This window comes from Rutilus rutilus (assembly GCF_951802725.1).
Source record: "Rutilus rutilus genome assembly, chromosome: 9".
NCBI classification, from domain to species: Eukaryota; Metazoa; Chordata; class Actinopteri; order Cypriniformes; family Leuciscidae; genus Rutilus; species Rutilus rutilus.
Window position 1 is genome coordinate 44,008,732 of NC_140223.1, and position 72,089 is coordinate 44,080,820.

The window sequence follows — 72,089 nt, forward strand, 5'->3', positions numbered from 1 at the left end:
TTTCCGCTCGAGCATCAAGTGTAGGAAATGTGCCCACAGCCCTGTGCTCACACCTGCCCACTGCCCGCTCTGCCAGACAGGTTGCAAACCTCATAAAGCCCCCAAACACTGGCCGTGTCATAAGTGCATATCCCGCGCCAGCTCACGAGCACGCGCGCCCACTTTCAGACACCATAATCCCCACGCCGCCCTCGCGCCTGGGTTGTTTGACAGCAGTTCACGCTCCATCGTCCGAGATCGAGCTACTAAATTCTGCACAGTCGGCCAGCCCTGTTCTTCTGCCCTCGTGTCCGAGCATCGGCGGCGCGCGCGCCGCCCCGTCTTCTCTGATACAGGTTCCCCATCCCACGCAACGCGGCGATCTGAACCCAGAGACCATTCGACCCCTAGCTATGCATGCAAAAGCATGGGAGGCTATTCAGGGCGCGTCAGAATGGGTGCTCAACACCATAAGACACGGTTATTCGCTCCAATTTGCTCGTCGCCCTCCGCGCTTTCTAGCGCAGACGGAAACGAAAGTGAGTTTGGAAACAGCACATCTGCTTCAAGCAGAGATAACAAAGCTGCTGCGAAAAGGGGCCATAGAACAGGTGCATCCTTCTCTGAGCGAGTCAGGCTTTTACAGCCGTTACTTCCTCGTTCCCAAGAAGGACGGAGCATTAAGACCTATTTTAGATCTGAGACATCTGAACAAAGCCCTCATGAGACGGCCGTTCAGGATGATTACAACCAGACAGATCCTCGCGCAAATTCGCCCAGGAGACTGGTTTATCTCTCTCGATCTGAAGGACGCTTATTTCCAGATCCAGATAACTCCCCGTCACAGGCCATTTTTGAGATTCGCCTTCGACGGTCGAGCTTATCAATACACAGTCCTGCCGTTCGGCCTGTCTTTAGCACCCCGTACATTTACGAAATGCATGGACACGGCTCTCGCTCCCCTGAGGAGTCAGGGAATGCGAATTCTGAACTACTTGGACGATTGGCTCGTTCTAGCGCAGTCAGAGACAGAACTTGTGTCTCACAGAACAGCGCTACTCGACCACCTGGAGGTTTTGGGTCTAGCGGTCAACTGGACAAAGAGCTCGCTCTCGCCCCGGCAGTCGATTTCCTTTCTCGGAATAGAACTGGACTCGGTGGCGATGACGGCCAGATTGACGGAGCAGCGCGCGCGCCGCATCCAGCGCCTCGCTGCATCCTTCAAAGAAGGCAACCGGGTTCCCCTGAAGGCATTTCAGCGCATTCTGGGGCATATGGCCTCAGCTGCAGCAGTGCTTCAGTTGGGTTTACTGCGCATGCGCCCGCTTCAACGCTGGCTGAGAACGCGCGTATCCCATCGAGCCTGGGCGACCGGCGGCTCGCTAATCAGAGTGACTCAGGTCTGTGTCTCAGCCCTGCAGCCCTGGCTAGCAGCCGAATGGTATCACACGGGAGTGAATATGGGAGTGGTTTCACACCGGAAAGTTGTCTCTACAGACGCGTCCAACCTAGGTTGGGGAGCGCTCTTCGAAGGCAGACCGGTCTTTGGCCACTGGTCAGACCAGGAGAATCTCCTACACATAAACTGTCTAGAGATGCTCGCGGTCGAGAAAGCGCTCATGCACTTCCTCCCTTTCCTCCTTGGTCACCATGTTCTAGTCCGCACGGACAACACTTCAGTAGTGGCCTATGTGAACCGCCAGGGCGGTGTCAGATCAAAGCAACTCTGCGCCCTGACGGAACGCCTCCTCGTATGGGCTCAGCACTCTCTGCGCTCTCTGAGAGCATCGCATGTGCCTGGCCATCTGAACGAGGGCCCCGACAGACTGTCCAGGGACAACGTTCCCCCTGGGGAGTGGTCTCTACACCCTCAAACAGTCCAGTCGCTGTGGCGCCGCTTTGGCAGAGCGAAAGTCGACCTCTTTGCGTCAAAAGACAACGCACACTGCCCAGCGTTCTTTTCAAAGAGCGAGGACGCGCTGGCCCAGTCTTGGCCCAGCGGCCCGCTATATGCGTTTCCGCCAGTCTCTCTGCTGCCTCAGGTCATCGAGAGAGTCAGGAAAGCGCGCCACACAGTGCTCCTCATAGCCCCGTTCTGGGAGAACCAAGCTTGGTTCCCGGAACTCATACAATTGGCAGACTCAGCCCCCTGGCCGATTCCGGTGCGGAGAGACCTTCTCTCTCAAGCCCGCGGCTCGATTTGGCATCCCCACCCAGAGCACTGGTCTCTGCATGCGTGGAGCCTCAACAACTACATGCTGATCTACCAGAAGGGGTGATGAACACGATCATACAATCTAGAGCCCCCTCCACGAGGCGGCTCTACACGTCTAAATGGTCTGTGTTTAACAAATGGTGCACTACCAAAGGGCTCAATCCACAGACATGTGGGGTCTCGCAAGTATTGTGTTTCCTTCAAGAGCTACTGGACGCGGGCAGGTCCCCCTCCACGCTCAAAGTCTATGTCGCGGCCATTTCAGCGCTCTCTGTTTCAGAGCCGGGCCGCGCATTAGGAAGGAACGAGTTGGTCATCCGCTTCCTTAGAGGAGCGAGGAGGATGAACCCCCCGCGACCCCCTTCGGTTCCTATGTGGGATCTTTCACTGGTCTTAGACGCACTGAAAGCACATCCCTTTGAACCTTTAGAAACTGTGGATATGAAATACCTCACGCTCAAAACCGTTTTTCTGATAGCACTGTCTTCAGTAAAACGTGTGGGAGACCTTCACGCGTTATCCACTAACGCTGCGTGCCTCGAGTTCGGACCTAATGACTCTAAAGTTATTCTCAGACCGAGGCATGGGTACGTCCCAAAAATTTTGGGCACTCCCTTCAGAGCGCAGGTCATTTCCCTTTCAGCCCTGCCGATTACTGGCTGCGAGGCAGATAGTCACCTCCTCTGCCCAGTTAGGGCGCTGAGAAGCTATATTTCGCGCTCCGCCGCCTTCAGGCGTTCAGAGCAGCTTTTTGTTTCGTTTGGTGGGCGCACCAAGGGTCTCGCCGCCTCGAAACACACTCTGTCCAGATGGATAGTCGATGCTATCGCAGCTGCTTACGCATCTAAAAACCTGCAGTGCCCCTTGGGCATTCGGGCACACTCCACCAGAGGCATGGCCTCATCGTGGGCGTGGTCCAGTGGGATTCCCATTCATGACATTTGTGCAGTGGCGGGCTGGGCCTCCCCCTCCACATTTGTTAGGTTTTACAACCTGGAAGTTCCCGCTTTGCAGGCCAAAGTGCTATCAGTCTAAGTCTCGCGTAAGCCAGCCCACTGTCTGTGCGCGGGCTACGCTGCTGATTTAGCTCTACTGGTTGAGCTACACTATATGGAAGTGTTAGTTGGACCGGCTATGCCGCTCCCTGCCCCATATTATGTGCTTGTGTACTGTGGTATCTGGCCGCCCAGCTCCGTTTCGCGTTCCCTGGGCTTCCCACGGGATTCATTCAGGATGCTGGGCGCGCGCACGGCGTTGACAAAGGTGTTCCCGCAGCGTAAGCTAGCTTACGCAATACGAGAGAACCTCTCGTAAGAGAACGTACTCGGTTACTAACGTAACCTCTGTTCTCTCTAGAGAGGGAACGAGTATTGCGTAACCCGCCGTGCTCTCGCCACGAGCTCATTTTCGCTTCATGCGACAGAAACCAGCGAAGCAGCCTCTGTTCCTTGCTTATATACTCTAAGCCACACCCCTAATGACGGGCTGTGACGCACTAAGCGCGCCAAGCGCGCTCATTGGACGTGACGTCACGCGCAAGGCTCAGCCATAGGCTGCTGCAGTTGCCGCAGAGCAGCCAATGGGCACGCGATTCGCTTGCCCTAGGTCTGCAGGCTGCCGCACTGCGTTGACAAAGTTTAAAAAATTAGGATAATTTTTGGCTTCAGTATCTCGTGAAAGGAGACTTTCCCGCAGCGTAAGCTAGCTTACGCAATACTCGTTCCCTCTCTAGAGAGAACAGAGGTTACGTTAGTAACCGAGTACGTTTTCTTTTTATTTCGTTTTTTATTCTAAGTCTTTCTTTTCTTGATAGTTTACCTCAGTTTGATAATTTTCTTACAAACCAACAAAACCAACTTAAGGCTAAATCATCTTTGGCTAAGTTTAACGAACGCTCTGAGTTACCATCGCAACCAACCCCGCCTTGACGACGCTGCTGACCACGTGTTCCAGGTTCCTTCGTTACACGAGACGCACACAAGAGGGCCTCACTGAGCAAGTACTGTATATCCTTAAATTCGCAAATCCAAAAGAAATTCTGTCTTAAGTTGTCTAGAAATTGCTATAGTCTTTGGGGTCTCGTTGAGAAGTAACGTTTTAAACTGTTTTGCCTTTCTTCCTTGTTCTGACTCTCTCACACACTCTCTCACACACTCTCACACACTCTCTCACACACTCTCACACACACACTTACACTCACACACCCACACGTGCTCCTGAACACACACGCACACTTTTCTCAAACTTACACACACGCGCTCCTAAGCCCACACGCACCCTCACTCTTGTACGCATACACCAAATCCTCTAACACACTCTCTCTCCTTCTCTCTATCTATATCTCTCTCATAATTTTGTTTATTTGATTTTATTTCATTTCTTATTACGATCGTGTTATATTGTTTGTTTGTTATGCATATTTACTCCTGCGTGATTGAAATAGTACATTTAATCTTTAGTTGTTTGATTAAAACCCTGTAATCTTCTGAATTGAATCTGTCTCATGTTGTTCCATTGCTGAAATCCCTGAAAGTGCGATAACCTACAAGCTCTACTTTGATTTTACTAGTAAAATATCTAAATTGTCTAGAAGCCCTAAAGTATTGTTCTTTGTGGCCAAAAGAAGGATATTTTGCCGGTGTTATAGACTGATAGATTTCTGTTCAGAAATTGTACATATTGTCTGCCGGACAGATAATTTGCATGATAAATGAACACTAACTTTTACCTAAATTCCCCCTAATTAAACATATAATTCTACCTACTTATCCCCTATTTAGAATAAATTAATTTGTGTATACGGCATATTAATATTCATATCTTATGAATATTAATTCTCATTGAGCAAATAAATTCCCTTAACAGACTCAGTGTCGCTACAAAGTATATTGTTCATGGTTATCTTGCTTGGAGTGTCTTTCTGTGTCTCGGTGTCTGAGCCACTTCCCACAGGTGCCATTTGGGTGCTGTCCAAATCGTCATCTTTAAAAATAAATTAAAAAAAAGAACAAGAACAACATTAGCAAAATTAGAAAGTGACAGGCACGTATTTTTTGCTGTACATTTTTTTTCTGCTAAAATGCACTACATGCTACTTCACCCTTTTGTAGTTCATTCATTTTTCATTTTAGACAAAAACACACACAAAACAATTACTTAGCTATGTAAACGGGGACACTGCATAGACTTCTAGTTTTTTTTATATACAGATAGTTGAACATTTTATATTAACTATATAACCCACTCCCTAAACCTACCCATCACAGAAAGCTTAATACAATTTTAATACAAAACTTTATTTTTATACCAGTTTTAAAAATGAGGACATCACCAAACGTTCGTTTTTGTAGATTTTGTCAGGTTTTGCTCACTTCTGGGTATATATTTGTGTGTGTGTGTGTGTGACAGGCTATGTGAACACAAAAAAAATGAGTGAAACATTGAACAGGCTAAATGGTCTTTATTGACAAAAGTAGTCTTTGATTATATATAATCTGAAAACACTGTCCTGCAGCAACTAGTGATTGCACAGCACTACATGGTATTACAAGTGATTTCCCCTAACCTGTGTCCACTTATTGTATTTTCTAATATTTGTTTTTGTCGTAACCGTTTTATAAAAGCAATAAAGTACTCGATGCTAGTGCTGTATCTTGAATAAGTCCGCTTCGCGTCGTGCCTTCAGCAGTGACTCACAATACAGCACAGGCGCTTGTACGTTATTGCTTACTTAAAGGGGGGGTGAAATGCTATTTCATGCATACTGAGTTTTTTACACTGTTAAAGAGTTGGATTCCCATGCTAAACATGGACAAAGTTTCAAAAATTAAGTTGTACGTTTGATGGAGTATTTCTGTGCCAAAAATACTCCTTCCGGTTTGTCACAAGTTTCGGAAAGTTTTTTTTCGAGTATGGGCGTGTGTGACGTCAGATGGGGCGGAATTTCCTTATTAGATTAGATTAGATTAGATTCAACTTTATTGTCATTACACAAGTACAGGTACAAGGCAACGAAATGCAATTTAGGATTATTATTTAGGATAAATATATACGAAATGCAATATAGGATTAACACATTATTATTAGGATTACCCCTTATATGGGTCCTAAGGGCACTTCTCCCGGAAGCGATATTTTTTTTTCCCAGGATGGTAGGGGAAGACTCATGAATATTTATTAGGGAAGTCATCCCTGATTGGTCTTAACCCCAGTGACGGGTAGGTTTAGGGGCGGGGTTAGGGGTAGGTCATCAGACCATCAGCCCTTCCGGGAGGCGATATTTTTTTTCCCAGGATGGTAGGGGAAGACTCATGAATATTCATTAGGGAAGTCATCCCTGATTGGTCTGATGACCTACCCCTAACCCCGCCCCTAAACCTACCCGTCACTGGGGTTAAGACCAATCAGGGATGACTTCCCTAATGAATATTCATGAGTCTTCCCCTACCATCCTGGGAAAAAAAATATCGCCTCCCGGAAGGGCGCGCGCGCACCCGTAGACCAGAGCGAGAGAGCGAAAGCAGTACGCCCATCAAAGCGCTGTGCTCGGCTTTAGGGAAGTCATCGGCTGCGCTGCCCAGTTCGACGCCGGATTTGCAGATCTTCTAATGCTTAAGGATGGAGCAGTCCCAACGATAAAGGTTCACGGTCGTGCCTTGGAACCGCAGGCGGTGAGTAAAACTGCTTCAAATGTCTGTGTGTTGTTAGCTATCGGCGTGTAAGCACAGCAAGTAAACAACATGATCACGTATAGTTAATGTTGTCGTGATTCTTTCACTCCGCCCACACGGCACGCCTCCAGCCGCTCGTTTTTTTTCCGGAAAGACTCGGTACAGCCTATCTTTCTTTTATAAATATAATAAAACTAAAGACTTTTTGGAGATATGAAGGATGCAATACTACTCTATAGGTACTCAAGATTAACATGAGATTGACTGAAACTGAGTGTTTCACCCCCCCTTTAAACACTGTTAATCTGTTTTAAACTTAAAACATTGTTGTAAGGAATAGTAGAGGGCTGACTAAGCTTAAAGATTGAAAGCATAGCTTTACCTTCACTTTGTGTTGTTTGGTCATCCTGGCTTGTAACAAGAGCTTCGTCATTTTGAGAGACCAATGTTAGTGTCACCTCGCAGCCAACTAGAAGATAATAAGTCTTACTCAGCAGCCATATCACCCTGTAGCCCAAGACTGGTTGCCCACTGAAGCTAAGCAGGGCTGAGCCTGGTTAGTACCTGGATGGGAGACTCCTGAGAAAACCAGGTTGCTGCTGGAAGAGGTGTTAGTGAGGCCAGCAGGGGGTGCTCACCCTGTGGTCTGTGTGGGTCCTAATGCCCCAGTATAGTGACGGGGACACTATACTGCCAAAAGAGCACCGTCCTTCGGATGAGACGTTAAACCGAGGTCCTGACTCTCTGTGGTCATTAAAAATCCCAGGATGTCCTTCGAAAAAGAGTAGGGGTGTAACCCCGGCATCCTGGCCAAATTTGCCCCTTGGCCTCTGTCCATCATGGCCTCCTAATCATCCTCATATACTGATTGGCTTCATCACTGTCTCCTCTCCAACAGTAAGCTGGTGTGTGGTGGGCGTTCTGGCGCAATATGGCTGCCGTTGCATCATCCAAGTGGATGCTGCACATTGGTGGTGGTTGAGGAGATTCCCCCATCTATGTAAAGCGCTTTGAGGTCTCAGAAAAAGCGCTATATAAAATGTAACGAATTATTATTATTTTTATTATTATTAATCAATCTAAACCAGCAGTAGCCTACAGTGTTTAAAATGAAGCAAAAACAATCACCATCAAAACATTATTACTCACGAGACTGTCCAAGCGGAGTTGATGTGACAGCAGTATGAGACTGTGTATCTTCCCCCGCTGAGGGTAACGTCCGCCCGGATACTCCGCTCTCCCTCCCCCCGGCGATTCCACAAAACATCGGAGATTCGTCTCCGTATATTTCAATGATCATTTCCGTTGTCCTTTTCAATTTAGGAGATGGTTTTTTCGCTTAAAAATTTCCTTTTTTGCCTCTTGAACCATATTTTTAAACCATTTTTGAACATATTTGACGGATCGTGAGACAGATGGGTTGACACTGTTAACTCTTTCCGTTATTGTGGTCCAAACTTTGTGTTTTTTGCTATTGCTGTTGTAATCGTTAAATGTGTACATTAAAGTCGATTTAGCAGCATTGTATTCCTCTAATATACAAATATTTTCCGCAAAGGAAAACTGTGACGAGCGCGTACTGTCGGCCATTTTGTTTAAGTTGTTCAGCGTCTTATTTTTCCCACAAATCAATGCGATTTAGACTGTCTTGATAAAGATAGATGTGAGCTTAATTTATTTTATTTTATGTCTTTCTTCAGTGACTTTAGTTAGTCAGACTATTTCTTAGACACAGTCTTTAACCCTCTGGGGACCAAAAATGCGCCCGCGCGTTTTGCTCGTTTTTTTTTTTAGCAATGAAAAATAAACACAAAATGCTCTGTTAATTTTGATCTTTCATTTTCGTGTAATACATCAATCGATCCTGTTCAGTTTCTATTTTTTTTCTGTATACTCACAATAAAAATAAAGTGTTTTGCTTTTTGACAAATAAAGAAAAACTAACATGATGCTATTTCTGCCTTCTCTCTGTCAGTAAACTCCCATTTGAAACGCGTTCGAAAATGATCTATAACTCTATAACTAAAAAATTCAGTCAAACAGGCAAACAGACCCACGGGCATAAAGCTTGAGATCGCATCTTTTAAATGAAGTAATTTATATAAAAAACAAATATTCTCAGCTTCTGTAATCTGTATAAAAAGAGAGCGACTCCAGTCGAGCTCATTACGAGCCATTCAAAATTAATTTGACCACTCCCCGGAGAGCGCGTGCTATTCAAACGCAAATTCTGAGAACCATTTCAGTCTGTGAAACGCCCCCACATCAGCTGTAAACAAAGCGCCGCGAGTGAGGCATAATATAGCCTACCTTATGGAGAAAAGTTTCCTCAGAACAGTGCTGATATGAGGAGCAATATCTCCTGATATGAGGAGCAGATCCCGCTGAGGAGTGAGGTAGGCTGTTTTCTTTTCTCAAGTGTTGATGTGGAATAACGTTATGGAATAACATTAGTGTAGGCCTATGTAAACCGCAAAAAGATGAATCGCATTTCTATAATATGACTCGCCTTTCTGTGAGATGAATGAAGGGTACATATTTGTAAAGACTGTTTAGCCTAAATATGAATCGCGCGTCTGTGTGTGAAAGAATAAACTGCTTTGCTATAGCCTACTGAGATGAGTAAAAATCGACTGAAATATGTTGAAATAAAATATATTTGTATAAGGAACGTATTAAACAGTTTTTAGGCTACTGTAGAATATACTGCCACATCAAATAAGCTTTTGTTTAGCAATTTCTGCTCATATCTAACGTTATATATATATATATATATATATATATATATATATATATATATATATATATATATATAAAATAGCCTACTATTTTTGTCAAAAATAAAGTCATAGACTAAGATGTTAGATGTTCCAATGTTGGCTATATTCAAACTAATGAATACATATGATAAAATGTAGGCCTATAATCTTTTTTTTTTTTTTTTTTTTACAAAGAAAGAGTACACTTGAAATATTGTTGAAATTGTAATTATTGTTGTAATTGTAACATTTTTAATAAAATAGCAAAACATATTTACAAGAGAGATGTAAGCGAAATCTTAAATGGTCAATGTAAGTCTAAATACATCTTTTGTCCTTGCATTGTGGCTCAGTCAGTGTCACACCTGGCTCATTAGGCAGAGTCATTATGCAGAGTGGGTGGGACGTTGTAATCTAAGGTGTAAACTACTCCTCCTCCTCGCATATTGGCTTTCCAAGCAAAACCTGTTTTACACTATTTAAATCAATGTATTTTTTTTTTTGTGAACGATAAAGCAAGACTATTTTCACATCATTTTGAAGCTAGAACTCAAAGGGACAACATCCATTAGTCAAAAGTCTTGTGGACACATATTTAATATGTGTTTTGTGGTCTTAATTCAGCAACTTTCATTTTAATTTTTTCCAATAACCACGCATAAACATTATTCTCTTAAAAATACAAACATCTACATACACGTTGCTCGCATATTATGGTAGCCCTGTTTGTGCTATATAGAGTGAATTTACACCTTAGCCATTAACATGTTTATAAATAACTGAAAAAAGCACAAATGTCAGAGCATGTCAGAACATCTCAAGGACCCCAAAAACAGCTTGGTCCCCAGAGGGTTAAGATAATGACTATGTTTATGCAACCGGCCCCAGGTTTGTTGTGTCTTGTAGGCATAAGCTATGTGCTTCATAAAATAATTATAACAATAGCCTATCGTTAAAAAGGAACACCTCAGTAACACTGCACTAGAGAAAAATATATTGATTATCATATGTTACTTCAATCTCATTTCATAATGTCATAACGAAAATAAACATTTGGAGTAAAAAAAAATGAAGCGTATTGTTTGGCGCATTTTGCTTTTCAAATGCGTGCGGATAACATTTACTGAAGCGATCAAGCCGCTCAAAACTATTAAACTAATTATTGTTACCATATTATACATCTACGTTTGAGCAGATATCCACAAACACAGTATTTAACAGTAAACACGGTTCTAAACATTATAATATTCACCATTGTATACACTCATACTAGCCTACTTTTACCATGCTGTGTTTTATTATAGAATATAAAAACATCCTCGTGTCGAACATGTATTTAGATAAACATTTTAAATAAACTGTACACAAAAAAAAAAAACTCATTTAATATAGCTTAGATTACAAAAACTGTACAAAACTTAAGTTTCCTTTTAAATATATATATATTACCTCATTTAATGTAAATTAAAAAAATAACTGTACAGAACGAAAGTTTCCTCTTTTATATATACATAAACATAAAAATAAATAAAAAAATTCTCCACCATACGCTCAAGAAGAGCAAACAGCCTGTCCATCCTCTCCCTGCTCTCCTCTCCTCAGCCTCCCTTTGCAGAGCCATGTCCTCTCTAATGAGGTTCAGCATCTCCTCCTCATAGTCCCGCTTTCTCCTTGCTGGTGCTCCTGCTGGTGGTGGTGCTGCTGGTGCGGGTGCTCCTGCTGGTGCTGGTGCTGGTGCTGGTGCTGCTGGCTCCTCCTGACCGTGGGCACCCACTGCTGAACTTGACCCTGGTGTGTCCTCAGGGATTGAGGCGATGAGGACAGGGGGATTGGTAGAATGCCTCTGTCCCAACACCTCATCCATGAGGACAAACCAGGGCCACGTTTCAGCAGTGGGTTTCCCACCCACTCCCTCTCCTGTCCCAGGACACTTGCAATCCTAAGGCAGAGCAAAATAACCATGGCTTGTTAACAACAACAGCACAATACATTTTAGCAAAGATGTGTGTATTAACTTTCTTACTTTATATTTATTTTTTAAGTTGTCCCACTTTTTCTTTGCCAGCATGGGGGTTACCTTCCCCTGCAGCCTCATTTTCTCCAGAATTGCTCTAAAAAAGCAGAAAAGGGTACTTATGAAAAATTATAACACAGGGGTGGAAAAGAAATATTAACATTAGTGCATTGTTAACACTGAAAAATGACACATCAGGACATGCATTCAAAATAGTTTATAAATCATATTTCTGGATGCTCAAATGTGGTTAAAACCTTTGCAGACATAGCTTGCATGACAACACTACAAAAACACATTAAACGTGAAACCCATTGCATCATCTACTGCTTTTCTTATTGTTGTGGGTTTTCTAGGGTGAGTGATATTTATTATAATACACAAGTTAGACAGACCACTGCAAATTTTACAAGTAGGTGTTGTCTTACCTCCAAGCCACGCTGGCGGAGTTTTTTACCCCGGTAAATATATGGTCATTTTTAGACCGCAATTTAATAAATTGAGCAGTCTGCTCCTTGCTCCCTGAAAATTATTAAAGTAATTAGCACAAGTTTTGCATCTAACCACCTGACAAATAAAGCCACCCAATGGTAACAAAGGAGATAAGATGAAGTTTATAAGAAAGAAAAACTTGTGGCTTTTGACTGTGGTTTCGCTAGCTATTTAAGTAAATGAAAACATAACACTTACATTTAAAAGTGAATTTTCCCTCAACCACCGAACTCGAGGACGCCATTTTTTCAAATGAAAATGCTTTCGTCACCGGCGCGCAATGACTTATGGGGTAGAATAGGGTAGGATAGGCCACTAAGGATCCGTTTTTGTATCCTTCCTTTCACGGGGAAAGAAGGGTGCATTTGGCGTCGCTTTTAGCCTTCGTCGCGCCACGATGACGCAACTGGCCTTCGAATACGGCCTTCGTAGGATGCAGAACTGAATTGGGACAGCCTTCATCGCGCCGCGGTAACGCAATCGGCCTTCAAATACGGCCTTCGGAGGATGCAGCCTTCACATTGGGACACACCTACAGACATCAAGTGGATTTTTTTGACACAACATACCTCAACCAGATGGTAGAGATGCCTCAATCAGCTTGAGTTAAGTTAGGTACTCCTCTCAATACAATATAGTGACTCAAAATGTACTCAACCATTTGGTCGAAAGTGGACTGGGCAAAGAAAAGCTTTCCTAACATACAACGTTTTATATATTTTACTGTAAGTTATTTCCATTACTAATTTTACTACATGTGTATGTTTGTTTTTTATATACCACATCAGGGTGGAAGAACTGCTATATTCTCCCACAGGGAGAGGTTCTTATTGTTGATATGGTCCGTCAAAACAATGCCATCCGACTCCTTGAAATTCAGTAAAAAGTTACATTCTGAATGAATCAACAGTGAAAGCCTTTCTACCATTGAGCGTGTTCTCCAACGTAACCACATGCGAATGAAGCAAGTATACAGAGTACCCTTTGAGCACAACTCTGAAAGGGTCAAAGATACACGACATCAGTATGTGCAAGTAAGAAACACTCAGACATTTTCAGTGCAATGTCACGCTTTGTGTAGCCATTGGTAATCATGGGGTTCTCCATGCACATGCATCCCTGGGGCCATACAATACTGAACATTTTCTCACATTTCTGGATGTTCTACGAAATGTTTTGTTTGAGCAAGAGCAGCAGTGCAACCTGTCAATGTCGTGGTTTGGGACAATGTCAGCTTTCACCGTAGTGTCTGAATACGTGAGTGGTTCAACAACAACCAGCAATTCATAAATGTGTTCCTTCCACCATACGGGGAATGGAAAGTCTATGACCCAAACCCATATACAAGTGAAAATCTCTTACAGGCAATGGAACTGGCCTGCGGTGACATAGACGTGCAGTCTAGTCAAGGCTGGATCTGCCACACCAGAGGGTTTTTTGCCTGTTGCCTGGCAAGGGACAACATTGCCTGTGACGTAGATTACAGTTTTTCTCAATTGTTTACACACAAATACTGTTACTTGAGACACAATGACCACAACATGTAACTCATTCACCAACCCCCTGAACCAATCCTGCTAAACTACAAGCACAATTCCTGCTTTACACTCAAATTGCACTTCTAAAACACACTTTTTTCAAAACACTACACACAATTCTCTGCTTTTGGCTTTTTTCTTTTTTTTTTACTGTAACTGTAACTGTATACAGTAAATTCTACTGTTGTTTTGTATGTAGACCACTGTATGTGCATCTTTGTGTTGGTTGGGATGTACACTGTGTACATTGTTTTTGTGGGGAAAAAATGTGTATTTGTGTGTCCTGAGTGTAAAAACAATATTCTCAAATATTTTACAACACACTAATGTATGTACTGTCTGCAGTAAGTGTAACACTGAACAAAAAAAAAGAAGGCCTAAGTCATTATGATGAATGGAGAAGAAGTGTTTTCCATTCATCATAGTGTTTTACACTGAGCACATCAGTGTTCAACTGGTTCTTATAAATGTCTATTCATATGATGGTTTGTGTGTGTCATTTGAAAACAAAATACCATTTTGAGAAGAAATAACATTGTTTTGAATGTTAAGTTTCATTTTGCAGGAGAATTGAGGGTTTTTGCCCATTGTGTGTGTGGTTTTTGATTTGTGTGTAGAGTTCTGAGAATATGAGGCATGCTTTCAGAAAATGTGTGTAAACAATCGAGAAAAACTGTAAGTCCTCTGGCCGGACCCAGCTCTAAGATGTGATCCTGAGGCAGAATAATCTTTCTGATTTATTTATTTCATTTTTTTTTTTTTTTTGATAGTAACATGGTTTTCAGTATATTCATCATACTTAGGTGTGATATCTTTAGTTTTGTGTTTTTTTTATTTGCAAAATGTTTACTATATACAATAAACATATTTTTTTGTAACCACATGCCCCGGACACTGTGTTCTCCATTTTTCTCTGTAGTGTTTAACGAGTCGAACGATTAAATAAGAAAATCATACACATAGTGAACAGTTTTATGGTTGAAAATTAAATAGATGGCTCAAATGAGGATGTGTTGAATTTGCAGGACAAGCTAGAATTACTCAAAGCATAATTTGAGCTTGACCTGCGAACTTAAGGGTCATTGTGAGAAGTGTTGTGTGTGTGTGTGGGTGGGTGTGTGTGTGTGTGTGTGGTCGCAAAATGTTTAGGTTGTTAGGGCCACATGTATTTTTAAAGGGGAACTGTGAACATCGTTTCCCTCAGACATAGAACATGTGTGAAACTAGAGAAAGGTCAAAAGGGCTGTGATAGTAAAACTTACCAAATAAAGCTTTTGTGTATGTAAAATAGGTGTGAAAAGGAAATACATATTTTACAGTTTTTTTCAATCGCTAACAAGTGCTTACCCATACTTCAGATACTTTTTCTAAACTCTTAACACAGACTCACACCTACAAAACACAATTGGCCAAATGGTTAATTGTCTTCTCAAAAACACATTTAGTTAAATATATACTAACTCTTCATTTCAAAACAGAACACATGTTTCTCTGCACACATTAACTTTACCAAAACACTGGAAATCTGACTCAAAATGAAATTTTTCTGTCAAAGAATAACACTTGTTTTCACTTCACAAGGTACATGCAGTCAATCAAAGTACACCAGGTTTCAAAATCCTGGCTATTGTTGACATTACAAAAACTGCATAGACTTTTATGTTTCAGTTTTACAGGTATTTGCATGCAAAATATGCAATCCACCGTTTTACGCTAAATTCTTGGTTGGGAACTGTCCACATGTACAGTACTGTTCACATTCTTAAGCATTCCAGTAAAAAGCAAATCAGTTTTTATTCCTTTACTGTTTACTACAGGAGGTACAGTAGAAACACGGTTTGATAGAACAGAAAAAGTTTTACAGTATTGCTTACAGTGAACAAAATATCCATGAAACACACAAGAGCATTCTGAACAAAAAAACACACCCACAAAACCCCCCACAAAATTACTGTATCTAATCTCTGCGATCTTTAGGGTTAGGCCACATGTTTTCATCAAGATCACATCTGATATCATCCAAGGTGATGCACCTGGGATAAAACTGCTTGGTATGTCGGATCCACCCTTGGAGCCAGCATCCATGGCTTCAAGGAGGGACATCTGGTCATGTGGCTGATGGTCATAAACCTTCCACCTTCACATTACATTTTGTCCAGGTCGACGCCATTTGGCCAGATTGAATCCTGCCTCATCTATGTATATGAATTCATGAGGGGCCTGTTGGCCTCCAATTCCATAACTCTCAAAACAAAGTTTATGTAAATCATGTCATTACTGTATACTGTACTGTAACCTATTACTGTGTAGGTTACCTACTTGCAAAGTGCAAAGCTTATAGAACTGGACATTGAATTGAATATACAGTACACTATACCTGGACATATTGTTGTTGTAGCTCCTTGACTCTCACTGATATATTGTTTTTGAACTGATATCATTGCAGAAGCAGAGGTTTTTATAAACTTTCATATTGTGAAATATTAGTACAATTTGAAATAACTGATTTCTGTTTAAAAATATGTATGTCATGTAATAAATTGTGTAAAATGTAATTTATTCCTGTGATGAAAAGCTGAATTTTCAGCATCATTACTCCAGGAAGATGCATATGGACTCAAAAAGCTTGTTTCTTCATGACATTGTTCAAAAGCAACACATTTTGCTAGCAATCAAAATCACATTTTGCTAAAATCATGAAATTTACAAAAATGGTAAAAGTTTCATGTAAATGGTAAATAAATAAATGCAGTCCATACTGTATCTAAGGTTTGGAATATTGTTTTTGCTATTGTGGGATGTTGTGTGTTAACATTTGTAAATACTACAAAAACAATCCATCATTTTGTTGGGAGGTATAGCTTGTCTGTTAAGAAAATGTAAGCATTGTGGAAATGTGTTCACTGACTGCATATTGTGTTAAAACGACAAGAAATGTGTGAATGGTATGGCCACAAAAGCCCGATGCTGTGCTAATTGTGTTTAGAGTTTTGAAAATGTGACAACTGGCTGGACAAACGCTTGTTAGCGACTGAAAAAAACTGTAAATATGTGCTTTTGCAAACGCATGTTAATAAGTAGGATAGGACTAGGATAATTCCAAAGTTGACCTTTTAAGGGAATTGGCTGTACTATAATGACAACCCATAGTTAGAAGGCGGCCTATAGCAGGGTTAGTATAAAAAGCCTTGAGGAGGTTTTTTAGGGGCCGCAATTCGGGTGAAGACTTGTTATACGTGTTTACAGCGGGGGAAATAAGTATTGAACACGTCAGCATTTTTCTCAGTAAATATATTTCCAAAGGTGCTATTGACATGAAATTTTCACCAGATGTTGGTAACAACCCAAGTAAGCCATACATACAAAGAAACAAACAAAAATAAGTTCAGAAATTAAGTTATGTGTAATAATGTGAAATGACACACGGAAAAAGTATTGAACACATGAAGAAAGGGAGGCGCAAAAAGGCATGGAAAGCCAAGACAACTGCTGAAAACTTACAGTAATTAAAAAGCAATCCAGCCCCCTGTCAGTGGAAATTAATAACAGCTGGTTCAGTCCCAAATGATGGCCTACAAAAAGGTCTCATTGCCAAGGTGTCACACAAGACATATCTCATGATGGGTAAAAGCGAAGAGCTGTCTCAAGACCTTTCGCAACCTAATTGTTCCAAAACATAATGATGGCATTGGTTATAGGCGCCATTCTAAGCTTCTGAATGGTCCAGTGGGCACTTTTGGGGCCATAATACGGAAGTGGAAAGACAATAATTTCACCATAAATTTGCCTCAACCAGTGCTCCTCGCAAGATTTCTGATAGAGGAGTGAAAAGAATAATCAGAAGAGTGGAGATTGGACAAAAGGATGTTAGCAACTGAAACAAACTGTAATATTTAAATAATATTTAAATGTTTTTGTTTATTTAAATTAAAAGTTCAGTTCTGTATTATGATTCTCTCTTACTGTTATGTGAAACACTGACATTACAAAGTGAAACTATTGCAGGTGTTTTTCAGATTTTTTTAAAGGTTTAAAGGGGGCGCGACGGAAAAAGTTTGAGAACCACTGCTCTATAACACGGTACTGTACTTACAGCACTACAGAAACTTGTCATTGCATACTGAAAGAAACCTGGCATCCTAACCATTCACTTCATGTTTTTGCAGAATTGCTAGACGACCCTGCATCAGAGGAAGAAGACGGTTGTTCACAGCAGGGCAGGAACAACACATAGTGAATATGGTCATAGCCAATAACAGCATACATTTACAACAACTGCAACAGCATAGCATCACAACATTCAGTAACATAAATAGGGTGAGTTTATCCACAATAAGCGATCTCAGATCAGATTCGAATGAAGCAGCTCTACAGAGTACCATATGAACGAAATTCTGACAGCGTGAAACAGCTTTGCTATGAATATGTACAAGTAAGCTATATTGTACTTGATGACTGCTCTATGTGTGTTCAAACTTTACAATGTTTTGTCTTGTCTGTTTCAGAGAGTTATGGAATTAGAAGCTTCTACTGAACATCATGATTTCATCTATGTTGACGAGGTCGGATTTAACAAGACAGGGGAAGAAATCTTACACTCTTTCGTCAAAGTCTCTAGACAGCGTGTTGGAAACATCACAATGTGTGCAGCCATTAGTCACAATGGTGTCCATCATCATGCCACTCTTGGTCCTCACAGTACTGCCCACATTATCACTTTTCTTGATACCCTACACAATACCAATACCTTGGCATCTGGGACAACGTAAGTTTCCACCGGACTGCTCTGGTCCTCAGCTGGTTCAGTGACCATCTGTGACGTTTGATGCTCAACCTGCCACCATATTCTCCATTTTTAAACCCAATAGAAGTGTTCTTTTCGGCGTGGCATTGGAAGGTATACAATCGCCAACACCACCAACGCTTCTCCAAGTGATGGAGGAGGCCTGTGGTGACATGCCAGGGCTGAATACGCCACTCCAGACGCTACTTACCCCGTTGTTTAGCCAAAGAGAACATTGCTTGTGATGTTGATGAGGTTTTGTGGCCAGACCCAAACAGGAGACAGGGTGCAAACTAACTTCTTTCCCCTTTACATTACAGTAACAACCCTATTAGTTTACAGTATCTTCAAATGCATTTGTTTAGTCTGTTACTGTTGACCCTTTAGTGGTCAAATACACTGAATATACAGAGTTTTGAAAACATTTCTGTTTATAGTGAACATACTGAATACGCATACATCCTGTATGCACATGTGTGACAAACTCCTGTAACTCCACTGCACACAGAACAAGCAAAAGACACAAGATAACAGTGTTTTATATTTTTCACACCTGCATGTAGTTTGTCGTGGCTAATCATTTGATGTTTGTGTGTAGAGTTACTATTTTAGAAGAGTTAAAATAGTTTTGAATGTGTTCGCTTTTTTGCAAGAGATGTCTGATGTTTTGCATGTTGTGTGTATGTTTTGTGGTTTTGTGTGTAGAGTTTTAGAAATGGAGCCATAGTTTCAGAAATTGTGTGTAAGCAATAAAAATAAATAAAAGTAAAAATAAAACTGTAATACAACCTTATCACGGTTGTTTCCTCTTCCTGGGTCGATATTTCATTCAGTAATGTGTTGATCTAATATGCAGTGTAATGTTTGATGTTTACATTTGTGTAAGCAATTTTTATTTTATTTTTTTTCAATCAAGTTTATAACACAATATGTAAAACTATGTGAAAAAAAGTAATTAATAGGTTACTAAATCAAAAGAGTAAACACAACTACAAGCCAAGTATATACTTAGAATACTTTATTATACTTTTAAGTACATCTCAATCAAAAGATAGATACAAGTATAAGGCCAAATATACTTTTCTGTCAGTATATGTCAAGTATACACACTGCAATTTTAAGTATGTTTCTGAGAAGTACATAAAACGTAGTTTAAAAGACGTATACTAATTACAAACTTGGATAAACTTATTTTTCGTAAGGGTCAATATCTTGGCCCTGCAAGGGATTGAGACTGATTTGTTTTTTGTTGACAAAACTTGGACACTTCACCTTTGCTGTATATGCTTTGCACATGCAAAACATCTGCATTTAGCACATCATTGTCTGTGTTGATTTCATTATTTGTAAAACAATGAAGGAAACTTATCCAAGATGTGATCCGTGGGAACAGAGCAAGGCCGGTGGAATGAAAGCCTGATAAGAGACACCCGAGCGACACACCTGTCTCAAGTCCATGGAGGATCTCCGGAAGGATGGAAGGATAAAGGGACGAGTGACGACAGTGGAAGGGGAGAGAGGTTTAGGCCTGGGACATTTCATGTTTGTGTGCCTGGAAGTTTGCTAGAGACATGGCTGCAGTTTTTTGTTAGTCACATGGAAGAATTGCTTTTAGTTTTCTTTGTGGCAGACACACAAACACAACTTTCATATTACACTTCAATGGCCCTCCCTCAGCTTTAAAATAAGTGATTATTTGCCAATATATCACTTTAATCTTAAATAACAATCACAGTAAATTCGTGCTCAAATATTTGGGATAATATTAAAATACAGGCACATATGAGACAACACTGTGAACAATGATCTTAGATTCACATCTTTCTCTAGTCTACACCCTGTTCTGAGAATCGGGAAACCAAATCCTGCACCCACCTCTAGATTTGGACTTCAGATTTGGCCACATTCTTCTTTTGTCGCTAACATGACCGGTGAACAATCACACACCATGATATTATCTGTAGTCCATGAGGAGTTGAAAGAGACCAGAGTATCCTGGTAAGAAATATATTGTGGGTATCAGTTACAAAATATCGTTTTCATGTATTCATGTTCAAGTGGAACAAATGAAAGGCACTGTGGTGTCCCATATTCTTTCTTTACTTGTTTAGCCTTATCAGATGCTTCAGAGGGCGAGGAACTCAGAGCAACTCCACCCACTGCATAAATCTGCAATGAACGGTCCACTTACAACTCTGCTCTGTGACTGACTCCATTCATCTGTTTCTTCATAGCAGTAAGTATTAACATTTGTATGTTTTTTTTTTTTTTTTACATACAACTTTTGAAAAACATAGTGTTGAGGCAGTTACAGGCTCACCTGTATATAGTTAGATACATTAGTAACTAGTTACTACCTTTAGACACGTTAGTAGTAGTTTTATATAAATAATTCACCAACGCCTGGTTTATGTTTGGGTGTATTTATGCTTTTGGTTGTCATGTTTATTCTTAGCTAATAGCTGGCACTGTAGTTTTTCAATGTCGTATTTTAGCCTCTGTCTATTTGATTCCATTGATTCCTCAGGGCAAAAAGACATTATATGCTTTACACTCAGTTTGCAATTGAAAAACAAACTTTTTGCAAAACTCTAATGATGCATGAGAGACGAGATATGGCGGATTTTCCCCGGGTTTAATTAAATGACTTAAACGTCACACTCATCCGCATGCATGGGGATTGAGTGAGAAAAAGTATACTAATTGTTACGTCCCTCGTTAATTAGGTGTTATTTGTCTAGGAATATGATTAGACATAACAAACGTTTCGCATTTGTGAGTGAAGACACTAATGGGAATTGCAAAAGAAAAGGAACGGACAACAAACCAACAACTTAGTTGAAAGATTTAATTCTTCAACTGCAATAAAGTGAAGTAGTAATAAGGTAATGAAGTAATTAACATTTACAATATGTACAACATAACAAGGACAAGCAAAATCCATAAACAATCTGGTGGAGAGGAAGGAGCGAGAGAGTGGTGATTAAAGGCACAATATGCAACTTTTTTGCTTTAAAAATAGCAAAAATCACTATAGTTATGTTATATATATATTTTTTAGTTCTGTACTTACATCATCCCGACTGTTTCCAACAACTTTCAAACCAGGAGAAATTTGTCATTTAATTCGAAGACACGTCCCGTTTATTTATTTCCGTTTTGTCGCCATCAATGTCGTCATATCCGCGTTCTCCCTGGTTTCCGCTCGTGCTGCCATAGCAACCAGAGCTATGAACCAGAGCCCTCTGATAGTAACCAAGGCGACAGACGTGGACCACTATGTAGTTTGCAATGTCCATTTGCATGCTGTTGTTGTTTCGTTCAAACATTATGGACCATGGCAAGCAGACTTTGGATAAAAAAGGAGAACTAAAACGAGAATCAATATCAGCGCGGTGTTTTCAATATGCCTAGAGCTCCACGTCCGAGACTTCGACCGCTCCTACATGTACTTTATTAAACAGGTGAGCACATTTACATAAAACTAATCAATGTTATATAGTTCAACAATGATAAAATGTTAGAATATGTTATTCTAATGTTGATCTAGTTTACTGCTAGTTTCATACAGACAAACTAACACATACATTTCAACACATTTAAATGCAGTTTAGTGTGCTAGTGTAATGTTAGACCAAGTGAAGCAGCGCTGCGTTACCTCACAAGTTTAATTTGCCTAATAAACTGATCTGTGAGTAGTAATTCTGCACTTGCGTGTATTTCGGTAGAATGAAATGTCCATATTCCTTTTATATCCGCGGGACTCGCGTCGCGTGTGGAGCTGCTAGCTGTCTCTTAGCAATCCCGACCTGCTTCATATCACAGTCATGATAAAAACATTGATGTATTCACTCATCCATAAACATTATTAGATCGGTCGGATTGACGTTGACGACAAGATCCATAATTCTTAGCAAATGTTGCGTCATCAAACTACGCCTTTGTTATTGTAAAGAGGTTAGCGACCCCTAGCGGCGAAAAAATTACATACTGTACGTTTAAATCAAAAACTGAATAAAACAAGAAAACCCTCTAACTAAAGTTAAGGAACTGAACTACCAACAAAAAATTTAGAAAGAAACATCATCAGCGTACAAGACACATAACTAAACTATACTAACTAACTAAAATATATATATTTATATATTTATTAACATTTATTGCGTTAGATTAAACTGAGAAGGGTCATAGCACTTGCATATTGTTGTCCTACAGTTAGTATAACTGCTTCTATTGTTCTCATCTTAGCCAAAAACAAATCATCCACCCGCCACTCACCCGCACCAATAATTTTCTCTGGTTTAAGTATCCGCACCCATTGGTCATTATTCTTATGTGTTGTTACACGTGATTATAAATGGATGATCATCACCTTCAACAGCGGACTCGGCGACGGTTGATCCGTGCATCTCTAATGGTAACATAACACACTGATGAATGAGCGCTGCTTTTAAATGAACATTTCTTTAAAACAAAATTTATTTGACAGAATTAAATTTTCTTAATGGCATAAACAGGCTTTATTCCCTTGAAACTTAAACTGGAATGAAACATGCTCATATTTTAGAGAATGTAGTTAATATTTTCGTTAATAATGATTTACCATATCCACCCGCGGCCACAGAGCGTGCATACTCTTTCTCAACCCAGAGTCTATCTCGACTGTCGCCACTGAATTTAGAGCCATTCATAAACTGCACGGCGACAGGAGATTGGTGGCGCAATTCCAGACGTCAGCATCCTACGTCAGCAGATTGACAGGCGCTCCAATCGAGTTTCACACCTGAAACCGACAAAGTACACAGACACACATGCATATGCAGCAACATACACAAGAAACAAAATGACGTAGCATGGCATACGTAACACTCGCCCCCTTAAAACTTAACCTGAAGCAGTGTTAAAGCTCTAGATAAGGTGTCAGCAATTATATTTTCCGAACCCTATTTATGCTTTATGATTAAGTTATAATTTTGCACAATCAGTAACCAATGCATCAGACGGTGATAGTGATTGTCCATGTGCATCCATGTGCGTCCATGTGCAACTGGATTTTGGACTTCTTGACCAACAGACCCCAGAATGTTCGATCAGGCTCCAACTGCTCCACATCCATCACACTCAACACTGGTGTACCACAGGGCTGTGTGCTAAGCCCGTTCCTCTACTCCCTCTTCACCTCCGACTGCAAGCCTGTGTACGGATCTAATTCCATCGTCAAGTTTGCGGACGACACTACGGTGATTGGTCTCATCAGCAACAACGATGAGACTGCCTATAGGGAGGAGATCAAGCACCTGGCCACATGGTGCACCGAAAATAACCAGCTCCTCAACACCACCAAAACGAAGGAGCTCATCGTGGACTTCAGGAAAGTGTCAAGAGGCACACACGACACCATCCACATCAATGGAATGGCTGTTGAGCGTGTCTCCAGTTTCAAGTTCCTGGGGACCCACATCTCGGCGGACATGACCTGGACAACCAACACCTCCAGCCTGGTCAAGAAGGCTCACCAGCGCCTCTTCTTCCTGAGGACACTGAGGAAGAATCAGCTTTCCTCCACTATCCTGGTGAACTTCTATCGCTGTGCAATAGAAAGCATCCTGACCAACTGTGCTACAGTGTGGTATGGGAGCTGTTCTGTTGCAGAGCGCAAGGCACTGCAGCGGGTGGTGAAAACCGCCCAGCGCATCACTGGGACTCCACTACCTGCCATCGAGCACATCCAGAGGAAACGCTGTCTGCATCGAGCTCGCAGCATCCTTAAGGACTCCTCTCACCCAGCCCACAGACTGTTTTCTCTCCTGCCTTCCGGCAGGCGTTTCAGGTGCCTCCGGACCAGGACCAGCAGACTAAAGAACAGTTTTTTCCCCAGAGCTGTCTCTTTATTAAACTCTAACCCTCATTGATCCCACTCCCCTTATATACTGATTGACTCTCCTCTCCCTCCTCACACCTGCCTCCATTTTGTTATTTGCAAAACTATAATGTTCATTTGCACTACTGACTGTTATTACAGTAACAACTGTTTACATATGCATCTTGCACTACTACCTTGACTGGAATATGCTCATTTGCACTGCCGACTGTTTATTTACAGTACCGACTGTTATATATACATTGCAATATCGTACCTTAACTGTAATATGCAATTACTTTCCACTGCACTCACTCGGATAGCTTCTGTCCAAACTTTATTTGCACTACTTTAAATCCATTGTTATACTGCTCATTAGCCTAACTTATACATATATCTATTTGTAAAATTCTGTTTATAGTAATATCCATCTGTATATTATGCTCACATTCTGTTTATAGTAACAGCCATCTGTATATATATTCATAGTACATATCTATCTGTAAAATTATGTTTATAGTAACAGCCATCTGTATATTATATTCAGTACATATCTATCTGTAAACATTCTGTTTATAGTAATAGCCATCTGTATATTATTATATTCAGTACATATCTAGCTGTAAATTCTGTTCACAGTAATAGTTATCTGTATATTATATTCATAGGACAATCTATCTGTAAATTTTTGTTTATAATAGTATTCAACTCTATATTTATTCAGTACATATCCATGTTCTGCACTTATGAACCACTGTATATCCTGCACTTGCTGCTATTGCACTTCTGGTTAGACCTAAACTGCATTTCGTTGCCTTGTACCTGTACTTGTGTAATGACAATAAAGTTGAATCTAATCTAATCTAATCTAAATTGTACATTCTAGACAAGAACACCAACGGATTGTGATCAGTGTACACCAGCGGTGCCCAACCCTGCTCCTGCCGATCAACTGTCCTGCACAGTTTATCTCCAACCCTAATCAAACACCCCTGAAGCAACCAATTAAGGTCTTCAGGATCGCTTGAAAATTAAAGGCAGGTGTGTTTGATTAGGGTTGTAGATGAACTGTGCAGGACAGTCGATCGGCAGGAGCAGGGTTGGGCAACCCTTGGTGTACACGGTAACAGGCAGAACGGATGAACCCACATAAACCTCAAAGAATTGTAAAGCCAGAATCAGACCCAAAGCTTCCTTCTCGATGGTGGAATAATTTCACTGATGTCGATTGAATTTTCGAGAAAAGTAACAAATGGGATGCTCAAAACCAACATCATCTTCTTGAATGAGAACAGCTCCCATGCCTAAAGCACTAGCGTCCACTTCCAATTCAAAAGAACGTGTGAAATCTGGAGCAGCAAGAACAGGTGCACTAGTCAGCAACAAAAGCATGATGACATGCATCGGTCCAAACAAAAGCATTCGCTGGGCTTAACAAACTGGTCAAAGGATGTAGTACAGTAGAGACATTTCTGTAGTAACCAGCCATACCTAAAAACCGACGTAGGAATAGGAAAGTCAGCAATGGCAGAGACTTTGGCACTAACAGGACGGACTTGACCTGGACCTTCTTCTTTGCCCAAATAGGTAATAGTTGCTTTACCGAATTCACACTTGGCCAAATTAACTGTGAGTGAAGCGTCAGCTAATCTTTCAAAAACTGTCCGAAGAACAGTCAAATGCTAAAACCAATCAGAAGAATAAATCACTAGATCATCGAGGTTTGCATTACAATTTTGAACTATGTTTGCAAGGCGCTGAAAAGTTGTCGGGGCATTTCGCAACCCGAATGCCATAACTCGGTACTGTAGAAAGTTATCCGGAGTAACGAAAGCTGAAATTTCCGCAGCTCGAGCGGTCAATGGCACTTGCCAATACCCTTTCAGCAAATCTAATTTCATCACAAACTTAGCAGAACCCAAGTTATCGATGCAGTCTTACATCCTAGGAAGAGGATAGCTATCTGGTACAGTCACAGAATTTACTTTTCGGTAATCTGTGCAAAACTGGAATGTACCGTCAGACTTTGAAACAAGAAGACAAGGAGAAGTTCAGCTAGGTTATTCTTCAACAAAAAATCAACCTCAGTCTTCATCACAGAACGGTTAAAACTATTCACTCGGTATGCGTGTTGCTTAATGGAAGAATTACACGTCACTTGGATATCATGCTGTCATACATGCGTTTGAGTTGGCACATCACTAAACAGCAAGGGAAATTCTTGAATTAGTTTCATAACATCCTGTTTCTGTGACTCAAGCACATTCTCAAGGTTTTCGGGCAAGTTTTTTAAAATGTCTGAATTCGAAAGTCTACCACACATTGACAAATCATTCCGAAGTGTTACACCATCATCAGTATAACACTCACCAGGAGATGGCAGCAACACCTCACTATTCACTGCAGTAGAGTCAGACACCGCAACGGTAACTGCAGCTAAAACCTCAGTAGGAACAGTACCGGCTTTTTCTTTTCATCCGTAAATTTCTCAGATGATTTTCGAGAACAATATGTTTTCAACATGTTAATGTGACAAGTTTGAAACTTTCGTTTGCGATCAGGCATGTGTATCACAAAGTCAGTATCACTCAGTCTTTTTGATACCTTGTACGGACCAGAGAAACGAGCGGTCAGGGCCGAACCTGGTACTGGTAACAGTACCAAAACTTCATCGGCAGGTTAAATTTCACGCACAACATATCAATCAACATTTATACAACTTATCATACCGTTTTTCATGCCCTCCTGAGCAATTGACAACGATTTTCGTGCAAATGAACATGTATTATGTAGTCGTTCTTGAAACCGACTACCATAATCCAGCACATTTTGTTCAGATGACTTTTTGTCATTCAACATCCCCTCTTCAGCGGACCTCGTACGGTGTCACCAAATACTAAGTCTGCATGACTAAATACCAGAGATTCTTGAGTCGCTTCACAAACTGTAAACAATACTAATGGTACCCCCTCATCCCATTCTTTACCAAAACTTAGACAGTACTTTCTCAACATTGACTTTAACGTCTGATGAAAACGTTCAGTAGCACCCTGGCTTTTAGGATGATATGCGCTCAAAATGCGATGTGTGAATGTTTTCAACACTTGAAAATTTGTCCCCTGATTTTTGCCAATCTGAAAGTAGAGAAAAACTTAAGCAAGGCTTTAATAATAACAGGTGCAGTTATTTTTCTCAATGGAGCAGCTTCCAGAAAACGTGTTGCAGAACACATAATGGTTAACAACATTTGATTACCTGCCTTTGATCTCAGCAAGGGACCAACACGATCCAAAATTACATGTTCAAACGGTTCACAAATGACAGGAATCGGAATTGATGGAGCTGGTGGAATCTTTTGATTGGGCTTGCCCATCACCTGACATTTGTGCGGCAATACTGAGACACATCTCTCTTCAAGCCAGGCCAGAATAAATTTTTGAGAATGCGGTTGTACGTGTTTGTCACCCCCAAGTGACCTGCTAACTCATGATCATGTGCCAAACTCAACACTTGTTTTCGATAGGCAGTAGGCAAGACAATCTGGCAAACGACATCCCACTAATTTTCCACAGCTGTGTTAGGACACCATTTCCTTAACAGCAGTCTATTTTCGATCACATATTCAGCCACATTAACTTTATCAGATTTTGAACGTTCCGCAGCGGAAAAACATTTAGTTAGCGACACATCTTCTCTTTGTGCAATCTTAGTCCGTTCATGAGACATCGGTTCAGCTAACAATTCAAACTCCACCACACCATGAACAGAGTGACTGTCATCTCCAACATCTTCAGCATCCTTTTTATCTGAGCCAACCTTTTCTTCAATGAACACGGGTGACATAAAAGAGTCAGACAGCACATCTCCAATTCGGCATTTTTGAGCAGGCATAACTACGCTTGCAGCAAATACATCTGGAAAATTGTCAGATATGTCATCAGCGTGAATAAAACAGTCAGGTTTATCAATGACTTCGAGCACAGGTGACACTTTACATCCCGCCAAATCGTTTCTGAGAATGAATGAAACACCTTTCACAGGAAAGGAAGAACGTATCCCAACCTTAACGAAACCCGAAATTAGGTCACATTGTAAGTGTATCCGGTGCAATGGCACCTTTACAACGCCCATCTCAATCCCTTGAACTAATACACTTGACCCACAAAAAGTCTGCTCTGTGCATCAGACATTACAAAGGACTGGATCGATCCCGTATCCCTTAGAATTTGTAACTCTTTTTGCTCTTCAGGTTTACCATTGACGGAGATTAACTCCTGCAACAAGAATGGTTTAAACCCTGCATCAATCTCATCTTTCTCTAAAACAGCTGCAGACACAGTCTTCACACAATTAACAGGTTTTAACTGTCCTTGCTGATTCTTACGTTTTAACACTTAAACAATCAGAAATAAGGTGTCCCATCTTGTGGCAATAAAAACATGTGTAAAAACATGTGTTTCTTTATTCTGTAGTGAACTAATTTTAGTACGGGTGATTTTTGAGTTGAAGACGAACTCAATATTTTCTCTGATCGGGCTAAAACAAACACTCTTGTGCATTAACGTGTACTCATCCGCAAGAAACTCTTCAACTCTGGTCACAAATAGAAAGGGAAATAAAAGAAAGAGTACAAAAGTCGGTAGAGGAAAAGTCTTTTGTTTTCGGAAATGTTATTGTGTTTTCTAACTAGTTCATTTTTAAAGTGTAACATTGACACTTCTGCCATGTAATGTCTCTTCCAGCTGCTGTAGGATTTATTGTGTTGCTGCTCATTATTATTAGCTCTACCTGTGTTTTGGCCAGTTTAAGCATGCCTCCTTCATTCAGTTGTGCCTACTATGCATGTATTAAACTTCGGGTTAGAGGTCACTCTTCCGCTAGGACTAAACGGCATTTACCAGAAGCCAGTGATTATAGTTTATAAAGTTATAAATATGGATATGTTTCTTACAAAAGCACATCGCTTCGCTTCAAAAGGCCTTTATCACCCCCCTGGAGCCATATGGACAGAGGCGCCTTGACGTTGTGCGTCAAGTTCAAGGGTTACTCTTTTGGCGTAAATCGATGCGTACGGCCGTCTGATGGAAGCTAGTTATTTTAGTCGATAAAGTTTTAAATATGGATATTTTTCTTACATGAACGCATCACTTCACTTCAGAAGACCTTTATTAACCCCCGGAGACGTGTGGAGCACTTTAATCATGAATAGATGCGCCTTGATGAACTTTCAAAAACATACAGCCATTTACTCCCGTAATCAACTTTGGAAGAGCCAGGATATTTTTTATTCAAATATTTTTTTATTGGGTTTTGAATTGTAAACACTTATAAAACAATTAACAAGTCCCCATACAGCAACCCCAACATACACAATAATAAATGACAATAACCACACAAAAAAAAGAAAAAAGATAAATAGACTAACTGACATGTTACAGAGTTACAGAGCCTGTGAATCAATTATGTCCCAGTGTTTTCAGTAAGTTAAAATAATCCAGAAATGGCTGCCAGACCGTATAAAATCTCTGGGTTGAACCCCTGATCGTGTGTTTCAACTTCTCAAGTGTGCCATTACATCCTCAACCCAGCGCCTGTGTGTGGGAGGCATATCTGACTTCCAATTGCGCAAAATAAGACGTCTGGCCAATAGAGATGAAAACACAATGGCGTCTGATTGTGCACCAGATATCGCCATCCCAGCAGGGGTCACACCAAATATTGCGATTTCAGGAGCAAGGCTTATCTCTGTGTCACAAATGTAAGAAAAAGTGTCAAAAATTAAAGACCAAAACTGTATTAACTTTGGCCAAGCCCAGAACATACGATAGAGGGTAGCCGGAGCCTGACGGCATCGGGAGCAAGTCGGGTCGACATCTGGATATATCCTGGCAAGCTTACTCCTAGATAGATGAAGCCTGTGGAGAACCTTAAACTGAAGCAAACCATGTCTGATACAAATCGAAGTTGAATGTATTCTCTTAATTGCGCTTTGCCAGGAGTCGTCCGACAGTCTAAATCCTGGTTCCTCCTCCCATCCTGCCCTAATATGACTAAGTGACGGCGAGGCGATCATCTGAATATCCTCATATAATCTGCTCACTCCTCCTCTTTGATTTAGATCCCCCTCCAACCACTCCTCTATCCAGTTATTTGACGAGAGTAACGGAAAGGAAGGGAAATGTTTCCGGACAAAGACATGCACCTGCTGATACCTGAAATAATGCGAACTGGGGATATTACATTTACCAGCTGCTCAAATGACATGAACACACCATCCTTAAAAAGATCCTTCACCCGGTTCAGACCATTCCTGAACCATGACTTAAGTGCTGTATCCATGAGTGAGGGTGGAAAGAGTGCGTTGGCCGAGATTGGGAGAGAGGACATAGCCTATCTATGTTTGAAGTGTGTCCTGAATTGGGACCATATTCGAAGTGAGCCATTCACAATAAGGTTAATTGTAAGGCGCTGCTTACTGAGTGGCAATGGCGCACATACTAAAGAAGGTAGGGACACCGGATGAGCGGAATGTTGTTCCATTTCAACCCATACAGGTCCACCCCCCTCGTAAGACGCAGAGACCCAGTATATTCATTTATGAATATTAGCTGCCCAGTAATATTGTAAAAAATGTGGTAAGCCTCCCGCCTCTTTCTGTTTCTCCAGATGTGACCTCCTTATTCGTGGGATGGTCTTGTTCCAAATAAAGGTAGATATAGCTCTTTGAAAAAAGACTTTGGGATAAAAACAGGTATTGTATGAAACAAAAATAAGAACCTGGGCATAATTATCATCTTGACAGAATTAACCCTGCCAGCAAGCGATATAGGCAGCGCTGACCAACGGGAAAGGTCCTGTTTGGCCCTTTCCAGGGCTGGTTTAAAGTTATGCTTGAATAAATCCCTGTATTTGCTGGTTACTGAAACGCCAAGATAGGTAAAAGTGTCGCGAGTTTCTTTTAGTTGATATGCCTCAAAAGACATCTGTCGAGCCTGGTCGTTAATAGGGAAGAGCAAACTCTTAGTAAGGTTGATTTTGTAGCCTGAAATCTCTCCAAAGTTAGAGATCATTTCTAATGCCTTAGGAATAGAGGTGCAGGGATCGGACAGGTACAGTATCAGGTCGTCCGCATATAGAGGCCCCCCCCCCCCCCCCCGACAACACCCGTGAGCTCCTCGGCACTCCTAAGTGCAACCGCTAGTGGTTCAATGGCGAGGTCAAACAGAAGTGGGCTCAATGGACAGCCCTGTCTTGTCCCCCTACCTATAGGAAAATAGTTGGAGATTATTTTATTAGTACGGACGGAGGCCTGCGGGCTAGCATACAGGATCCTTATCCACGAACAAAAAGCCGGTCCAAAGCCAAACCTCCCCAGAGTTGCAAAAAGATACTCATACTCAATCCGGTCAAATGCTTTGTGAGCGTCGAGGGAGAGCAACACCTCTGCTGTAGGTGGAGTTTCCGGGGAGTAAAGAATATTAAAAAGCCTTCGTATATTGCCAAAAAGCTGCCGCCCAGCAATAAAACCAGTCTGATCTGGATGTATCACTGTATGCATAACAGACTGAGCCAGGACATTTTTTAATATAACTATTATTGTATACGTCTGAAAGAAGAATGTCATGTACACCTATGAGTAAATCATGGGCTAACTTTCATTTTTGGGTGAACTATCCCTTTAAGATAACCAAAGGCCCCGTACAGCATTACGCTAGGCCACGCTAGCCCAGAAAAACACATTTAGCTCCCTGCCAATTATTTATGTCCAAATTTATCTTGTCAATAACATTTAACATTTACAACACAGTATGTATGCTGCGTAAAAATATGGGTCAAATAAAGGCCTAGGTGAATATTCTTTCTGGCGTTTGTGGAACAGCCGAATTATAGTGGTTACATAAATAAAACAGCGATGTGCTTAAAAACGCTACATCACAGTTTCTCAAACACTTTTTGGTGTTTTTTGCAACGACACAGTTTTGATAAGTCACAATACAAAAGATGAAGCGCTGTGCGCATGATATTTAAAACTTGAAGGAAAATAGAAGGAAAATAGCAGACTAAAGCCTGTTTTATGCTTCTGCGTCGAATCGACGGCGTACCCCCGCAGACCCCTCTGCGTCGCCGCGAACCCCTCTCCAACCCCTCCGCCGTAGCTCGACGTGCACCTCCAAAAAATTGTAACTACGCGTCGAGGCGACGCAGACCGCAAGGGCTGTGATTGGTGTATGAGAGCAGAGAGCAAGACTGAACATTTGCATCCTCGTGATTCAGTGCACTTTTGTAACTATTTGTAAATAGTTAATTTTCTTAGATAATGTTTTATATTACGGTTAACTTATGTGTTTCTTGTTTCTTTTATATTGTGTTTCTTGTACCGATTACTCTCTATTTTTTTTATTGTACTTAAACCTTTGCCCTTTGTTCTTGCCGTGCTTTTTTACTCATTGCACATTAATAGATCAACGGTTGTTTTGAAAAAAAGTTTATTTACATTTGTTGTTCAACGTCGATTAGCTCCAGCTGCAACAACCATAGACGGGCAACAACACTCTCTCTCTTTCGCTCGCCATTGTCGGAAATGAAAAAGCGGAACCGGCGCAAGGAACCAAAACAAACTAGCAAAGAGATTCGCGAACCACACACCCCCCTAGCGTTCTGGCGGTGAAATGCACCGCGATGCAATGCAACCCGACGCAGAACCATAAAACGGCCACGACGCCGTAGGAGTGACGACGTAGCTACGCCGTGGAGTTGACGCAGAAGCATAATGAGGCCTTAAGACTATTCTCCGCTCTTCAAATACAAAAAAAATTTAGCTTTAGTGGACATAGTGTTTCTTGAGTAAAGAAAACGTTGTGCTCACGCAAACATCAGTTCTTTATGTACCCTTGCATTGCAAACGAGCAGAGATTGCTCCAAACTGTGCTGGCTTATTCTTAATGGAGGTTATGAGGTTTGACTGACAGTTTGAGGAGCTGATGGTTTACCTAATAAGTTCCTTATTAGGTAATCAATAATTACTTAATGAGATTAGCCTCATTAATAACCATTAACTAACTGACAAATTATAAAGAACATTATCGAGACGTAATCAGTCATCATTTTTACTCTGAATATAGTCATAAAATGCATCACTAATTACTTGAGTGTTACATAGTCACTATGCAGGAACTATAGTGATCTGGACCATTATTGTAAAGGGAAAAAGATGTTTTGTTGTTGACTTGGTAACACTCGAGTAATTAGTGATGCATTTTATGACCATGTTGAGAGTAAAAAAAGACAATTGCTTACATCTCAGACACATTAATTAGTAATTCTTTATAATTTGTAAAGTCTATTAGTTCTTAATGATGCCAATCTCATTCAGTAATTATTGATTACCTAATAAGGAACTATCTTAGTCCTAAATTCGATATTACTTACTGATTAGTTAAGCTTGTGTCTATATTAGTTAGTAGTAGCTCCACTTGTCCAGTCCGGCTCCGTTCACACAGCATTGCCGTAAATGCAGTTGAGAGTCCTGGAAATGTACGGGTGTCACTGCCGCAAGCTCCAATGTATACAAATAATTATTTAAAAATATAATTTTCGTACAGCCAGTAGGCCCCTCCCCTGTTAATGCGCCCTTGTGTATGGATTACTTTTATGATGGATGGATGCGCTTTTTGTGGCTTCTCAGGTACCATTCACTCCCATTATAGAGCTTGGAAGAGCCAGGGTATTTTTAAATGTAACTCCGATTGTGTTCGTCTGAAAGAAGAAAGTCATTTACACCTAGGATGGCTTGAGGGTGAGAAAATCATGGGATAATTTTCACTTTTGGGTGAACCTGACCATTTAAAGAGACTTCAAATCTGTACAACTCTGGCAGCAAATCAATGATATCGAAGGGATAATGTGATTGGTCATGTGATTGGTCATGTGATTCAGGTTGACTGTAAGCAGTCTCCAAAGGTAGACGGAACACAGCCAAAATGTGTACTAGTGGTGTGTCTCCAGGAACAGTGTTGGGGAACACTCTAGTAGAGACCTGGGGCATAATATCTCTTCTTTATTTTTATGTTTCTTTGTTTTGTTCTGTTTTAAATGATGAAGGTTTTCGTTCACATTTCAAGGGTTTAAATTAGATTTGAATCCCATATTTTTTTATTTTTCAGCTCTACTGTGTGTGTGTGTGTGTGTGTGTGTGTGTGTGTGTGTATGCATGTATGTAATACATATAATATATTTTTTTATTTTTTTAAATATGTAAACCAGTTTTATTTTAAAGGACAGTTGGATTCTGGGGATTCTGAGGATGAAGACACTCGCTGGTCCATGTATTTTGATGATTCTCTGTCTCTGCTCAAGGTCAGAGGCTGCCACGGCCTTTGACCTCCTGCGTGAAACTGCTGGTGAATAATTTGACCATGTATTATTCTCAGGTTCATATAATTACAGGTTTTGCAGGGCTTTGTTTCACTTCTACTTACTTTTGTTACTTTTCCCTTCCATTCAGTGAGTTGGACAGGGACTCTGCCCTGTGGTGGATGGGACTGTGAATGTGCTTTCAGGAGACAGCAGGGTTGCTGTTGTGTTGCGAATCCACTGTTTGAGCTGGAGGAGGCCACCTTCATGCGTTTGGTTGGCTTATGGGAAGGATTGTCTCACCTGAACAGCCAAATAGAGGAAGTCACAGGTAGTCGTCACAATTGTCACCTCACATTTACTTATCTGAGATAGAAAATTATGCAAATGTTTGCAGAATTTTCTTTGCTTTCTGTCCCATCCCCAAGCTGGATCTAAGATAGCCTTCACTGCTGCAATGCTACCAATGAGTGGATGTCTTGGGCCTTTCACCAGCAACATGTCCATCCCTTACCAGTCTGTCTCACTCAATCAGGGAAATGGGTACAATTCTGCATTGGGTAAGCAGGCCGAAATACACCGTGCAACATTACAACTTTACATATTAGGGCTGTGTCATAAACCTAATGTCAAAAAACTATTGGAGGAGTCAAAGGCAGTTCTGAATGTTTATTGAATCAAATTTTAATTAAACAAGGCAGTCCAACAGGTCAAAAGCCGATGAGGCGGTCTCTGAACCGGTGAAGGGGTGAGATTAGACAAGTAGTGTGAATCGAGAGAAGAATGAAATGCTACAGGTACAGGATAACTGGGATAACTGAGAGCCGGGACATGACACAATACCACTTGACTTGAACTCGGCTAGAGAGAGGAAATAAGGAGAATATAATGCCACGGTCACACTAGACTTTAAGCACATAAAATGTCTACAGACACTATACTGCAGCGCTCATAACTTTATTCTTCTTCTTTAAATAATTCAACACATAATACATCCAGAATGGAGATATACTGTATTCAGTCTACTTCACTTTTTTTTCTAAGATCAAAGAAAACAGCCCTTTCACGACCACCCTTATTCATCATTGATTTTAATCTTACCCAGTTTAATTAATTAAATAATTTAATTCAATTTAATTAATTAATTAAAGCAGACAATTCGAAGTTGAAGTACATGACTTCAACCCATTGTGGTAATTAACACATTCATTTACACTATTAGTTACTAAAATATGTTATTAAGGAATGAATACATTATGACACATTTAATTAATAACAATTCATATATTACTTAATCTATTAACCATTTAGAATCTTTATTAGTTGCTGATGCAGTAATCATTAATTAATGGTTTAGTTCTTCATGAGTCATACATTAACACATACATTAGTTAAGCTTATTAGTGCACCCGTATTGTAAAGTGTTACCAAAACATCAAATAAAATAGTCCAGGCCTGGTCCTCTCTCATCCTTCACTGCCGTCGCTCCTCCTTTTCTGCTTCCGCTCCTCCGTGAGAGATATGTCGCTCATTAGTAATCACGCCACCGGCCTCGTGCCGTTCTCCCACGGCCCTCACCATCGTCCTGCTCACCACTGTCCAGCTCACCACTGTCCTGCTCACCGCTGTCCTGCTCACCGCTGTCCTGCTCACCGCTGTCCTGCTCACCGCTGTCCTGCTCACCGCTGTCCTGCTCACAGCGCACCGCTGTCCTGCTCACCGCTGTCCAGCTCACCGCTGTCCTGCTCACCGCTGTCCTGCTCACCGCTGTCCTGCTCACAGCGCACCGCTGTCCTGCTCACCGCTGTCCTGCTCACCGCTGTCCTGCTCACCGCTGTCCAGCTCACCGCTGTCCAGCTCACCGCTGTCCTGCTCACCGCTGTCCAGCTCACCGCTGTCCTGCTCACCACTGTCCAGCTCACCACTGTCCTGCTCACCACTGTCCAGCTCACCACTGTCCTGCTCACCACTGTCCTGCTCACCACTGTCCTGCTCACCACTGTCCTGCTCACCGCTGTCCTGCTCACCGCTGTCCAGCTCACCGCTGTCCTGCTCACCGCTGTCCTGCTCACCGCTGTCCTGCTCACCGCTGTCCAGCTCACCGCTGTCCTGCTCACCGCTGTCCTGCTCACCGCTGTCCAGCTCACCGCTGTCCAGCTCACCGCTGTCCTGCTCACCGCTGTCCTGCTCACCGCTGTCCTGCTCACCACTGTCCTGCTCACCACTGTCCTGCTCACCACTGTCCTGCTCACCGCTGTCCAGCTCACCGCTGTCCTGCTCACCGCTGTCCTGCTCACCACTGTCCTGCTCACCACTGTCCTGCTCACCACTGTCCAGCTCACCGCTGTCCAGCTCACCACTGTCCTGCTCACCGCTGTCCTGCTCACCACTGTCCTGCTCACCGCTGTCCTGCTCACCGCTGTCCTGCTCACCACTGTCCTGCTCACCGCTGTCCAGCTCACCGCTGTCCTGCTCACCACTGTCCTGCTCACCACTGTCCTGCTCACCACTGTCCTGCTCACCACTGTCCTGCTCACCGCTGTCCAGCTCACCGCTGTCCTGCTCACCGCTGTCCAGCTCACCACTGTCCTGCTCACCACTGTCCTGCTCACCGCTGTCCAGCTCACCGCTGTCCTGCTCACCGCTGTCCAGCTCACCGCTGTCCTGCTCACCGCTGTCCAGCTCACCGCTGTCCTGCTCACCGCTGTCCAGCTCACCACTGTCCTGCTCACCACTGTCCAGCTCACCGCTGTCCTGCTCACCACTGTCCTGCTCACCGCTGTCCTGCTCACCGCTGTCCTGCTCACCGCTGTCCTGCTCACCACTGTCCTGCTCACCACTGTCCTGCTCACCGCTGTCCAGCTCACCGCTGTCCTGCTCACCGCTGTCCAGCTCACCGCTGTCCTGCTCACCGCTGTCCTGCTCACCGCTGTCCTGCTCACCGCTGTCCTGCTCACCGCTGTCCTGCTCACCACTGTCCTGCTCACCACTGTCCTGCTCACCACTGTCCTGCTCACCACTGTCCTGCTCACCACTGTCCAGCTCACCACTGTCCTGCTCACCACTGTCCTGCTCACCACTGTCCTGCTCACCACTGTCCTGCTCACCGCTACGCCGTTTCCGCGTTGTAGTGTGGACTGTCAAAATGGAGATATTTCAAAACGATGACGTAAGTTCGGTCATGCAACGCATATTGTACCAATAAATATTCATGTTTATACCGATATTGTGCCTGTTGTGTGCTATTCACTTTCACACTGTTGTCACGAAATTTCACAAAATGATCCTGTCATTAGAATCGCGTGATAACTTTATAATTTATTTTTCCATCTGTTTCATCTCAGTGAGCTTTTGTGAGGTTTTACGCATGCGCAGTAAAGGTGAATTTAGCATTTTCCAGAAGTTTCTCATCCACACTGAAATGTCGGAAAACGGCTGAAAACGCCAGTGTGGACGGAGAGCCACATGTGTCCAGATTCATGTAGATGTAGCCTTGGATTCAGATATAACAAAGGCCACTGGGCCAAAACCAAATGCTAGTATTCAAATTAGTAGATTTCATTGAGCTGTGGCATGAAGTGTTCCCAGTATAATTACATGTGCAAATGATTAACCCAACATTTCATTTAAATTATGCTTAGTATAGGTCAAACTAAACTCCTGTTATGTATCTTGTTCAATTCATCCTTATAGAAACAGCTTCTCAACATAAGTCTGAGTAAGCCAACAATACAAAGTATTCAAGCTGAACCTGATTCTTCACAGGTACATTCACAGCCCCCCACGCTGGTCTCTTCTTCTTCTCCTTCACGGCTTATTCCAAAGCTGGCGATGCAGGAGAGCGGCTCTACCAAAAGCTGCAGTTGATGAAGAACGGTCAGCTGATTGCCTCCTCCTGGGAGGATAACCGTGAGGATTCAGAGGATAGTAGTACTCAGACTGTTCTTCTCCAGCTTAGACGTGGCTGTCAAGTCTATGTTGAGTTGCTCTCGGGCAGACAGCTTTGTGGAGACACCCAGGGCCATAACACTTTCAGTGGATACCTGATCTATCCATTCTCTGAGTAATGAGAAAAGACCTGTAAACGCATACACAACAATCTTCATTGTAATGCCTTCCATCGAGATTAAAACTATTTTAAAAAAGATGTTAATCTGGAATTCTTTATGTGAAATTGTCATAGAAGTTACAAAATCAGCATGTACAACAGAGTATATGGCTTCATGAATAAAGGTTAGCTTTCTGTGGCACTTATAACTTCCAGGTTGTTGACATTTCATAATATATCCTTTTATTGATTTGCTTTCATCTTCATATGTGTATGTATAAAGTGCCTGGAGCCAAAGGAGAGAACATCATCAGATGTTTAACAGACGGGCATCAGCTGCATTAACCATATACGGATAACACATTTTCTCTGTTATTAGAAGTGTTCTATATTATTTTAGAATATAATAAAGGAATGGATCATAATCTTCTTTTGCACTGGCTATTATTAGAGTGTGGATAGTCTAGAAATAATAGGAAACTGCAAGGAGACAGAGGGGCACTAGGACATGACCCAGGTCAGACGCAAATCCTGCTCCCAAAGAGAGGCCATTCGCACTCCAGATGAAAACTGCTGCAAATGAAACTGAAAGATCACAACCTGAAGTTTAAAACACAGGTGTCTTCATTCAAAGTAGTCATACTACTTTATTTAGAAAATAGCTGATGATAAATTAAATGAAGCTCATATCTTGCTTTCATTGAAGTGAACTCAGTTAAATTTGCATATAGTGCAGGAATTGAAGATTAGATTTATATTCATTTTGCAGAGACATGGTTATGTTGCCAAGAGTAAATGGAACAGTTTTAACAAAATGGATGGCTATCCGATCAACGAATGACCAGGTGTAAATAGGCCCATTGGAAATCTGTTCTACACAGTCTAAATTAAACCTCAAATGCCAACCTCTTGCCACATAGATCAAGCAATTCAGTTTGTGTCCCCTGGTCGCGGAGCAAGGTTATCCAAAGTCGACATCACTTCAGCCTTCAAAGTCCTATTAAACCTGATTTCTGGCATCACTTGTGTGTCCGTTCGCCATCCGTTTGACCATCAGGTGTGAAAGCAGTCAAACTATCCACTATTGACACACTATCCAAAGCCCTGTGCTGGATCCTCACTAACAAATAGGGTTTCCCTTACCTCATACATTTACTTGATGACTTCTTTACGGTCTCGCCAAACGAATCCCCTCCAGCTGCCCACCTCAGCACCATCCAAAAGGTTTTCTCATACTAAGTGTTCCCCCGGTATGACTGGCAGATGTCATGCAAACCTGTGAACCTATCAGTGTTTGTACTCCCTTATGACTGGTCAGTATTGTTTAAGTCCTATGAACCTATCAGGGCCTGTGTTGAGAATATAAAAAGGAAAGTGTTTGATTGTTTGGGATGCATCATCCTTGGTGCTGCTCCTTTGTGGAAGTAAGTCATTATGAATGAAGGATGCATGCTTCTGTTTGCTGTGCGCTGGTGTGTTTGGCAGTTTTCGTGTTAGTCTACCGGTTTCAAAGGATCTTTGTCCGTTAAATGGAGAGGCTTACTTGTAAGTCTTTTTTTTTTTTTGTCATCGGCAAGCTAGTAGCAGTTATCTTGTGTGGTGAGTGACCATGCATATTTCTATATTATGAATCTCTCTTGGTATATATGATTGGAGTTTATCGCATGGTTTTTATTGAGTGTCTTTATTGTAGGTAGTTTTCCTGTTTCATGTTCTGCACAACCAGGGGTTTCCGGTAACTTAGTCAGAGACGAATGTACATCCAGTGATGTGACTAGACTGCTCCTTTGTCTTTATTTGTCTTTTTTTACTGTTTTATGGTAATGTTTTGCCTGGGCTTTATTTTTGTTCATTTTGTTTGTATGAGTATGTTTTATTTATTTTGGCTTTAGTTGCCACATGCACAGCATTTTGTTAACTTGAGTGCGAGTTAGCTGGTGTCACGGACCACCGATCCAGCCATCAGCACCAGATCACTGCACTCGATCACTATCACCTGAATTTTGATCACCTGCACCTGCACCTCATCATCACACACCATGGTTTAACTATGGTTTTTGTAGTAAAACCATAGTAACTACAAAATGAAACATGTTTTTAAACAAATACAAATGAACCATGGTTTTACTCCAATAACCTTGGTTTAACCATGGTTAACTAACCAAAATACAACGTCAAGCCAACGTCTCAAGACAACGTCATATTTACGTTGTTGAGGCAAAAACAAGTAACTAACAAAATAGCATCAGGCATAAGAGACATCAGGATTCAAATTGTCCTTAAAAGATATTTATTCTTGCAAGAATGTTCCCAGTCCATCCACAGTCCAGCTGCAGGCGGAGTGAGACCCAGAGCAGAGGTTGACCAGCTACTTTATAGTGTTCTATTCAAAAGCTATCTCCTACAGCCCCCACTAAACAAATAACAAAAGGGACCCCCCCTTGAACCCTTCACAGCACAAGTAACAAAAGGGACCCCCCTTGACCCCTCCCCAGCACGGGAATCTCCTTACCTCTGAAATCTCACACACACACACCCTGCAGCTGTATCAATATCATAAAAGAAACTCAAAATACAGCCAAAGAACGCATGGCATTCGTTTGTTAAATCGTTGAAAATAAAAGTTAAAGAAAAGATGAATTTTCCCACAACAACGTCAAACACTGACATTCAGTCGTGAGGTATGGTGACCAAACCCCAACGTCACCTTAACGTCATAATGTTGACGTCCACACAACGTCAAATTCTAACACCATTAGATGTTGATATTTTGTTGGTTTTAGGCTGTGGTATTAACCTAACCAAAATACAACGTCAAGCCAACGTCTCCTAACAACATAATATTTATGTCAAACACTGACATTTAGTCATAAGGTATGGTGACCAAACCCCAACGTCACCTTGACGTCATAATGTTGACGTCCGCACAACGTCAAATTTTAACATCATTTCACTAGTTCACATTTACAAATAAGTCAGATAGAATAAATGCGTATTTGGCGTGCTGTCCGAGGAGAGGGCTCCGGGCTCGGTATTCGGCCCGAACCCAGAGTACTCCCCCCGTATTCCTGGCTGTGAAATTACTTTGCTTAAGCAAACCTCTTGGTGGTAAATTGATTAAGTAAAAACAAAAATTTGCATAAAAGGAAAAAAAACAGTAGTTAAATGGATATGTACTTTGATATCAAAGACATGCAGCACATAAGAGCACATTGGTTAATTAAACATGTTTAAAGATTCAAATAAAAAGTACTACTCAGATGTAGCATTCTGACAGTTTATTTCTGAAAATAAATTAAATGAAAGGCACTGCAATGTTAAAACTGTAGGAGGAGCTGAAGAATAATTCACTGAAATCTGTAAACTAATTCGAACATGGCTGACTTCAATAAGTGCTTTAAAAGTATTTTGTCATTTTAGATTTGCTAAACATGTCCTCTGACTATCAAAGAAAGTGGAGACGTCGAAGGGCAAGAGTTGATGCCTTAGCGGAAAAGGACACTTGACGAATTACATGCTGTGGCGGGCTGTAGTTCTTCCATTGTCACAGCCACAGAGTACATGAGCAGTGATGATGAAGAATACCATTATGACATCAGTTCTTCAGATACGGAGTGTGAACAGTTGGATGAGACTTCACAGCCCATTGTTGAAACACCATCTCTTCACAAAGACTTGGCTAGTTGGGCTACTGCAACAAATCAGACACACAAGGCAATAAATTATCTTCTTCATGTGCTCAGAAGTCATGGCCATACCCTCCCCAAAGATGCTAGAACCCTTCTAGATACTCCACAAGGAGTGCCAATTGAAAATAAATGCAATGGGCAGTACATTTACTATGGCATTGAACGTTACCTTCTTGAACATTTAGCGAAAGAGACACTGCCAGGACAAGTTGCACTTTCCTTTAATGTAGATGGCGTTCCATTATTTAAAAGTAGTAAAATGTGCTTTTGGCCCATTCTTGGCCAAATTCAAAACAGACAGCCATTCATTGTAGCACTGTATTATGGATCCAGCAAGCCTAGCTCTGTTGAAGACTTCTTACACGATTTCTTGGAGGAGTTGCAACAACTTATCCAAAAGGGTGTTTCCTGCCAGAATTTGATTCACACAGTTACACTGAAGGCCATCATCTGTGATGCACCAGCCAGGTCATTTCTCAAATGTATTAAAAGTCACAATAGTCTGCATGGATGTGAGCGATGTGTTGCAGTAGCACAAAAGATAGAGGGAAGGGTAGTCTACTTGACAAAGGGGCCTTCTGAAGAAAGAAGAGATGATGTTGTTACGTCCAGAGCCGTAAGGTTCTGTTTGTGTGTGTTCAGCTGTGCTGTTTTCTCTTTTTCTCTATCCCTGTCTCTCTTCATAGGAGAAATGGTTCCACCTGGTACAGATAATCAATGGCCTGTTGTGATTGGATGCTGGGAGTATTTAAACTGCAGACACCATCAGAGCTGTGTTGGTGGTGGCTTGACTGTGTGCAGCAGCAGCAGCTGCAATGAGGTCCCTTCTTCAACCCCAGACCTGAGACTTTGTTGAAGCCAGTGGTGAACAGTGTATCTCTACCTTATATTGTGTGTACTACTTAGTGAAGTAGTTTTCTCTTTTTAGTCTCTTTCTATTTCAATCCCTGATTGAGACTTTAAAGGCAGAAGTGAGTGTTACCTTTAATGGATAATCATTGTTTGACTTAATGGATTATTTTCTCTTGGTTTATTTGAAGTTTGTTACTTAATCATTTATTTCTTTATTTTGTGAGGTTAGTAGGGAGGTGGGTGCCATTTATTTTGAATCATACTTTTTTCTCCTGTTTATGCTAGCAAGGGAGTTAGCTTATTTTGTTGTACTTTTGTTTTCTTTTCTTTTAGTTTAGGTAGTTTGATTAATGAGGAGTAAGATTGATTATGTTTGTTATTTTGGCTATACCCCCTTCTGAACTTGATACCTCTCTCTTTCTTTTGCCTAATTTGTAAATAAAACTACTTTCTTGAATGAGATCACTATGTGGTTATTGTGAAACAACTCTGGGTCTGGAGACGGGGTGGCTTCATGCTGTTGCACATTCATTTCACCACCATCCATTTTTTTTACTGTTTCATTCCTCCCCTAGACTAATCAGGAAAACGTAACAGTAAATGGGGGCTCGTCCCTTTGTTGATTTGTAGTATCGCAAACTTGTCTACTTCGTGTGTGACAACTCTTTGAGGTAAGTGTTCATTCTTTTTGCATTATTCACATTTGTTTGCCTGGCTGATTCACTTTTGATGAGGGAGGAGTAGTCTGTGTAGAATATTAGATTAGATTAGATTAGATTCAACTTTATTGTCATTACACAAGTACAGGTACAAGGCAACGAAATGCAGTTTAGGTCTAACCAGAAGTGCAATAGCAGCAAGTGCAGGATATACAGTGGTTCATAAGTGCAGAACATGGATATGTACTGAATAAATATAGAGTTGAATACTATTATAAACAAAAATTTACAGATAGATTGTCCTATGAATATAATATACAGATAACTCTTACTGTGAACAGAATTTACAGCTAGAAATGTACTGAATATAATAATATACAGATGGCTATTACTATAAACAGAATGTTTACAGATAGATATGTACTGAATATAATATACAGATGGCTGTTACTATAAACATAATTTTACAGATAGATATGTACTATGAATATATATACAGATGGCTGTTACTATAAACAGAATGTGAGCATAATATACAGATGGATATTACTATAAACAGAATTTTACAAATAGATATATGTATAAGTTAGGCTAATGAGCAGTATAACAATGGATTTAAAGTAGTGCAAATAAAGTTGTGCAAATAAAGTTTGGACAGAAGCTATCCGAGTGAGTGCAGTGGAAAGTAATTGCATATTACAGTTAAGGTACGATATTGCAATGTATATATAACAGTCGGTACTGTAAATAAACAGTCGGCAGTGCAAATGAGCATATTCCAGTCAAGGTAGTAGTGCAAGATGCATATGTAAACAGTTGTTACTGTAATAACAGTCAGCAGTGCAAATGAACATTATAGTATTGCAAATAACAAAATGGAGGCAGGTGTGAGGAGGGAGAGGAGAGTCAATCAGTATATAAGGGGAGTGGGATCAATGAGGGTTAGAGTTTAATAAAGAGACAGCTCTGGGGAAAAAACTGTTCTTGGAATTGGAATTGAAATATGGAATTTGATCTAGTTTCATTCACATTATATCCTTCTTGGGAAGTATATAATCGTTGCCGAAAAAAAGATTTGATTGAAATAGCAGATTTCTTTCATATTAATATTCCAAAAGAAGCGAGTAAACAGGTAATCAAGGAGGGGTTATTTGGAGAGCTAGTTAAAATTGGCATTCTAGTACCATCAGGTGAGGAAGGTATTGTTGGGGTAGAGTCCGATGCTGTGGTGGAGTCTGCAGTTTCTGATTCTAATCCTAATATGGAGCCCAAAGATACTTGTTCTGAGCCATTACTAGCCATTAAGTTAAAGGAGATTGAATTGAAGCTAAAACAGGAAGAATGTGAGGCAGAGCGTATTAAGTTGCGTATGGTAGAAGTGAAAGGAGATCGTGATATTGAACTGCGTAGATTAGAGATAGAAGCTTTAAAGCTGCGTAGGCCTATTCCATTGCCTCAATCCAGATTACCTTCTGTGTCAGTGAAAATGCCAGAAGTGGAATCTGCTCAAAACTCAAGGTGTAACTCCTCTGATTCCCCATTTGACTCCCCTCCTGATTTTGATGTAGGTAAATTCATTCTTTTGGTGCCATCATTCAGAGAAACTGAGGTAGACTCATATTTTACAGCATTTGAGCGGATAGCTGCTAAGCTGCGATGGCCTAAAGACACGTGGGTTCTACTTTTGCAAAGTAACTTTGTAGGGAAGGCGCAAGAGGTTTCAGCTGCATTGCCAATCGAGCAAGCTCTTGATTATGATGTAGTTAAGACGGCGGTTTTGAGAGCATATGAATTAGTGCCTGAGGCGTATCGTCAGAAATTTCGATCGCATGTGAAATCAGCCAGACAGACATATGTTGAATTTGCCAGAGAGAAGAAAACACTATTTGATAAGTGGTGTCTTTCCAGTGGGATCACAACCTTTGAGCAGCTTCAGGAGTTGATCCTGCTGGAAGACTTTAAAATGTGTGCACCAGAAAACGTTGTTGTATATCTTAACGAACAAAAAGTGCAGGTTCTAGCTGACGCTGCTATTGCAGCTGATGAATTTGTGTTAACGCATCGAAATGTGTTTTCAGGAACCCGATCGTACAAAAGCCAGCCTTCCATGGGGGGAAGCTCTGAAGTTTTCCGATCACCTAGTCGTAATACTAACACCGGTCAAGAATATAGTTCACGACGTAAATTGAGTCCTAAACGTGCAGGTGATGGGCGAGCATGTTTTTTTTGCCTTGACCCCAATCACTTAATTTCGGAATGTAAGGCGTGGAAACAAAAGAATTCTGCTTCTAAGTGCAAAAGTGTGGCGCTTGTGCAATCGATTCCAAAAGCATATGATGTGAATGCTACCACTTATCAGCCATTTATTTGTACTGGTACTGTCTCTCTTTCATCTGAGTCAGAGGAAAGACAGTTAAGGATTCTAAGGGATACTGGGGCTGCTCAGTCTTTTATTTTAGAAGACAGGCTTCCTTTTTCTGCTGAGTCGTATACGGGTACTGATGTGCTAGTTCGTGGTTTTGGAATGATTTGTGTCAATGTTCCTCTTCATCAAGTGTATTTGAAGTCGGAACTTGTTACTGGTTTAGTGACGCTGGGGGTATGTTCACAGTTACCTGTAGATGGGGTTGATTTCATTCTAGGAAATGATCTTGCCGGTGGCAAAGTCTTTCCTCGTCCTATTGTTACTCATGAACCTGTTACCACTGAAGTATTTGAACTTGCGACTCAGTATCGATCTGTATTTCCTGCCTGTGCTGTAACACGAGCTCAGTCACTGAAATTTGGTGATGTTTCAGATATTTCAGATACTGTGTTGTTTTCTCAACCTGAGGATATAGAGAGGGTGACAAAAGTTACATCTAAGGTTGAGTTAGAAAACATTGAATCCCCTGAGTTACCGAAAGTCACATTGAAAATAGGTAAGGTGGAGTTAGCTGCTGCACAGATTACTGACCCTTCCCTGGCTACTTGTAGAGATGCTGTAGTAGATTGCAGCCAAGTACCTAAAGCTAGAATTGCGTATTTTTGGGAAGATGGAATTCTGATGCGTAAGTGGAAACCTCTGCGTTGTGATGCAAAGTGGCAAGAGGTTCGCCAGATTGTCTTACCCACTGATTATCAACACCATGTACTAGAGCTAGCTCATGAGAATGTTCTGGCAGGACATTTAGGAGTAACGAAAACATTCCATCGAATCAGCAGATACTTTTTTTGGCCTGGGTTGAAGTCTGCAGTTTCTACATTTGTCCGTTCATGTCGTATATGCCAGTTAGTGGGGAAACCAAATCAGACCATTCCAGTAGCTCCTTTAAAACCAATTCCTGTCCTTCACGAACCGTTTGAAATGCTGCTTGTAGATTGTGTGGGTCCCTTACCTAAGTCTAAATCTGGGCATCAGTATATTTTAACCATCATGTGCACCGCGACTCGCTATCCAGAAGCAATTCCTCTCCGCACGATAAAAGCTAAATCTGTGGTTAAAGAGAATTCGCTTCTGTTCTCTCTTTGGTTTGCCTAAGGTTATTCAATCTGACCAGGGTTCTAATTTCACATCAAAAGTTTTTACACAGATGTTGAGTGAATTGGGAGTTAAACATCAGTTGGCGAGTGCATACCATCCAGAGTCTCAGGGTGCATTGGAGAGATTTCACCAGACTCTTAAAGCTATGCTCCGAAGATTTTGCACAGAGACTGGTAGAGATTGGGTGGAAGGTCTACCTTTAATGATGTTTGCAATAAGAGAAAGTGTTCAGGAATCACTCGGATTCAGTCCTGCAGAGTTGGTGTTTGGCCATACCATGAGAGGCCCATTAAGGTTACTGAGTGAACAGTTGCTTGCACAGACTTCTACACCTGTATCTGTACTGGAGTATGTGACTTCTTTCAGGGAACGTCTTCACCAAGCTTGTCAGTTAGCTCGGACTCATCTGGCGGAGTCTCAAGCAAAGATGAAAACTCGTTTTGACCACAAAAGTGTGAGGCGTGAGTTTCAGCCAGGTGAATCTGTTCTGGCCCTACTTCCTGTGCCTGGCACAGCCTTGCAAGCTAAGTTCTCTGGCCCGTACATCATTGAGAGAAAACTTAGCGATACTAATTATGTTGTTGGCACTCCTGAACGGCGACGTAAGAGCAGAGTGTGTCATGTAAACATGTTGAAGGCATATATCACAAGAAATGCAAGCTCTGATGTTCCTGTTAAACCTGTGTCTGCAGCAGCAGTTTGTCTATCTACTGAATGTGTGGAGGAGGATGGACTTATAGCAAAAGATGCTCAAACTTTGTGTGCTCGCTTGCAGAATTCAGTTATTCTGGGTGATCTGCAATCCTATCTCTTCCACTTAACAGAAGAACAGAGTAAAGCAGTTAGTAATTTAATTGTTAACTATTCTGACCTGTTCTCTGATGTTCCTTCCCAGACTACCTTGCTGTGTCACGATATTGATGTAGGAGATAGCCAGCCCATTAAGCAACATCCATATAGAATAAATCCAAAGAAATGAGTCGTCATGAAATCTGAGGTAACATATCTGTTAGAGCATGGATTTGCAACTCGCAGTCAAAGTCCATGGAGTTCACCATGCATTCTAGTGCCGAAGCCTGATTCTACATTCAGATTCTGCACTGACTATCGTAAAGTTAATGCTGTGACCAGACCAGACTCTTTTCCTCTTCCAAGAATGGAAGATTGTGTTGACAAAGTTGGTGCTGCTCATTGTTACTAAATTAGATCTACTAAAAGGGTACTGGCAGGTCCCGCTGACTTCTCGTGCCTCTGAAATATCTGCATTTGTCACACCTGATTCATTTCTACAATACTCAGTCATGGCTTTCGGCATGCGAAATGCACCAGCTACGTTCCAAGGGCTAATGAACAGAGTTTTGTCAGAAGTGACCGATGTTGAGGTATATTTGGATGATGTTGTGATATATTCTAACACCTGGGAGGAACACCTTGAGAAGTTAAATGTTGTTTTTGAACGGTTGAGAAGAGCATCTCTGACTCTGAATTTGGCTAAATGCGAATTTGCCAAAGCAACAGTTACTTTTCTTGGTAAATGTGTTGGCCAAGGACAAGTAAGACCTATAGAAGCCAAGATAGCGGCCATTGTTGAGTTTCCAAAGCCCACTAATAAACGGGAGTTGCGCCGTTTTTTAGGAATGAGTGGCTACTATCGAAGCTTTTGCAAGAATTTTGCTGCTATTGTTTCTCCTCTCACTGATCTTTTGAGTGCATCCAGGAAGTTTGTGTGGACTTCAGAGTGCATGGATGCATTCAATGCTGCCAAAGATCTCCTCTGTACTGCACCTGTTCTCTCTGCTCCCAATTTCTCACGGCCTTTTAAGCTACAGGTGGATGCCAGCGCTGCAGGAGCCGGAGCAGTCCTGATTCAGGAAGATGGAGCAGGAATTGACCATCCTGTATCTTTTTTCTCAAAGAAATTCACTAAGTGTCAGCGAAATTACAGTGTGATAGAGAAGGAAGCGCTAGCTTTGTTACTAGCCCTTCAAAATTTTGAAGTTTATCTGGGTGGAAGTGATGGCCCTATTTTGGTTTACACTGACCATAATCCATTGGTGTTCTTAACTCGCATGTCTAACACTAATCAACGTTTAATGCGGTGGTCTTTAATTGTGCAGGAATACCATCTTGACATCCGGCACAAGAAAGGAAGTGACAACATCATTGCCGATGCCCTGTCCAGAACTCATTCTTTAGACAGTTAATATGTTTTGATGATTAGTGAATTAGTATGTTGACTTATAACCAGTGGGCGGTTATAGTCTTTGGTGGCGGGGGTGTTACGTCCAGAGCCGTAAGGTTCTGTTTGTGTGTGTTCAGCTGTGCTGTTTTCTCTTTTTCTCTATCCCTGTCTCTCTTCATAGGAGAAATGGTTCCACCTGGTACAGATAATCAATGGCCTGTTGTGATTGGATGCTGGGAGTATTTAAACTGCAGACACCATCAGAGCTGTGTTGGTGGTGGCTTGACTGTGTGCAGCAGCAGCAGCTGCAATGAGGTCCCTTCTTCAACCCCAGACCTGAGACTTTGTTGAAGCCAGTAGTGAACAGTGTATCTCTACCTTATATTGTGTGTACTACTTAGTGAAGTAGTTTTCTCTTTTTAGTCTCTTTCTATTTCAATCCCTGATTGAGACTTTAAAGGCAGAAGTGAGTGTTACCTTTAATGGATAATCATTGTTTGACTTAATGGATTATTTTCTCTTGGTTTATTTGAAGTTTGTTACTTAATCATTTATTTCTTTATTTTGTGAGGTTAGTAGGGAGGTGGGTGCCATTTATTTTGAATCATACTTTTTTTCTCCTGTTTATGCTAGCAAGGGAGTTAGCTTATTTTGTTGTACTTTTGTTTTCTTTTCTTTTAGTTTAGGTAGTTTGATTAATGAGGAGTAAGATTGATTATGTTTGTTATTTTGGCTATACCCCCTTCTGAACTTGATACCTCTCTCTTTCTTTTGCCTAATTTGTAAATAAAACTACTTTCTTGAATGAGATCACTATGTGGTTATTGTGAAACAACTCTGGGTCTGGAGACGGGGTGGCTTCATGCTGTTGCACATTCATTTCACCACCATCCATTTTTTTTACTGTTTCATTCCTCCCCTAGACTAATCAGGAAAACGTAACAGATGTGTTCAGCCATGCTGGATACCCTGACCATCAAAAGCAGATATCACCTCTTACTAAAGCTGGTATTTTGTGTGTTAAGCAGTTCCCCCTAGACTACATGCATCTGGTATGTCTTGGAGCCATGAAAAGGATGCTGATCTACTTGTGGCGTGGGCCAGTCACATTCAGATTGAGTAAGGCTCAGAGAGAGCAAGTAGAAAGGAACATAAGTCAACTGAAGGGAGCTTTGCCTGCAGAGTTTACAAGGCAGCCAAGAAGTATGGAAGAATTAGATAGGTGGAAAGCTACAGAGCTTCGTCAGTTCATGCTCTACACAGGACCAGTAGTCTTAAAGGATGTGCTTCCTGAAGACCAGTATCATCACTTTCTTTGTCTTAGTGTTGGTATGAACATTCTTTTAGAGGAAGCGGATGGGAAGAGAGAGTCCTATCTAGGTTACGCACACAACATTCTGGAGCACTTTGTGGATAACTCGGTGGGTTTTTATGGGCCCACCTTTCCAACATATAACATTCATTCCCTCAAACACTTGTCAGATGATGCTACAAACTTCTGCAGCTCTTTGAACCATATTTCATGTTTTCCATTCGAGAACCACTTGCAGGTCATCAAAAAACTGGTGAGAAGTGGCAAACAACCTCTAGTGCGAGTCACGAAAAGACTTGCTGAAAGACAGTGTACTGAAACACATGCCACAAGTCAATCTGAAAGGCCAACCAAGATAACAGCAAAGATGCCTGACAGCTGTGTACTCTTGATTTATTAGAGAGAAAAGAAATAATGGAACACTAAGCATAGATGTCTTCAGGGAAACTGACTGTGACAGTGTCTTTGAAAAGCCATGCAACTCAAAGCTCTTAAACATCATGTTTGTTAGCAGTGACTCGACAATGGCAAAGCGAATGTTGGTAAACAAATGAAGTGTCTACAAAAAGGCTGTGTGTCTCCCGTACAAACAGGGTTACGCTATATCCCCTCAGCTGCACAAACCAGAATGACTTGATTTGGTAATATATTAACCATTGAATTATTTATTATAATATTTACACTGGTGTTTCTGTTGGGATTGGAAAGGCATGTGACAGTATTTATGGAAAACATTAAATCAGCCTTGTGCTTTTAATTTTGTGGTTGACAGTGGTCAGCATGCTATGACTTGGGACTAATTCATCCAAAAAAAAAAAAAAAAGTTCATACAATAATTATAATTTTGTATATACAACTACTAGCATGCATGGTGTCAAGTTGCTTTACAAGTTTTGTAATGAAGGAGAGAATGTACTATCCTGAAACTGAAACTCTGTCCTCTTGTTTTAATTATTAGGTAATGGACAATAGGGGAGAAGCAAAAAGGACCAGAAAGAGGAAAGTCTTCCGTGACTTTGTTAACGGTACATTGTTATGTGCTTCAAAGCAGCGTCAGATTATCATGTTACAGCAGTCATGCACCATTGTTCAAATGTCAACCTCAGACTGTCACTAACTTATATCTGCTTTATTCTATATAGACTTGGACCTTGAAAATGACAGTGACATGACTGATATTGACATTACACAGCTCAGTCAGAGTCCTCTGCCATACAAAAAACATAAGTTGCCTACTTTTACTTTTTCAAATAGTCATAAGGACTTCTGGTGTTCTGAATGGTTGTACCTTATCATAAGGGAAGGTGTTTATCCACTACCCATTTAGTCTTGACATTACTTGTGAACATTCAAAAAAAGAAAAAAAAAGAAATTGTATATAAATCCAGAGAAAGGTACTTGTAATTTCACAAATTAAAATCGGTGTTATGAGAAACTGATTAGAAAGAAAAGCAATGTCTGTAACAGCTGTGTAGTAGTGAGGATTTAGTAGGTAATGTAATGTTTTAAATACTTCTATAATTATAAGCGTAGCAAAATAGTGTTGAATTAACAATTTGTTTTTGTACAAAGGAAAAGCAGGACCTGTTCAACATAAAAAAGACATGCTGTTAAAAGGGCTGTGTCCTACCCAGAACCACCTCCAAAATATAACTATACAAAACCCCAGCCAGGTATTGCTTAATTTAACAATATAACTACCTGGTTAAAGGCATTTTTTGGGTGGAGTAATATCAATTCCATTTCATTTGCAGTTGAGGGTCAACGCAAGCAGTATGAAGGCTCTGCACGTTCTTCACAGGGTAAACCAAAAGGAGGTCAGTAAACTGCTTTGTGTTATGTAGATAAGGGTTTCACATTCTACAAATTGAATATTCTAATTTGTCATATGTCCTTGTTTGTGATAAAGGTCAAGTTGTGTGCCCAAAACATTTAGATGAAACCTGCCCAACCCCTGACCTGTTCACCACTACATTAAGTTGTATGTCTGGTTTGTCTAATATTACACAAAAGAAGCAAAGCTATAAAAAGGAATTTTTCTTCACGTTTTTCTATTGTTTCACTGTTTTATTGTCAGTGGATGTGCAGTTGACACCTAGAAGTACCAACCTACCAACATGCATGCCTTCAGCAGTACCAAGTATGTGATTATCTAAAGTCATTGTCAAATTGCAAAACGTTGGCAAACCAATATTAGTCAAAATCCCTTCTTGAATGTTCATGGGGACCTCTCGCCATTATCTGGATGCGTAGGGTAGCATGTAGTAGTAAAATTTAATTGTGAAATGGTACAACATTAACTTGTCTTGTCTAATGTTACCATAAAGGGCAGTTTAGTTTAACACCTCGGGATCTCCAAATAAGAAACAGACAGAGGTACACATCTCAAGAAGTGGCTACTCCAAGAAGTATGTCAATTTTTTTAGTTTGTTTTCCCCCCTTCATTATAGCTTTTACAAGTAAAAATGCAGTGAAATCTTCAAAATTCTAACATGTAATTTTACATTACCATCAAGGGCAGGTTCATTTAACGCCTCAGGATCTCCAAATAAGACGCAGCCAGAGGTCCGCATCTCGTGAAAAGGCCACCCCCAGAAGTACGTGTACCTTTGTTTTTTCTGTTTTTGGTTATTGGTTTACATAGCTTTTACAAGTAAAAATGCAGTGAAATCTTCAAAATTCTAACATGTAATTTTACATTACCATCAAGGGCAGGTTAATCGAACCCCACAGGATCGGCAAAGGTGCACACCTCGTGAAATGACTACCCACAGAAGTATGTCCAATTACTTTACTTCACATTATTGCATTTACATGTTAAAAATGGACCGTAAAACCCACAAAAACTAAAACCTCTTATTTAATATTACCATGAAGGGCAGGTTAATCAAACCCCACAGGATCTTCCAATAAGACAGAGGCAAAGGTCCACATCTGGTGAAATTACTACCCCCAGAAGTATGTCCTTGTTTTTCTTTCTTTTTTCGTACTATGCGTAACATAAGTGCTTGCAAAGCTCCTTTTATCTTCAAAATTCATTAAATTGTCTATTATTTCCATTCCTTTTATTTTTATCAGCAGGCACACAACATCACACCATTGAAGGTCAAACTCAACTAAAAAGAAGTCCTGAATCTTTACAGGCACATGGACATATGTTAAGGCGTATGTGCAAATGTTTTTAATAGTTGATCTGAATTAGCTTTTTGGGGGTTTGTAATGTTTTCATGTCTACGTCCATTCAGGGACTATACAAAGGTTATTTTACCAGAAGTTAGTAATGCTTTATGGCTGTCCATTTTGCATAATAAATATTGCAGATTGTCACAGTATGAAAATAATGTTCTATTTTTGATAGTTGTTTAATCAAAATGTAATTCCTTTTAAACTGTAAGTTGTAATAAGTCCTCACAATCTACAGAGCTGTGCAAGGAAAATGTAAGTTTCCCTTTTTCATTCTTGCACCCATAATTGTCAACACAGTTGATTTTAAGCATTTAAGAATTGAATTAAGATAAGTTAAATTCAGAACTACTTGCTACTGAGAATTGGCATTTGCAAGCCATAAAACAAAGTCTTTGACCGAGATTATGACCAATCTTTTTGAGGAAAATAAAGTCACAAATGTATATAAAGAACAAGTCATAAATGAGATAAGCAGGATCTGCTTTATTGGCTTATTATGCTTCTTACCAGGAATTTGCTACTCACCATCGGTAGCTCTTGAAACGGTATATGGTCTCAAGTAAACAAGATTCAGACAATACAAAGACAATGAAAAAACACACACTGGTCCAGTTCTTCACTCGCATGACTACAGGTTTTTCAAAATTTCTTTACTTTTAGATTGGTAGAAGAGGGAACATGCAGTGGTGTGTGTGTGTGTGTGTGTCCTAAAGCTGATTGGCAAACAGAGCAGTATATATTTGTCAGTGCTGTGTAGCAGTGGTCCATTGTATTATTGTGACTTGGAATGCAGTTTGTGCTCTATCTATATAAAGGTAGTAAGTGACTCAAAGTCACTTGAAGACTTTAAAGTCACTAACCATAATTTGACATTTTCAGTCAATACTGTGAATGTCTTCTGTACTTCACAAAATGATTGGCTGCAATCTGTCTTGCAGGGTCACATCCACAAAGGACTTGAAATTGGTTACAATAATGGGTTGCTGTGTTTTCTTGTCTCTGTGTGTTATGTATTAATTCTGTAGTGAGTTAATTCTAAGTGTACAATCAGACATTCTTGTTAAAACTAAGTGCCTTTTATTACTGCCTTCTGTAAATGGTCCTGAAACAGTAAAAACAGCATTTCTTAATGATTTCTTGCCCATTGACAGCTGCATTCTGTAGAGAGAACAGAACTGAGGGTATGTATACTGTATTTATGGTGTTTTACAGCCACAATTTTTTCCTGTGTTTTACAATTTCAAATAGGTGGAACCAGACAATCAAGAAGCTCTTACCCCCTGCCATCAGCAAGTAAGGAATGTTATATGCGGTGTTTGAAACACAGGCCATTTATGGGAAATTCATTAAAGCAAAGTTTGCAAACAGTCAGTTTGTGAATCTTTTATTAGAGGTACAAGTAGTTGTTTATCAATAATCAAATGGCAATATCGATACCATTGGTTTTGTTCGCTGTCAATTCAGTCTTGCTCTTGAGTTTTCAAAACTTAATTTTCACCAGAAAACAGCAGGCAAACATGCCTGGGAACTCTGTCAAATAAACACTTGAGCCTAATGCTCTGCATAAACACGCAGTGTGACTGCAAGTCTCATATTAAAATTTGTGCTTTAAGTACTCAAGTGTCCAGATACGTGTAAAATACATGTTAATGTAATGATTTCTCTATCAGGATTCCAAAGGAAAGTGTTTAGCCTGCTGTTTGGCCTAAAAGAGGAACTTCAGCAACTTGCTGCCATTCTTGACCCTGGAAAGTCGTCATCATCGTTTACGAGACTAGAGTCTGAAAGTGACCTGAAATCCTTTGAAGAGTGCATGAAAGATGACCAAAAGAAGTGATGAGGATTTTGGGTATATTTCCAGATATACATAAATGCGTATGTACGTGCACACACAGATAAGTGTTATTTAAATATCATACTACATTTCTTTTGATTGTGGTGTCACTTTTAGGTTCAGCAACTGTCCAGAGTTGGCGGAATGTCAGTCAGAGACTGTGTAAACAAAGTCATGAACAGGTATGTATTTACCTAGCATTGTTTGTGTGTTTAGCTGTGTCATATTTCAGAAAAAATGACAATAATAACAGTAGCTACAATAATGACCTCAACCTTTGATAATACTATAATTCTGTTACACATTATATCTACTTATATAATTGCCAGTTTTTGTGTTGAAGTTTTAATGTCTGTGCTAAATCAGGCTGTTCGTAGGACTTTAAACAAGATATAAAAACCATAATGTTAGTGTAAGAAATGAATGAGTCATTACGTGTCACAAAAACTTTGGATAGGGACAGAGCACTTATTACATGATAGACTAGTGGTTGTGAAAGTGTATGTTTTAACACTGCATACACTGCATGCAACTGGCAAGCTGCACAGTACTGCTAATTTGCAATGCATTTTAATATTATGAAGTAAATCCTGAATTGTTTATTTCTCAGAATCATGTCAAATGCCTTAATGGCAAAATTCAACATGAGGGGTGGTGGCCAGCTGGAAAAGAAGGCATTCAAGGCTACACCTTTATATAATATAATACAAGGTAATTTGTGACACACATTGTATGTTCCTTGTGTCTTATTTATTTAAAAGACCTATTTTTATCAGAAATGTCCAAACACATAATAAACATGTTTTTAGTCCCAGTGTACTCATATGTAGACATGTATGAAATCAAGAATCAAGAATCAAGAACTTTATTTGCCATTTGTGCTTGCACACATAGGAACTCTTGTGCGGTTGTTGCTCAGAGAGTCAAGTCAAGTTTAAAAAGACACACAAGGAAAACATAAATCTATCTATAAAACATATACATTGAAAATTGCACAAAACCCATTAAAAGTGTACATTTGCATTGTGAATTACACAAGTATGTTGCATCTTGCATATTGCACATGCCCCAGAGACAACATAATATAATATGATATATTATAATGCAAAGTTGCGTTATAAATAAATAAATAATAAATAAAATGCACAGGTATATTTCACAGGCCCTGGAGACAGTAATTCATTCATTTTGTTTTGGCCAAGAGTCTCACTGTGGCTGGGAAAAAGCTGTTATAAAAGCGTGTTCTTTTTGTGATAATGCTGTCCGCTCGTCTGTGCCTGAGATTGTATGTACAGTTTTTGTGTATGAGCAGGGAGTGAGCTGGATGTAGTGTGTCTCTGATAATTCTCTCTGCTCTTTTCTGACAGCGCTGTGTGTAAATTGTATCCATGGAGGGGAGTTCTGTTCTAATAATCCTCTCTGCAGTCTTTATAACTCTTTGCAGAGCCTTCCTCTCTGTCTGTGTGGTGTTTCCATACCATACAGTGATGCCTGTGGTGAGGATGCTCTCTATCAGTCCTTTGTAGACCTGGGTGAGAGGGCGACAGTGCAGACCAGCTTTTCTGAGCAGCCTGATGAAATACAGTCTCTGCTGGGCTTTTTTCACTGTGGCAGCAGTGTTCAGGGTCCAGTTCAGATCTGATGTTACTTGTAGTCCCAGGAATCTGTAACTGTCAGCCCTCTCCACCTCAGTCCCCTTGATGATGAGGGGCTGCAGGGGGGGTGGGTTTTTCCTGAAGTCCATGATTACTTCTCTTGTCTTATCTGTGTTAATGCATAGGTCGTTCACCTCACCATAGGCAAGAATTTCGTTCACCAACCTCCTGTAGCCCGACTCGTCCCCACCCTTGATGAGGCCCAGAATGGTGGTATCATCCGCATACTTAATGATGATGGTATTGTCCTGCGTAGAGACACAATCATGTGTGTACAGGGTGAATAGTTTAGGACTGAGACAGCAGCCTTGTGGTGATCCTGTGCTGACGATGAGCTCTGCAGACACCCTCCTTCCCATCCTCACCACCTGTGGTCTTTCAATCAGGAAATCCAGGATCCAGTTACAGGTGGGAGTCGGGACGCCGAGGTCTGTCAGCTTCTCGGTCAGCCTGCCCGGGTGGATGGTGTTAAAGGCCGAACTGTAATCCAGGAACAGCGTTCTGACATATGTTCTTCTGCTGTCCAGGTGTTGCAGGATGTGATGTAAAGCAATGGCCACTGCGTCGTCCACTGAGCGGTTGGGGCGATAGGCGAACTGGAGGGGGTCGATCGTGCCCGGGACAATGTAATTGATGTGTGTGAGAACCAGTTTTTCTAAACACTTCATGGCGACTGGCGTAAGTGCCACAGGCCTGAAGTCATTCAGAGTGGATGGATTTGACTTTTTTGGAACTGGTACAACTGCTTGGTTTAGAGACAGGTTGAAAATGTCTACATACACACCAGTAAGTTGCTCTGCGCAGGCCTTCAGAACTCTGGGAGGGACACCGTCTGGTCCAATAGCCTTGTGGGGGTTCACCTGCCTCAGAGCTTTCAGGACCTGTGTGGGAGTCACCTGAAAGACAGTGTCCGTGGGGTTGCAGGAGGCTTTTGAAGGGATGTCTGTGTTCATTCTGTCAAACCTGGTGTAAAAGGTGTTAAGGCTGTCTGGGAGGGTGACATCCAAAGGGTCTGTGGCTGGTACTATTTTCTTGTAGTTTGTGACTGCTTGGATTCCCTGCCACATACTGCGCGAGTTGTTACTTAGGTAAAATCTTTCAAGTTTTTGGGAATACGCCCTCTTTGCAGCTCTGATGGACTTCTGTAGCTCATACCGGTTTTTCTTGTACTCCCCTTCGTCTCCTGATTTAAAAGCTTCCTGCCTTTTCCTGATCTTCTGTCTTATATTTCCATTAAACCAAGGTTTCTGGTTAGGAAACACACGCACAGTTCTGGGAGGTGCACATGTAGATGTGCACCAACTGATGTAGTCACTCACAGCCTCTGTGTATTCATGGATGTCATCTGTGGCCTCCTTAAAGATGTTCCAGTCTGTGGCCTCTAAACAACCCTGCAGGCTAGCCTGTGCACTGTCAGTCCAGGTGTTAACAGTTTTTATTGTGACTGGCTGTGCCTTAAGCCTCTTGATGTAGGTGGGCTTGAGCCGGATAGCCAGATGGTCAGACTTGCCGAAATGGGGTTTTGGTTCAGCTGTAAAGGCATTTTTGATATTGCTGTAGCAGTGGTCCAGTATCTTATTTTCTCTAGTTGGAAAAGTCACAAACTGATACAGTTTAGGCATATTTTTCTTGAGGTTGCAATGATTAAAATCTCCCAGAATAATAAAAGCAGCATCAGGATATTTGTTTTCATGCTCATTGATCATGTCATGTAGCTCCCTGAGTGCAGCCTCTTCTTTGGCGGAGGGGGGAATGTACACAACACTCACAATAATGCATTGCAATTCTCTGGGTAAGTAAAACGGCCGTAGCTTCAAAGTTAAAAACTCCACATTCTCAGAGCAAGATTTAGAAATAAGCTTACTGTCGGTACACCAAGTCTGTTTGACGAGGACGGCCGTTCCTCCGCCACGAGTCTTGCCGCTATCCACTGCGCTCCGGTCCTCCCTGAAGGCCGTGTAGCCATCTGGTGTTATCGCCTCGTCGGGTGTCCTTTCCCCCAGCCATGTTTCACAGAAGCACAGCATGGAGCAGTCCTGTAAGTCTCTTTGCGTGGAGATCCGAACCCGGAGCTCATCCATCTTGTTTAACAGAGACTGGACATTAGCAAACAGTATGACCGGGAGGGCTAACTTTCCACTGCTAACCAAGCGCCGGAGTCGTCGTTCGGCCCCTCCCCGCCTGCCGCGTCTCCGCCTGGGCCTGTTGTTGTCCGGGTATCGGCCTAGCGTCTTGTCGCTTGCTAGCTCAGGATAGGGGCTAAGCGTGCTCGTATCTAAATGTCCAAAATGACTGCACTTTCTCAGCCGTAATAGGGTCGCCCGGTCATAGATGCCATTTACTGACCATGCTGTTATTGTAGTATAGCGCAAAATAACAAGAAATAAACAAAAAAATAACTTGACTCTGAGAGCTCCGCGACGTCGCCCTCTCAGGAGCGCCATCTTGCCAAATCAACATCCTGTGTCATGAATTAAGTCTTCATTTAAAATTTTGAAGTCTTGTTCGACTGAATTGTACAATTAGTTTGATAAACAAAAACACTTTCTTAATAAGTGCTTGTTTAACTTCTTGCTTTTTACATTCATATTCTCTTCCCTCATATGCTGTGAAGAGGTGGAGCCCAAACGCTACTGACTTGGAAATTGACGTAGCAATGGCGGACCACTTGAAACATGCTCCAGGAAGAGCTGGGGGTGGGGGTTATAAGAAGTAAATGGTGGTAAACCCAATGGCAAAGTTACTGAATCTGTGTTTAACCTGTTTATTGTTATACTTTATAAATAAATATACATACATACACAAAATATGCAATTATGTTGTGGAGCACTAAAATAAAATAGATTTTTTTGGGGAAAAGAATGGTGTGTTTATACTTATATCCTGTGTTTTTTTTATGTTGTTTGATTAAATACTACACATTAATTTAAAAATACTGAAAACACAATTACAGCAGATTTGGTTATCTAAATTGCAATACTTGTAGTGTCTTGTTTGAATGTTTAATAACTGGAAGATATTATTCAAAAATGTTAAGTTCATGGTATCTTGTGGTAAAGTAAAATATTTAAGCTCACAAATAATGTGTTATTGGTTGTAAAGTACACGTGGGAAAAACACTTTATAGACGTCCAGGTCGGACTGGACCGCTTTTGGACCTTTTTGGAACCTTAGTCAAGTTCAGCAAATGTGTAAACCTCGAGACATAATGCATTTCACGATGTTAGACAATATGGTATGTTTATTTTATAGTTTAATGTACACACGTAAATTATGCAGCAGTACATCTTATTATAAACATCCAGAAGATGACCTATTTAGACGTCCGTGGACGTCCAGAAAAGACGTGCATTTCACGGCCAGAAGACGTCAAAGACGTCGGTTCAACTTTCATTTCGGAACTATTTTTCAACCATAACGGGACGTGACGAAGGGACGTCTTTTCAACGGTCTTTACACGTCTCAATGTTTGCTGGGTTGCAGTCCTCTTAGACGAGCTGCTGAGATGGTAGCCAGGGGTGATGCTGACTTGTCACACCCTGTACAAAGGTAAAGAAGAGCAAACACCATTTACAAGAACATACTGATTTTCTCAGAAACTGGAAGTAGGTGAAAGTCTTGTGTAATTGTAGAAGAGGTGGGTAGATATGTACTTTATTGATTCCTGAGGGGAAAATTGGCAACCACCCAGTAGAGCATTACAATAATCTAGCCTTGAGGTCATAAACGCATGAACTAATTGTTCCACATTTGTCAATGAGAGCATATGGCATAATTTAGATATATTTTAAGATGGAAGAATGCGGTTTTACAGATACTAGACACGTGACTTTCAAATGAAAGATTGGTATCAAAGAGCACACCCACACACACACACACACACACCCAGGTTCCTAACCGATGACGAAGACTTGACAGAGCAGACATTGTTAGACAGTATTCTAAAGAAGAAGAAGAAGTTTTATTTATATAACGCCATTGCGTAGCTCAAGGTCACTTTACATTGTACATTACAATACATTTACACACCCGCACACACATTACAATTACATAAGGACACATATAGTCACATTATCCAAAATACATGTTAAATAGATATGTTTTTAGCTGAGTCTTGAATGTAGCCACAGATGAGATATTATGAAGTGTAAGGGGTAGTTGATTCCATAATTTAAGAGCATTAACACTAAATGACCTTCCACCTACAGTAGACAATCGGAAATGAGGGATGGACAATAAACCAAGTTCAGCTGATCTAAGGGATCGGGCAGGGCGGTAAGAGTACAGTAGATCAGACAGATATCAAAGTTTCAAATCAAAGTTTATTTATAAAGCACCTTAAAAAACACAGTGTGTTGCAAAGTGCTGTACAATTTCAAACGGATTAGATAAAACAGTAAAATACAAAGAAAGAATACAATATAAAAATGAAAAAATAATAATAATACTATAGACATAAAATCAAAGTCTAGCGGTCCTTACAGAGTAGCAAAGGCCTCATCAAACAAATACGTCTTAAGCTGAGTTTTAAACATGGTTACAGAAGTAGAGGATCTGATAAACATTGGTAACCGATTCCACAGCTTAGGAGCAGCGACTGAGAATGCACGACCTCCTTTAGTTCCCTTTCGAAAGGGAACTCTACACTACGTCAGAATGACGCTATGGGGAACGCCTCAGGCGTGACAGGTGTCTGAAATCAATATCAACTCACAGCAATCATGCTGACCGGCGACAGCCCGTGAATCATTTGCGTGAATGATTAACATGCGACCTGCAAGTATAAAAGGGCGCCTTGTAAACATGACAAACATCCTTTTCGTCTTCAGGGACTGTTTTGTCTGGTCTTAATGTCAAGCATTAACGGCAATTAGAAAATGAAGCGCACACTTAAGGCAAGTCCTAAGGTAAAGAATTTCATTATATGTGTTGACCCGTGCCCAAGGTTTTTGTTGCCGGGTGACACACATGAAATGTGCATTTTCTGTCTGAGTGAAGAGCACGCACGGGACGCTCTCGAGGGAGCGTCCTGTGCAAGTAAAAAAAATAAATAAATAAAAACCCTCTCAGATGCGTCATCGACTGACGAGAGCGTGTTGCAGGTGGATGACGGAGACGTTTCTCCTACTGGTACTGCAGTGAGTGCTCTTCAGGACGGGCAAGAAATGGCTGATGAGGATGAATTAGAAAAAAAAAAAAAAAACCAGAGCCTCGTCAGCCATCCTGCCCCGTGTATGCTGAGCTGGTGGTTGATATGGGGCGCGCCGCCGACAAACTTCAGTTGCCATGGCGGCGCGCTCAGGGAGAGATCGCTCGCGGCAGGCTTGACGATCGATTTCTCCCTGAACATATGCCACCAGCTCAGGTGAGCCTTCCTTTCCTTCCTGATCTCCATACTGAGATCGAGAGGGCTTGGAAGAACCCATGCTCTGCTCGTATTCACTGACATCAGCGGGGTGATTTCGCTGATGTTGAGTGGATCGGGAAGCATGGGTATGTGTCGATACCGCCGATTGACGAGACGTTCACAAAATGTCTCGTGTCTGGGCGGGTGTCGACACTTAAAGCTCCAACCCTGCCATCCAAACCGCTTAAAGTATCAGCTCGTTTGAATGGCAGAGCATACACGGCAGCAGGTCAGGCCGGCGCTGCTCCCCATACCATGGCGGTGCTGCAAGCTTACCAGGCTGACCTGCTGTGGGATCTCGACCAGGGGGCGGGGCTGTCCCCTGAGGCGGTTGCTGAGCTGCGTCGAACCACAGTTTTGTCTCTCCAGGCCTGCTGCCGCGATCGGCCGATCGATGGCAGCGATGGTGGCCACGGAGAGGCATCTGTGACTTAACATGGCTGATATCGGGGAGAAAGAGAAATCCTTTTCTCCTCAATTCACCAGTTTCGCCTTCTAAATTTTTACCTCCGTGGATGAACGGTGGTTGGGAAGTTTAGAGAGGCGAAGGCACACTCAGCTGCTTTTGACATGTATACCGCTGAGATCCGGGTCCAAGCCCAGGCAGACGGGAGGCCCTGGTCCCTCTCGGTCCGAGGACCGTAGACAGGACCAGAGGTCCAGTGTCGCCTCTCGTGCGCCCCCTCCATGGAGGAGTAGGACACAGAGAAGGCGAGCCTCCCGCAAGAAGAGGGATCTAAGGGAGGTCATCCAGCGCAAGCGCACACAGCGTGAGTAAGGGTTGATCTCCCTGGAGGGCCTTTTTCTACCAGCCCTCTCTCTCTTCCTGACTCCCCAGGCGTTCTTGCTACATCAGGCCTGGGGCTGGGCCCATGATAGAACTATGTTCTGTTGGCCCGCCTTGGCTTGATTAGTGTGAGCGCCTCTTTTAGGCATGTAAAAGTGGTGGACCCCAGGTTTTTGTGAATCTCTGGTGGAGTCTTCACTCCGCATGCCGCAGGTGAGCTGATTGGTCTTTTAAGAATATCTGTGTGTACAAATAACACTGACATTTATTTCTCTACAGACCTCGTTCCCTGTATAGACTTAGGGAGTCGTACTGGCAAGGAGGAATAAGGTAAAGTAAGTTTTGGACTTCAGGGCCCTGAAGCCTCCCCTCAGTTGGTGGCTGGAACGAATTAGGGAGAAGCTCAAAGAAGATTTGGCTTCCGTGCTGAGTGTGTGATGGCCTTCCGGTCATAACATTTTTTATGCGTGGTGGGCCGCCGCTCATTTCTGTTTAGCCTCAGGGCTATTAGCCACCCAGGGGTAGAGTAGTTGGTCTTCCTAAAAAAAAAAAAAAAAAAGAGCTTTTTTGTTTTAGGTTTAGACTGACGCTGGCGCTTCAGATAGATCTTATGTCTTACCTATCGGTTTGTGACATTGATATCCTGAGTACTTCGCTCCCCTGAGCTCTGTAAGGTGTCAGTAGGTGAGTGTTTTACAGCCTCTCAATCAAGTAGGCTGTGGCTCCTCCGAGCTCTCAGGTAGATCTATGCTTGTAGGTCGGCCCTAACCCGGGCCGCCTCTGTAGCTGGCCTAGGCTAGGTTTGGGATGTTGGAGGCGTTCTGCTAAGTATAGCTGCCACATTCATTTTGTGTTAGGCTTCCTCCCCTAGATTTCAGCCTCCTCCCTTAAATGGGAGTTGTTGGCCAAGGCCCGCCCCTTTCACTGCATTCAGGGGTGGTAGAGTAATGCAGGGTGGTAGTTGAGGTATGATCCTTCAGGCAGGGTTAGGCTGTCTTTCGCTCTGCGATGTGATAGTTTGCCAGACCCTGCCGAACAGAGCTACTTGGATTAGGCCTCTAGAGCTGGCTCCACTCAGCCCGTCGAGCTGAACCACTCGAACGAGGGGTGAAGGTTGGTTGGCTTGCAAGCAAGCCCCGCTTCCCCAGGCTGGGCACAGGACAAATCCCTGTTACCCTTTGGAGCCACTTGCAGGCCCGCTCCCTGTCTAACATTTCAGGGGCATATGGTGTTACTCCCCCACTAAACGCGGGGTAGTTTTGAGTAATCCATTCTCAGCTCTGTATTATCTACCTCACACCACGATGGCTCCGGTTGAGCAGGGAGTTCTAACTACATTTCATTCCGGTTTTTGAACTCCGCTCCCTTGAAGCCAGAGCATTGCCATGAGCTGACGCCCATGCATTTAGTAGGCAGGCCCTTAAAATGGGGCCTCCACTAGGCAGAGTGGCGTATGTTGTACTCCCCTGCTATGAGGGTATTGCTTTTTGCTGAGTACACTGCCTTTGGCAATGTGATTAGGTACCAGGATGCTGTAAGCGCTGTAGTAACAGTTTTTCTGCCTTGAAGGCTGCACAGTTAGGTAGTAGGCCCCAGCAGGCCTCCTTGACCGGGTAGCCCCTAAGATAGGGCTCCTAGGCCAGCTCACCTTCGTTGGTTGGCCCTGGTAGTTCGGGCAGAAGACTCACTACCGAGTAGTAGGTCTTAACAGGCCTCCTCGGAGGTGGGTCACAACATTGTGGAGCATACACTAGGTCAAAACTTTAGGAAAGTTTTTTATTAGTATGGTTCCAGCAGTGTTCATTAAAGTAGCAGAAAGACTCGCTATCAGCTAGTAGGCTCGACCGGGCCTCCCTGTTAGGCGAGTCCCCAGCAGCAGTACACATCCAGCTGATTAGACCGTTTCAGGAAGTAGGCCTCTTTAGGCCTCCCTGAAGATGGGCTCCCACATTTTTTTGTGGGGATCAGGTAGTAGGCTTTACTAGGCCTCCCTGAGGGCTGAATCCCTCATACTGTGGTACTAAGTGGCCCTGAGGTTGAACTATCAGGTAGTAGGCCTCATAAGGCCTCCCTGAAGGCAAAGCCCCATAGACAGTCAACTGGACTGCCAGTCTGGCCCACTGTCAGCTGTGGTTTTCAGGTAGTAGGCCTCTCCAGGCCTCCCTGAAAGTAAGCTCCTTCATGTCATGGCTCTCTGGTAGTAGGCCTCACCAGGCTTCCCTGGAGTTGAGTTCCATCATACTTTGAGTTTCCACTTAATGTGGTTTTTCTTGAGCTCCCACGTTCTGTGGTTATCAGATAGTAGGCTTCACCAGGCCTCTCTGAAGGAGAGCTCCCACATACTGTGGTTGTCAGGTAGTAGGCCTCTCCAGGCCTCTCTGAAAGTGAGCTTCCACGTTCTGTGGTTATCAGATAGTAGGCTTCATCAGGCCTCTCTGAAGGTGAGCTCCCACATACTGTGGTTGTCAGGTAGTAGGCCTCTCCAGGCCTCTCTGAAAGTGAGCTTCCACGTTCTGTGGTTATCAGATAGTAGGCTTCACCAAGCCTCTCTGAAGGTGAGCTCCCACATACTGTGGTTGTCAGGTAGTAGGCCTCTCCAGGCCTCTCTGTAAGTGAACTCCCATGCACTGTGGTTATCAGGTAGTAGGCCTCACTAGGCCTCCCTTAAGTTGAGCTCCCACGTTTTGTGGTTGTCATGTAGCAGGCCTCTCTAGGCCTCTTTGTAAGTGAACTCCCATGCACTGTGGTTATCAGGTAGTAGGCCTCACTAGGCCTCCCTGAAGTTAAGCTCCCACATACTGTGGTTATCATGTAGTAGGCCTCTCCAGGCCTCCTTGGAAGGTTAGCTCCCACTTACTGTGTGTTTCCACTTAGCATGGTGTTTCAGGTAGTAGGCCTCTCCAGGCCTCTCTGAAAGTGAGCTCCCACGTTTTGTGGTTATCAGATAGTAGGCTTCACCAGGCCTCTCTGAAGGTGAGCTCCCACATACTGTGGTTGTCAGGTAGTAGGCCTCTCCAGGCCTCTCTGAAAGTGAGCTCCCACGTTTTGTGGTTATCAGATAGTAGGCTTCACCAGGCCTCTCTGAAGGTGAGCTCCCACATACTGTGGTTGTCAGGTAGTAGGCCTCTCCAGGTCTCCCTGAGTAGTTTCACTGTGGTGCTGGGTTTTGTAAGCTAGTGGCCGCTTACTTTCAGTTTAGCAGACCTTATCAGGCAGCTACCGAAGGTGAGCTTGCGCCCTGGCTCAACTCAAGTTTGTATTCTCTGCTACGGGTTCCCTCCTGGAACCTCTTTATCCTGCTACAGCCTGGTTGCCTACCAGGTAGATCTAATGCTCCCCTCACTGAGGGTCAGTATGAGTATGTGGTCTCCTGAGTCTGATCAGTCGGTCGTAGGCCTCTTATGAGGCCTCCCAGTTAGATCAGTCCTTAGGCCCTCACAGGCCTCCTTAGTGTTTTGAAACACAAACACTGGGTTGATCCGTGGATCGAGTAGAGAAACTCCCCTCGCTGGCAAGGGTTGTAAAGCACTATGCTGAGTCATACTCTCCAGGATATCCCGTCTCTGAGATCCGGTCCGAGTGGTTCACTGCCTGCTTCGCAGTCCCTCGGGTTGGATGCCTTCCTAAAGGCAAGTGTCCAGAGGCTCTGTCTTCGGACAGACAGGAAGTGGCCAGACTGTAGTGTCTTATATGGTGACACCAGGTCAGGCCTGCCTGGTGGCATTTCAGGTGGCACGTTCCCCTGAATAGTGACTGGCTGGGGTTCCCTCAGGTTCCCCTAGCCACATTCCCTAGAAGGGACCCCTTCTAAGAAGTTGAAGTTGTGGTCCTAGGCCCTTGAGCAGGCCCAGGTAGACCTTTCACTAAACTATGTTTATGGAGGTTTTCTGTGGTGTCATTTAGCTTGGGCTATGACCGTAGGGAGTGCTGTCACTGACAGCTCAGTGTGACCTGGGGGTGAGTGGTACTAGCGTTCATTTGAATTGCCGGTTCTGACAGTTGTCACTGCCTTTTGGCATGCACTCCCCTTAGCATGGTGGCGTTGGTATATCGTTCCCCATAGCGTCATTCTGACGTAGTGTAGAGTTCCCTTTCGAAAGGGAACGTCTCAGGTTACGACTGTAACCTATGTTCCCTGAGAACAGGGAACGAGACACTACGTCTTCCTGCCATGCCTCGGGGCCTGCCTGCAACAGTCCCTTCAGACGATAGGATGTTTGTCATGTTTACAAGGCGCCCTTTTATACTTGCAGGTCGCATGTTAATCATTCACGCAAATGATTCACGGGCTGTCGCCGGTCAGCATGATTGCTGTGAGTTGATATTGATTTCAGACACCTGTCACGCCTGAGGCGTTCCCCATAGCGTCATTCTGACGTAGTGTCTCGTTCCCTGTTCTCAGGGAACATAGGTTACAGTCGTAACCTGAGACGTTTTTAAGCGTGACCGAGGAATTTCAAGGAGCAGCTGATTTTGGGATCTCTGTGAGCAACTAAAATGTAACTAAAAATTCAGAAACATATTTTGGTGCCAGCCCATGCAAAGCTTTAAAAGTATACAAAAGTACCTTGTACTTTGTTCTAAAATGAACTGGTAGCCAGTGTAACGAGGCCAGAATAGGGGATGTATGATCCCTCTTTTTGGTGTTTGTCAGCAACCTTGCTGCCGCATTTTGTACCCGCTGAAGACGTGACAGAGAAGACTGACTTACACCCAGATACAGGACATTACAGTAATCAAGACGCGAAGAAATAAAAGCATGAATTACTTTCTCCAGATCACTGAAAGATAGGATAGATTTAAGTTTAGCGATTATTTCGCAATTGAAAGAAACTATTCTTCACCACCGAATTGATCTGTCTATCAAATTTTAATTCTGTGTCAAAGATAAACCCCAGATTCTTACATGTGTTTTAGAATATATTATTTGGTTTTCAGCTATATTATTTGCACAGCTATTAGGGCCAAATATAATAATTTCTGTTTTGTCCTTATTTAACTGGAGAAAGTTATTATTCATCCAGGATTTTACATCTTTTAGACACTCAAAAAGTGAATTAACAGATTTGCGCGAGTGGGCGTGTTCAAATTAAAAATAATTAGGAAGCGTTTGAGAAGCTGGACATCTTGTTGGTTTTATACAAATTACTTAAACAGAGAATATTTGTTTTCAGTTTGAATCCGATCATTTAAAAGTACACACTTAAATGTTTATAAAGGTATATGGCTCATAAATGTGTGACAAGTATTCGCTGAGTTTGGTTTCAGTTTATAGACGTGCTCAAGAAAAAAAAGTTCACCGCGACGGAGAGGCAGAACGCACACCCTGTTTATTTTCTTTATTTTACAAAAACACAATGTTTTGATTTGATTGTAAGTGGACACATACAAAACATTATTATTTTATATTTCTTTTTTCTGAATGACCATAAATGACGGAGTAATTTAAGTTTATAGTGCTACAATGTGAAGAAAATCCAGCAAAACGCGCCGGCGCGTTTGCCGACCTCAGAGGGTTAAAAATAGAACCAAGAGGAAGCATATACAATGAAAATAGCACTGGTCCCAGAATGGAACCTTGAGGGACCCCACATGCGATCGAAGCTATTGATGAGGACAAGCTTCCAATTTTAACAGAGAAGGTTCAATTTTGAAGATAAGAGGCAAACCAGCTTAGAGCAGTTCCTTGGATTCTTTTTATAACAAGAGAAGAATTATGAGAGCCAAAAGATGGAGTTGAGTCGATTAAGACACCAAGATTACGAATAGAGCTGAGTATCATCGGCATAACAGTGAAAACTAATGCCATGCTTCCTAATGATATCTCAAGTAATGATACTTCAACGGTATAAATGATGTTTGAGAGGTAACACGTCTTATTCTTAGCAAATACCAATAGTAATAAAATAATTTATGTACAATTTAATAATATGAATATAATAGATTTAATGCACCTTTGAACTACAGAGACACATGCTTTAACCACGAATGTGGACGGTGGCTTATTTTGTCATGTGACAACAAGTTTATTTAACCCTCTGATGGTCCTAGGTCATTTCTGACCGAATAATTTTCTGTTTTGAATTTCTAAAAATCACAGCTTCATCGGAAGGTTATGATACTTTGTGACTTTTATGGCATTAGGTATGTGAATAAAAAAAAAATTGAGGTCATGATTCGAGCATGCTAAGTGGTCGTAAAAAAAATAGTCACACGAGGTCTTCGGTCAAAAATGACCGACCCATAGGAAATGAATGGGAAATTTACAAAAACACAAAAATTCTCTATAAATCGGCCATGATGCAGAAAAAAAGTGCTCAGCAACGAAGGGGTGAAACTCTAAAACATCAAGAGTGAAAAACATAACATAATTAATAAATATAATTTATATATATATATATATATATATATATATATATATATATATATATATAATTAATATAATAATTATTAAAATAATTAAAATAATAATTAATAAAATGTTATAAACCTTGGCAAAAAGTATTATTTGAGAATTTCTAAAGAAAATACATTAAATCCACATCTTAAAAGTAAGTAATTTGGTCCAAAAACAACTAGAATTCACAAGCATCTCCATTTAGAGCTATATAGGCATCTAGTGGTAAACCTATGCAATAACATGATTTATTTAATTTTATGTTTAATAAATTGATTTTTTTTTTTTTTTTTTGAAAGCCTAGTTTCTATTTTAACCGAAAATACTGCATAGAAAAAAATATATATATATTTTCATTGGCAAAAAATGGACTATAAATATTACATAAATATTAATAAGTTCAATCAAATTGTCCCAAAATACTAAATTAAAAAGAATAAATATTATAGAACAAAAATAAATTGCATTGGTTTTTACTGGGATGGAGGAAGTTTCATTTTTAAGTGTCCGGTCACTTCTGACCGGGAAGGCCAAGAACGTGACTATATTTCAAAATGATAAATATAAGTGACCAACAATGCAAATTTATTTCAATGTATTTGGAATATATGCCACATATATTTTTGACACTTTAAAATATATTTCAATATTTCTTTTTGTTTCTGTAGGCTATGGGTTTAAGTATAGATATAGAATTTATGCGTTAAAGTTAAACAGAAAAAAAAAGATTGTCGACACTTCAGAAATTTAATTGATTAATGATATTTCCATCAGCTATATCAATAATCGTTCTGAAGTGCTAAAGTTTTTTTTCACAAGAAAATCCTTGATAATCTTCATGTTATGAACTGTCGGGGCAGGAATGTGAAAAATCTAATTTAATCTTGAGAGCAAAATCACTTTCAGTTTCCATTTCTGATAAAGCAGGTACGTGTGTGTGTGTGTGTGTGTGTGTGTGTGTGTGTGTGTGTGTGTGTGTGTTTGCATATGCAGGCCACTGAAACCACATTTTTATACACTGTAAAAAATTTGTAACACTCCCAAATCAAAAATTTCAATTGACCGATAACATCTAAATTTTTCAGTTGGCCCAAGTGAAATTCTGTAAATTCTAAAATTAAATGTACAGATTTTCACTTGGGCCAATTGAAAAATTTAGATGTTATCGGTCAATTGAAATTTTTGATTTGGGAGTGTTACAAATTTTTTACAGTGTAAGTCATCTTGAAAGTGATAGTGAAAAGGTCACAGTGAACTATAAAAGTTTTGCAGCAGTTACTTTTTGTTCAGTAAGAAACTGCAACTGAAGGAATCAAGACTCAGGGAGACATCAGAATCACCAAAAGCACAAACTACAGCTAAGACAGTTTTCAGTTGTTGAAAATAAAAACGGGTAAGCAAGAACTATCCTCAAAATTATTTCATAGTATTTAACTGATTTTTTTTAGCTTACTTAAAATGAAGTGTTTTGATTTTGAAAGCTGAGAATATCATCCTGCAGTGCAGCAACACTTGTTGACAGAGATCTCAGCAGTTATTCTAATGGCCCTTAAAGGGCTGGTTGATTATGATTTGACTTTTCTAACTTTAGTTAGTGTGTAATGTTGCTGTTCAAAATTTTATTTTATGTGGTATTTTAAATAGTTCTGAATTTGATTTCTTTAAACAAATATTGAACATTAGAAATTTAACAAACTGAAATGTTTTTATGGCTGAATTTTATAACATGTATTTTCAAACAGCTATTGTTTTTTTGTTCTGAATTCTTATACTGCAAATATTCAGTTTTAAAAAATACAGATTCAAGTTTTCAACATGAAGACGAAATTGAGAACTTCAAATTCAGTTTTCAAAAATTCTAACCGCAGAAAATTCAGATCTTACAGTACAGAAAG

The 72,089-nt window shown here is 41.4% G+C and overlaps 2 protein-coding genes across 3 annotated transcripts in view; both read left to right on the top strand.

Moving 5' to 3' along the window:
* The first annotated feature begins 20,475 nt into the window (after positions 1-20,475).
* cbln18 (cerebellin 18) lies at positions 20,476-38,908 on the top strand. Of its 2 annotated transcripts, XM_084419579.1 has the most exons (5): positions 20,476-20,686; positions 34,587-34,710; positions 34,815-34,994; positions 35,092-35,223; positions 38,429-38,908. In XM_084419579.1, exons 2-5 carry the CDS (start codon positions 34,614-34,616, stop codon positions 38,728-38,730), a joined length of 711 nt encoding a protein of 236 aa, XP_084275705.1. In that variant the 5' UTR covers positions 20,476-20,686; positions 34,587-34,613; the 3' UTR covers positions 38,731-38,908. The 2 variants fall into 2 exon arrangements, with proteins under 2 accessions (XP_084275705.1, XP_084275704.1); XM_084419578.1 differs by lacking the exon at positions 20,476-20,686 and having other exon boundaries at positions 34,213-34,710.
* Positions 38,909-71,482: 32,574 nt separating this feature from the next.
* Positions 71,483-72,089, top strand: part of LOC311297503 (phospholipase A and acyltransferase 3-like) — a 7,166-nt gene continuing 6,559 nt past the window's right edge. Inside the window, exon 1 of the mRNA XM_084419821.1 lies at positions 71,483-71,587. The gene's annotated coding sequence lies outside the window, so the exon portion shown is untranslated. The remainder of the gene's footprint in view (positions 71,588-72,089) is intronic.

What these genes read in the sequence shown, in the direction of transcription:
- cbln18 (XM_084419579.1), top strand. Translation starts at nt 34,614, where the DNA reads ATGAAGACACTCGCTGGTCCATGTATTTTGATGATTCTCTGTCTCTGC. An exon ending in CCTCCTGCGTGAAACTGCTG is followed by an intron (nt 34,711 to 34,814) that starts GTGAATAATTTG and finishes CCTTCCATTCAG; the next exon opens with TGAGTTGGACAGGGACTCTG. An exon ending in TGGGTACAATTCTGCATTGG is followed by an intron (nt 35,224 to 38,428) that starts GTAAGCAGGCCG and finishes GATTCTTCACAG; the next exon opens with GTACATTCACAGCCCCCCAC.